This window comes from Spermophilus citellus (assembly GCF_964194105.1).
Source record: "Spermophilus citellus genome assembly, chromosome: 2".
NCBI classification, from domain to species: Eukaryota; Metazoa; Chordata; class Mammalia; order Rodentia; family Sciuridae; genus Spermophilus; species Spermophilus citellus.
Genome location: NC_138183.1, coordinates 220,097,958 through 220,170,046, shown reverse-complemented (window position 1 = coordinate 220,170,046; position 72,089 = coordinate 220,097,958).

The following is a 72,089-nucleotide window of genomic DNA, read 5'->3' as shown; positions in this document are numbered from 1 at the left end:
CTGTGAATATACACTCAAGACTAATCTGACGTTTTTATACTCTATCCAAGATAACTGATTGTTCATTTATAACTCCATAATAAAGTCAGGAGAATATTGTGAAGAGTGTTTGAAATGCTTACAGATTCAGAATTCTGGACAAGGTTTCTCATTTCCAAAACTTAACTGAATATAGGATCCTTAGGCATCTCTCTCAGTCTTTATCCCCAAGACCTGACCTATAGTCATCAACAATGCTGGAGTTGTTGAAGTTAATCAATGTGATGGTGAAAGTGATGATGCAAGAAGATGTCAGTAAAGCCAAAGAAAGTCAAGTCGTGGCAGGACCTAACCACATAATTGGCAACAATAGCAGGGACAGCAGGAGCCCCAAGTCAGGAAGGTCAAGAGTTGAGTGTTCATAGAGGAGAGTAGGCCATGTGTAACTTTTCACAAGGCAAAGGCTGGTGCTTTGTGATGGTGGATCCCAGAGACTCACCTTTTGATTAAGGGTAGAAACTCACTTCACTGTGGTCATCCCTGAATCTCAGCATCTATCATCCACTCTCTTTGGAACTCCTCTAAGTGTGTGTTTGAGAAGCTGCTGTTGAACATGGAGTAGGTGAAAATATAAAATTAAAATTCAGAATCTAGCACATAGAAAGCCTTCAGTAAATATTTGTTGGCTGGACAAATTATGACACATTTGAATTCTACCTTTGCCTCTAATTTCTTGAGTGATCTTAAAAAGTTGCTTAGTTGCTCATTTATAAAATGGCTATGCTAGCATTTTCCTTATAGGATTGCTGTGAGCTTAAATGCATTAGTACATATAAAATACACAATACAGTTTTTTCATAAGTAAAATAGTCCCAATAGTAGCAGCAATCCCAGTAATAATTGCTGTTCCTGTTACTAGTATGTAATGCCAAAAATTAAGACTTCTTTGGTCATAGTTTGATGTATTGAAGTTTTGTTATACTTGTATTCTATTTGCTTAGTACAGTTCTGGATACATTGTAGGGACTAAATAAATGTTCGCTGTTGTAACTTCCCAGAGGCTGAATTAAAATCTCATTGTTTAAGTCTTCTTTTAGCCCTTCAGACATGTAGCTTCCCTTGTTGGTCCACAAGTTTATTGCAGTGAATCTGATACATGGTGGCAAAAATTTCATGTGTGAAGAATGCCAGATAACTCCTGGAATGATGAAATTTTCATTTATGTCATGGGTGTGTTTCTGGGGAGGTGGAGATGCTAATGAGTTCAAGAAGTTGTTGTACCCAGTTGGAACAACCTCCAACGGCCTGGCAGAATCTGGGGAACTAGGAAGCAGTTTCTTTCCTTGGGAGATGATGATCAAACTTTGTGGAAACATCATACTCTGCAAAGTACTGTGCCTATTTGGCACTTCTTGCTTTTACTAGGGGCCATACTCCCTGGTGTTTATGCCCCTGTGTAGTCCTCATCCCCTCTCTTGATTCTGAACTTGGCCAAGGGACTTGCTTTAGCCGAAGGGAACATAATGATGTGATGCAGTCAGAGTTTTAATAAGCACTTATGTCCTCTTGGAAAAGGTTCCTCTTGGAATCTTGGATCCTTACTAAAAGGGGCTCAAGATAGATTGCTGAGTGAAGCAAGATCATGTGGAAAGACCCAGAAGGATGAGAGCCAACTTGGACATTCCTACCTCAACTGAGCTCACAGGTGAATGCAGCATTTGAGTGACCTCAGATCCACTACCTGGAGCAAGTGAGCCACCCAACCACACCAATCCACTCACAGACTGGGAAATATAACAATATATTGTTATTTTAAGACATTAAATTTGGGGACATTTTGTATATATGGAAATAGCTTATAGATGTATAACCTCTTTCCTTGCTTCCTCTAAGACCTCCAGACAAACCAAATGGACACATCCCCTGATGTCTCCCAAAACATCCTGGTGCTTATGATAGTCACTGTTTGGGAAGAGATCACCCACCTCCCAAAGCCTGCAACTCACAAATGTAAATTCTGAAGCTCAGAAAGAGCAAGTAACTTGTCTACAGTTATTTGTTTACATCTCCCAATTCAACACCCACTTCTTTTTCTATGAATTGTCATCAAACTGTCTTTAGTTTTCAAGGGGACGTCAGACCCAAATCACATCACAATGTCCATCCAATTCATTACAAATATATATAAAATTACTGAATGAGATTCATTTCTAATTTCAAATAATAATCAAAACACCCTAACAAGAATCATTTTGGCCACTGAAACCAGAAGGTAATCTAGCCAGGGAAGGCAAACAAGGTGCTTACAAATGGTATTTTCAAAAAGAATTATGAAATACTTTATCATGATTCTTGCTAAAAGTTGCACTAACTTTTTTAGAGTACAAATTTTACCTCTCCTAGTCCTGCCAACCTACTCATTCAGTGCTTGTGACCAGGCATTTCCTTTGTTCCAAGCAGTGGTGGATGTTAAAGATAAACATGAACGAGTCAGCCCTGGCCCTCAAGAGAGTTTAACATAAAGATTGAGCTGATTTGGGCTCACATAGCTGGTCAGTGACAGATCTGGGGCTACACCTGGGGGCTGGCCACCCTGGTGGCTGCCAAATATATGCCCAATGACCCTTTGGAGTTGTTGACCATTCTTATTTAATAATCATGGCCTTAACAGGGATATTTTTCAAAGTCCTCTACCTCCTTTTAAAAATAAAGCCCTGTTTAAAAAAAAAAAAAAGCTGTGATTTCTGAGTACTTTGCCATGGTGTGCTCTTTCCTTTGTATGCAAAGGAAAAAGTTTCTTTTTAGATGAGATGTAGCTCATTCATTGGGCAGGGGTGTGAACTGTCCTATAGTTGTTATCATTGCATTCTTGAGGAGCCTCTTTATATAAATCACTCTAAAAATAATTATTTCAAAGAGAAAATAGAGGATTGGGGCTGGACCACTTACTCACAATAATATAGTAATTTTGCCTGCAGACATTTCAATAATACTGGTGTTTTCATAGCTTTAAGTCTAGAGTCATAAAGCTAAATATCCCTGGGCAAATCTAGCCTTGATTACATCTAGCTTTTGATCAAGAGGAATGGCTTTTGTTTTTCTATCCTCCCCAAGACCATTATTGGCACAGACTTTTTAGCCATTTTTATCACATTTATCACCCATTGTTGGATAAACATATCATAAAGCCACTCAAACAAAGAAGCTGACAACAAGATTTTCTTTCCTCTTGTCTGATATAATGTTGGTTCTGGCATGTGCATAATGAAAATCATGTGCCCCATTCAACCTGTATTTCTTGATGCCTACCTAAGGTCAGGCTCTGAGTTCAGCACTGGGGATATGATGGTACCTAACATGGATGAGTCTCTGCTCTCATGGAGAATGCTTTCCAACCATGGTCCACAAACAGATGAACAAATACACAAGATAATGTCTTGTGGTGGTACATGATATGTAGGAAATTAAAACAGGGTCAGAGAGGACCGGTGGACAGATTGGCTGAGCCCTGGGAGCTATTGAAAGGGCCTGGATTTTTAATGAGTGTAATGAAAGTTGTTAGAAGTTTTTGAACAAGGGGATGACATAGTGTAGTTTATATTTTAGAAGATCGACTCTGTAGAACAGTCTATAGAAGATTAAAAAGGATAGCAGGGGAAAATGAGAAGGCAGTGACAGCCTGGGTTCCTCTACAAATCCAAGATGGAAATGAGGGCTTGTGGTAGGTAGTACGTTTGGGGAAGTTGATCAAAAGAACAGAAGTGGAGATCAACTAAGAAATGTCAGATAAGAAAAGAGGCAAGATGTAGAAGATGATGATAAATTCTATAGCCATCTGGAGATTCTCTAAGAGGTCAGGTAGGAAAGATAACTCTGAATTGTTCAATTCCTGTCACCCATTGGTCCAAGGTCACCCCTACTGGAGTGCTAGCTCCCTTTCCTTGCCAGGTTTGTGCATGAGGCAGAGTGACTGAGCAATCCACATATTCCAAGCAGCAGAGCAGGAGGAGTTCTGTGGAGCACTGAGTGGAGGCATAGTAAGGGCAGGTCACACTTAAGAGGTCTCAGTATAAGAGATAGTTCAGGGTGACATAGTGGGAGCTCAAATTTGGATGACAGTGGTGAGGGGACAATTGGACAGAGCCATGGATTACCCCAAAGTTACTCACTGAAAATTTGCAAATGGAAAGCAATGTCTATATTTCCACAGTGAGGCTTGGCCACTAATTTCATGACACCTCACCTCTGTGATGTTATCTTCATTCCCTTTTTCTGTTGTCATGCCCACTTATGCAAAGTTTACCAGTTAAAGCAAGAAAATTGTGAACGGCTATTTAATAAAATAAGAAGAGAGAATGGTAACTGTGTAAGGTCATGGATATGTTATTCGCTTGACTGTAGTAATCATTTCACTGTGTAGATATATACCAAAACATTGTATATACTTTAAATATATACAATAAAAATAACTTAATTGATCAAGAATTAAAGGTCTGCAATCAGGTCCCTGTTGCCTTGGATGTCTTCTTTGTGTAATACATTTGATAGATTATAGAGGCAAAGGAAGGTGAAGTAATGGGAATAAAGTTGAACTTGCTATATATTTGGACAGGAAAATGAATTTCAGTTTAGACAAATGTTTGAAAGAGTCAGAGACTTATGGGCAATGTCAAAAATGTCTGTTTAAAACTTAAAAAACAAGAGATTATCCCTGCATTGGTCATGGTTATTCAAGTTTCTTATATCATGCTAAGCCAAAGCCAGGAATACAATTTTCATGGCATGAGACTCAGCATTATGAAAAATAATATGCATTGGGGTGTTTCTCAGGAAAGGAAGAACATCTGTAACTTGTCAAAAAGAAAAGAAAAAAAATCTCCTTGTGGTCGAAGGTGCCTAGGAGAGTGATCCTGGAGAAGAGCAGTCCAAGGAATGTTGGCAAAAGCTGTGTTGAGGAGGCTGAGCTGAAATGCTTTATGGTGTCAGAGGTGGCTGTGCTGTTTCCAGGGAGCACTTTGGATGTTCCCATAGAAGCATGTTCTCTTGCCTGGGATTTGCTCTTTTGGAATTTCATAATTCTTCACAGTGATTCTAAGCTTGACAAAGTGACAAGGATACTAATAATAGTAATAATAATACTAATAATATTGATAATAATTAACACTAACAATACTAATAACAGTAATAATGCATTGTCTATTTCATGAGCTCTCTTTCATGTAAATACTATGCCATGTACAGATAGGCATTGATAGAGAATGTGCGTTTTCTAGGTAGATGATGTGAGAATTCTATCTGGAGAGAGATACCCTTTGCTGAAATTTTCCTTTCTTACATCCATTCTTATGTGAAAGGAAGCCTCTGGGGCCTGGGAGTGGCAGGTCAGGTCAGGCCCAGGGTTAGAAATAAAGAACATTCTTTGTATTGAAAGTGGGGGGTTGAGGGCTGAGAATATAGCTCAGTTGGTAATGTACTTGTCTTGCATGAACAAGGCCCTGGGTTCAGTCCCCAGCACCACCCAAAAAAAAAAAAAAAGAAAAAGAAAAAGAAAAAGAAAGTGGGAGCTGAGTGCAGTGGTGCACAGCTATAGTCCCAACTACTTGGAAGGCTGAGACAGAAGCATTGAAAATTCAAGGCCAGCCTAAGCAATTTAGCGAGACCTCAAAATAAAAAATATATAAAGACTGGGAATGTAGCTCAGTGTTAGAGTGCTTGCCCAGCATGTAGGAAGCCCTAGGTTCCATTGCAAGGGCCAGGTGTGGTGCTGCACTCCTGTAATCTCATCTACTCAGGAAACTGAGGCAGGAGGATTACATGTTCAATGTAAACCTGGGCAATTTAGCAAGGTAGACTATGTCGCTATTGCGACATTGGGGATGGAGCTCAGTGGTGGAGTACTTGCCTGGCATGTATGAGGCTCCGATTTTAACCCCCAGGATTATAAAAACAAAACAAAACAAAAAAACAAAAACCAACCAACCAAACAAACAAACAAAAAAAAAACAAGAAGAAGAAAGAAAAGGAAAAGAAAGTGGAGAAAAAGGAGATGATACAAAATCCCAGAACTTCTGAATGTGGAGGGTAAGGGGAGGGGAGGAACGGGCATTCAGTGGCTAGAAACAGGAGGAGCTGCTTGGGAATAAATCTCTTTTAGGTGGCCTGAGTGTACTTCTTGTGTCCTGAATTCTCCTGCTGAAAGTCATGACTTTCAGTGAGAGGGTGGTTGGTTAGCTTTCAAGGTAGACAAGGAGTTGAGACCTCTGGGCTTTGCAGATGTGAAGGAGAAAAGTCAGCACCTCATTTACCTTCAAGAGACAGTGGAGCTAGTGGTCAAAAGTCTGCGTTTGAATCCTCTCTACCATCTTTTAGGTTTTCTCCATGACCCCTTTCTGGTCTGTTCTCAGCTTCACTTTGTGCTCTCTGATATTGACCTCTAAATATATGCACTGTCAGCTGGGCTCCCTTGACTTCTGACTTCTAGTTGAGTCTGATAAATGGGAAGTACTGGCAGCAGATTATAGGGTGGGAGAGGAATTAGGATTTTGATTTTTCTCTTTTCCTGTTGAGCTGTGGTCTGAGCAGTAGAAGGTTTCTCTACCTAACCACCATCCCCATATGTACAGCTATCACTTGGTTTCAGTCTTTCCCATTGTCCCTGATGGCTAAAAGGTGATAAAGACTCTAGTGTGTAGTCCCTGGATCTCTTTCTATCCCTGTTTCCTTAATTCTGTTCCCACTTTTATTAACATTTTCAATTTCCCCTTTGAACATGACTGCCTCCATGTCTTAGTTTGTTTGAGCTGCTGTAATAAATACACCTTAAAGTGGACAGCTTATGAATAGCAGAAATTTGTTTTTTACTGGTATGAAACCTAGGAAGTCCAAAATCAAGGTGCTGGCAGATTCAGTGCCTGGTGGGGGTCCACTGCCTTTAGAGCACTGTCTTGCTGTATCCTGATGTGGTGGGAGAGGTGAGGAATCGCTCTTCCATCTCTTGAGGGGTGTACCATCAAGAGCTGATCACCTTCCAAAGGTCTCATTTCCCCATTCTGCCACCTTAAGGGTTAAGATTTTGAGATATGATTTTGGGGGGCTTTCATTCCATTGCACTCTCTGACAGTTGGTGTTTAAACTTGAACAAGTTGATTATTTTGTGTCTATTTTTTTTAATCTGCAAAAGGAAGTTGATAATAGCATGGGCCACATGGGATTGATTATAGGGGGATTAAATAAATCAACATATCTAAAGCACTTTCCATATAACAAGTGTTAGCTACTATCATAAATATGGTTTCTCATTTAATCCTTAAAATAACTCCACGTGTAGGCATTTTCTTATTTTACATATGGGGAAAATAAAACATAATAAAGTTTGGATAACAGAGTTGTGATTCCAAAACCAGATCTGATTTGAAAGCCTTTTTTTTCCCCACATCATTGTGTAAAATGAGGTTTCCCACCTAGTTTCAAGGGAGAGAACAAATAGTAAGATTAATAGCTAGCAAAAACATGCTGAAATACTCTAGTGATGATGGAGTATTGAGAAGGTTTGTTTTTAAAGAAACTAATCTCCTAGAAATGGCTTTAGACAGTAAAAAGAACATTTATCAATGTCGTGCCAATCATGCCATGAAATATGCTACTTTTTTTTTCCCTTCTCAAAAGAGCTTGTCACTCATATTTTATTTATTTTTTTAAAGCCAATTGTTTTTTCCTTTGGCCTCAAGGGCCTTTCCCTTTTAGTATCCAGAGTTGTCTTTAAGCCCTGATTCTTGTTTTCATTTTCCTTATAGCCCCCTGGAAAGATCTGAAATCCCATGATTAACTAAACAATTTGCACTCTCATTTTCCAAGGTAGGGCTTTTGTACTGAGGGTGAGATGGAAAAAAGTGAAACTGGAACATCTCAGTTTCATGTTAAACCCTCTTTTAAAAACCTGGCTGTAGTGTGAGGGGAGACAAGGAGACAATGCATGTCAGCAAGCTGGATTTGTCTAAGCCAGCAAGACAGGATCTCCTGAAACTTCTTTGAAGGAAATAAATTCCTTTTGGTTCCTATAGCTTGGGGGAGGTATTATTTTTCAGACTAAAAACAAAATGATGGACCCTAGACAAAGATAACCTGGGAACGTGTGCATGCTGAATTCCATTCAAGTCTCTGCTAAGGTAAACGGACTAGAGGAGGAAGCACAAAGCAGTTATGTCAGAAGGAGATGGGCCACAGGTACCAGGATTGGTGTTTCATCCAGAAAGGTACACTGAGGGTAAAAAGGTAGAAATTAACTGCATTCAAATTTGAAAAGAATAAATGGAAGAAAAATATACATGAAATATATATGTAGAAGAAAAAGCATGTACCTGGAACGAAAGAGAATTGGGTGACACAGGAGTTTAAAGCCATGCTCAGCACCTTTGATGTGATAACGTTTTAGACAGGGTTCATCATTCACTTTACTCTTTGTAGAAACTCAATTCACCAAATGCCTTCATTTCCATAGTTCAAGTAAACTTGGCCAATGTGAAATGGTGCTTGTGTTAGAACACATAGGCAAATCATGATTAGAAACAATCTTCACATCTCAGTGACAAGCTCACTGCTTAGGCCAATGAAGATCAGTAGAGAAGAGTTGCAGAATTTATTTCCTTCTGTCTCAAACTCTGTTTGACCAGCCCTTCTTCCTTTTCCCTAACCTTAGGTGCTCTGCGATTAGGCATTGTCATTGTCAGAGTGGCCACCGCCATCATGGTCACCACTAACAGGAACAAAAGCAAACACCACTCAGGGAGTGCCACTACATGCCAATCAGACATATCACCTGGAGGATCTCACTCATCCTTTACAGGGAATGACCATTAAATGAAATATGTTGTTTATTCTCATTGAATAAACATCGGGAAACTCAGGTTTAGAAATACACAGCCAGTAAAATGGATCTGGAATTCAGACCCATATTGTTTAAATTCTAAATTTGTACTCTTTACTGTTTTAGTAATGTCCTAATTTGTCTACAACATACAGAAAAGGTGAAAGGGAGAAGGAGATTGGATCAATTCCCTTAAAATTCAATTTCAGATTCAATTCACTTTCCATTTATAATGAAGTGGGAAAGTCACTAGGAGATTGGATCAATTCTTAAGGGTTGAACCCAGTGTCATCCTGGTCCCTAACCCCTGCAATCTGCATTTGCCAGAACACACTATTTTGTTTTTCAGACTGACCCAGAAGTGAAACTCAGGTCTTTTCTGAATTTGCCTTTTTCTTGAGCCCTAGGCAAATAAAGTTCATTTGGGTTCTTTCTCTTTCTCTCTCTCTCTCTCTCTCTCTCTCTCTCTCTCTCTCTCACTCTCTCTCTCTCTCTCTCTCTCTCTCTCTCTCTCTCTCTCTCTCCACACACACACACACACACACACACACACACACACACACACAAGATTGTATTGAAAATCTGAGATATTGTTGGGAGGTAGAAGAATACTTGCAAAAAAGCAGAGAACTTGAACTTGAGCATCAGGCACCCCTGTTTCTAGAGCCCACAGCTTCAAGACACTGCATTGAAGGCTTTACCCTAACTTCAGGTTCTCTCCTCTCTGGATCACTTTCACCTTGTGTCCTGGATGGTTCCTCAAACTCCACATTTTAATAATTCTATTAGGTGGAGCCATTCTCTTTTCCCCTGGTTTCAAACTCTGTCTCTTATCCATTTTCACATATCTAAGTCAATTTGGGTGCTCAACAGAACAACATGACTTTCCATTGAATAGATTCCACCTTGTTTAGAAGAAGGTGGTAGAGGTTTCCTGCTCTACCTTCTCTGGGGCCACAGCCCTGGAGAGATGGAGTCTATCCCTGCAAGGACCTAGCAGAGCCTGGGGATCAGTATTAATGGTAAAGCCAGTACCTCATAGCTCTCTCGACAGCCTGAATCAAGCAGATTCCCTGAAGACTAATTTGACTGGTTCTGGGTCTATGTCTCTGCCTCCTGCTGCCTCTGAGTTAGGCTGAGGTTTCTGGAACCCAGGAGACTGCTTTGGGCTTCTGGGATCCTTAAAGGGCATTTGGCACCCTATAAAAGCTGCTCATTAAAGGAAACAGTAGGCTTGCTTTCCCTTTAATAGTCTAGCCATGGAAAGTTTAACCCACTTGGGGAAGTTGGAGGCAGAAGACTATAAGCTTTGAGATGGTGGACTGGCCTGTTGGGCGAGGAAGTGCAGAGGGAAGACCAGGCCCCTAGAACTCTGAGGCTTCATTTCTGGTGGTTAGGGAAGCCCAGTGAGGGATCTATAAAAAATAATGACAGCAGTTAAGCCAGTCAGGGGTCCAGTTTGGGGCTGAAATTCCACATTTTGCATTTTTTCTCCTTTTTCACTCTTGAGGTTTGGCTCACCGCTTTTTCCCCTCTTCTGAGGTCCTGTTGACACGAGTGTTATTAAGGCTTCCGGAGGGTGGGATAAAGGGTGGCCATGTCACAAAGGAAGGCTAATTGGCTGGAAGTACCCCTCCGCCCCCTCCAGCTGGCCCAAGTCTCTTTGGTTTTTAGTTCTTCTTAAAGGGTCTTGGCATTGGTGGCCTGCTTCTCTTTTCAAAATAATTAAAACCAAAGAAATTCAAATTAGGTCCTTTTTTGCTGTCAATGGTGTTTTGCCCTTGTTTTTGAGGGAGGCGGAAGCAGGGTGCCATTGGGACATTTTGGCTCCATAGTTCAATCTGAATCCAGTTAACTTATCCCACAGAATATGTTCAGGTTGTGACATTCCCTGAGCAGGAGTGACAAATTCTGGTTATGTGTGTGATTCCTCCTATTCCTTAACTGTGGTAGACATTACTAAAGGGCCAAGAATCCCCCGCCCCCACCCCCAGCCAAACTTGGGCAGAAGAATCATGATTCTTCTTAATACAACTCTGTCTTCTGGCAGCTACTACCAATAATCCGTGTTGATTCTGGCGCTGGAATCTATTTAGCCTTCTTGTCCTTGCTCTAAATTTCTCTGAGGTTCAGAAGGCATTGCCTTCTTGATAGGGGCTGGGCCAACGGCAGGTTAATTGGGTAAATTGTAGGTTTGTTTCCAAATCCCAAAGAACCTCTTTCCTAGGCCTTCGGGCTTCTGGTGCCTTCCTTCTTTTCTCCCATCTCTCTCCACACTTCCTTTGCCCCCCAAATGTATCCTAGCCTCCTACACGGAAGGCTCTCTGCTGTCCAAGGTGCCTGCTACCAGCAATCCCACTATCAGTGATGAAAAGCCCCCTTTAATCCAGCTGGGAACTCCTCAGCCTGAAATCTGCATAATTTAAGACAATCTTTTGGATCGGGCCTCATTGAAATGAAAAAAAAAATATTATCTGGAAAGTATTGAACTCATTTTGTAATTTCTGTAATGTTGAGTGGGTGGAGCAGAGTGGGTAAGACTCAGGGCAGGAGGACAGTCAGAAATGAGCTCAAACTGTGGCTGGAACATTCAAGAAGTGGGTTAAGTTTTTCTGAACTTCTGTTTCCTCATCAGGTAAATGGAGAAAATAAGTCCTTATTTCATGTTGTGTTGTGAGAATACAATGAGTTCATACCTGTAAGACACTGAGCACATGCTGGCAGGTTCTGGGCAACATGCAAGGAAGCTCTCATCCCCACACTCATGGCAGACATTATTAATGGACCAAGACACTCAATAAAGTCATGCTAATTTTATCGACCACTTGATAAAGAGGGGAAACTAGTTGTCCAAGGGTACCTAGCTAATTTGAGACAGAATAAGTCTTTGATTCTAGGTCTGCTGGATTTCAAAATCCATGTTCCTGATCATTTTTATGTTTCTGTTTGACCTTAGACAAGCTTTATGATTTTCAGCCTGCTGAAGTGAGAAGTCGATTCCTCACATGTAAAGTGGAGATAAATAAAATCAACCTCATTTTGTTATTCTAAGGATTAAATGAGTGAGTGCATGCAGCATAGGGCTTGACCTGTTAGAAATGCATATTATCCCATCATCATCATCATCATCATCATCATTAATTTTTTCTGAATCTACTCCCTATTCTTCATCACCTCCCTTTGTAGTTGGCACAGGTCTTCAGTATGTGTGAGTAGCACTTTTGAAATGGCATATGGCATTGTTATTAGAGGAGGAATGAATGACTATCAGGACTGAGAACTCTGGCTGACCTCCTGGGATCCGCATAAATAATTCCAGGAAATCTCTTTCTAGCTACCTTGGGAAAAGCCTGGAGGAGTAGCTCAGCCCAGCAAGGATCAGAAGCTCTTCCCTCCTCTGCAGAATCTCTGCTATTTATGGCTACACAGTAGAGACTGGCCTTCTTAATGTCCAGGATATAAAACTTGTTATGCTCATGAGGGAATAGCTCCCAGGCCTCCTGCATATAGAGGGAGCAGATGACTGGACCATGTAGGAAGGAGATCTCAATGGTTAAGTTCCTATCTCTGACACCCAATGCCTGGAATAGGTCACATAGATCACTTTTGTTGAGAATGTTAGGAGGGTATATTTGGCCACTAAGAGTTCAAAGAAAAGCAGAATTCTCTGAGCTTTTACTGGAAGTGCACACAGAAAAATTGCTAATGTATTATTTATTGTCGGAATTCTTATACCTTTCCATTTCCACTGGGGAATCACTATGACTTGTGCAGTCTTCTTTAAGTTCTTAGTGGTCATTTCTTCCTTAATAACCCATTCATTTCCATGATGGCAATTTCATATTTCCACTGGGCAAATGGCAGTGTTATACTTTTAGTGCATACATGTCTGCTATTCCTTGGGTTGATCTATCTTTTAAAATGTCACTTTTAAAATAGATTTCATTTTGTACAGCAGTTTTAGGTTCACAGCAAAATTGAAAGGAAAGCACACAGATTTCCAATATACTCATGGGTCCTATGCATGCAGAATCTCCTCTGTTATCATTATACCCCTCCAGAGAGGTACCCTACATAGACTCATCATAACGACCCAAAGTTCATGGTGTACCTTAGAGTTCAGTCTTGGTAGTATACATTCTGTGGGTTTGGACCAATATATAATGGCACATATCCATCATTACACTATCATACAGAATATTTTCACTCCTCTAAAAATGTCTGTGCTCTGTTCATTCATCCTTCCCTGTTCTCTGCTGTTCCCAGATTTTTAAAATTACACTTTAGTTTTGCCTTTTTCAGAATGTCATATAGTTGGAACCATATAGTACCTAGCCAAAATTATGTTTTGAAACTTTTAACTTCCAAATAATTGCAGATTTGCAGAAAAGTTGGAAAGCTAGCAAGAGGGTTCTCACATACCTTCACCCACCTTTCCCTAACACCTTAAAAAATCATGGAATATTTGTCAGAATTAAGAAACAGATATTGGTACAATATTATCAACTAAACCACAGACTTCATTTGTATTTCACCACTTTTTCTACTAGTGTCTTTTTGGTCCCATGGTTCAATCCAGATTATCACATGGTGTTAAGCCGTCATGTTTCCTTAATTCTCAGATCTGGGACAGTTTCTGAGTGTTACTTTGTTTTTCGTGGCAATGACAGACACTGTGTAGAATGTATCTCTACTTGATTATTTTAATGCATCTATTGATTTACTTAAATGTTTTGTTTTATAGTGGTTTTAGTATTTTAAAGAAGTTTTACAAAAATCATAAAGATAGAACACAGTTTCTCACACCACACACCCATCTTTCCTTATTATTAACATCTTATATTATTATATTTATCATAATTAGTGAATCAATATTTATACATTATTATTAATTGAATTCTGTTATCTATAAAGATTTTCTTAGTTTTAATCCAGTATCCTTATTCTGTTCTGGGATCCCATTCAGGCTACAAACCAAATGCAATACACTTTTAGTTGCTACGTCTCCTTCTGTCAGATGGTATTTTTGTCTGATATTTTTCTTATGATTAGATTGGGGTTATGATTTTTTTGGTAGGAAGAATACAGATGCTAAGTGCTATTCTTACCATGTCAAATAAAGGGTGCATATTATCAACACAATTTATGTCCTTAGATATTGACATCTTACCCTGGCCTCCACTGTAAAGTTCCTTGCCACTTCCCCACCCTTTCCATACTGTTATATATCTAAGAATATTATTTAAGGAGTAGGGAGTAATGTTCCACCTCCTTGAAGGCAGAGCATCTATATGCATTATTTAGAATTCTTTTGCATACATTATTTGTCTTATTTTCTTTCATTTATTTGTTTATTTTATCATTTATATATTTATTTTATACTTTGGGTGATAATCCAATAGTACTTTACTTATTTTGTTGCTCAAGTTTTTCCAGTTTTGTGAGTTCACTTGGCTCCTGTGTCCCTTTTACACAGCCCTATCATTTTGTATTATTTATTTCATCGGTTTTCTGGAACTATAAGACTTAGTTTGTATAATTTCTGCCCCAATTCTAAAACCAGTCATTTTTGTAAGAAACCCTGGCTCTTTTAATTGGAGATTAGTGTTAGGAACTAGGATCTGGGTGCAAGGTTTCTCATTGCTACTAGGGTGTTGTTGCTTCTAGTCTCTTTAAACTGGGTGAGGAAATAGTACACATGTGTATGCTAACCCATATATTTATTAATATTTCTATATGGAACCATCTATATTTATATTAAGCCTGATATGAATTAATACCCCATGTCTAATTCTAATTCAGACCCCTTCTTCTTAGTTATTTGTAGGTTGTGTCCAAAAGTAAGAAACCTGGATCCTACTCTCTGCCATTCCTTTACTTAATTGTGAGTCCTGGTTTACATGTACAATGGTTGTAGAATTGCCAACCCATGCCCCCGTGGATAACAACTTTGTTAATTAGAATCCAGCACTATGTAAGTTCCATTTTCCTTTAGTCTTTCAGACTCTGCTCATTTCCAAAGTTACTTGGGTTACCTGCACCCCTTCCTTCTTCAGGGAGTCTTGTTTCATGCTTTGGCAGTACAGTTAATTATTTTGTCACCTTCTGCATTCCAGTTGAGATATCTCTAACTTCTAAAAGATTTACTTTTAATCTGCACACATTCAGGTTTATTCTCTCTGAAGAAAAGTTTTATGGATTTTTTACAACTATGTAATATTGCCCATTTATTTTTCGAATCTGCTATTAAGGTACATTTCCCAGAAGTTTCATTTTTTCCATACATTATATTCATACAAGTATAAGATGTATCAAAATTAAACTTAGCTCATTAATTACTGAAGGGAATTGTAAGATACTGAAGCCCGTCCAAAGAACATTTGAGAAGGTAGGTATCCAATATTAGGATAAAAGTGCTATGTTAGATACCAACTGGTTACTGTCCAAGGGGGCCATAAGCCATAATTATGAGATTATCTGTTCCATGGGAATGAAAATTTTCCAACTCTACTGTACAAAATTATCTAAGCTAACCTCTGTCCCAACAGAGGTGTAAAATAGCCCAGATAATAGACTGCCAAGACTAGCACGGCACTGGGAGAATATCCAGTAAATTTAAGCTTTAGATAATTTTTCTGATATTGAATTGGAGGCTGTAATAAAAAGAACTTAATTGGGAATAGAACAAAATTTGGTAAAAGAGAATTAAGAGAGGAAAGGAAGTATGGAAAAGAGCCAGGGGTAAAGTTAGAATTCAGAAATTGATACCTGAAAAGCCTGTACAACTACCAAGATGATGGTGGTGTGTGTGTGGGAGGTCCATGGCAAATTTGTCAATGAGTTTTCTAGCTCTGAAAACAAAGAGGGAGTTAGGAGACTTTTAAAGTTTGTCATCTCCATAGATGTTTGTGAAACACATAGACCTTGGGTCTGTTGTGGAAGACAAAATGCTGTTGATTAATTTGTAGGCAAAACTATCTGTAGCCTGCAACAGCTGAGAAATTTAGGGGAAGAGAGAAGACTTCAAATAAAGTCTAAGAATACTTTGGCTTTCTTTTTTATTTTTATTTTCCTTTCTTTCTTTTTTTTTCTTTTTTTTCCTGGTGGCATTTTACTTTCTTTTCTTTTCTTTTTTTCTTTTTTTGGTCAAACAACACTGTCTAGGGTCCTCCTAGTTATATCCCTCTGCTAATTGGCCTTGCAGCCAAACCTGTTAAAAGGAAACAGAGAAGAGATGATAGCTTTCTGATGTTCCCCACTATAATGTGTCTGGCTACATTAATTTTCCATAAATATCACTTGAAGAGGTGATTAAGTTGCATTAATGGTGGTGGAATAACACATTCCCACCAGCCTGCTTACCACTAGATTTAATATTCCTAATCCGGAGACATATAAAACCAAGGGCTGGGGACTAAGAAAAGCAACTCTTTGCTCTTTAGGCAAGAATAAGGCTCAGGATAGAATAGAATCAAAGATCAATCACGGAGGAATTGGAAACCTGTTTGTTTCCACACTTTCTGGGTTTATCTTCCAATTGTGTTTCTGTACCTTAGGCTCTTGTGAAATGTCTAACCTTAGTTTCTTTGTCTTCATTTAGACTGCAGTGTCAGGCACATGTTGACGCTACAGGCAGCACTGGAAATAATCCCGAGAGACATCCCAGAAGGGAAGGTTCTAAGGTTTGAATGTGTCTCCCAAAGTTCATGGTTGAAAATAGTGTTGCAAGGTGGGAAATTTGAGAGGTGATTAAATCACGAGGGCTCTGCCCTCATGCATGGATTAATTCCATTATTTGGGGAGTGGGTCCCTAATAAAAAGTTGGGTTCAACTTTGTTCCCCTTATGCGAATCTCTCTTGCCCTTTGTCTTCTGCTCTGGGACTAGTGCAGCAAATACTGTCACCAGATGTCAGACCCTTAAACCTTCCCAGACTCCAGAAACCTGAGAAATAGATTGTGTTCATTATACATTACCTGCTCTGGGGTATTCAGTCATAAGCAGAGTAAAAGAAACTAAGCCAGGAGGAAAATATCAGAGGTCAAAGGTTGAGGTGATTTGTGTGGCTGGTTCCTCCCCAGAAATGTACTTCCCAGGAGTACACTCTGCTCTGATTTTGGGGGAAATAAAAAAGTTTTATAACTGGTTCTTTTAAGGGCTGATTCCCTTGATGTGTCTTTAGAAAGAGCTGGAGTTGAGATCCTTTTTTCTCTGAATCATGACCTCTCAGTCAAGAAGTGGTGCTGTAGGATTTCTCTTCAATATAAGATTAACAGAAAATAACTTTTCTCTTTGAAAGGGTGTTGGAAATACAATCCCTCCACTGGCCTCAAATTCAGGCAGATCATTTCCAAGATAAGTGTTCTCGATTGAACTGTTTTCATTTTCCCAGTGAGGTCACCACTCTCCTCCCTGGGAGGCCTCCCACATAGGGAACATCACACCATCTTGCTCAGCCCTGGAGATCCTATCTGGCCATGCTGGCACATGCCCAAGCCTGAGACTTGGTGAGAGCAGATATGGCTCCTTCTTGTCTCACCCACAAAGATGTGAATCTCAGCACCATGAGTGATGGCTTTGTGGTTTACAGATGGTGAGAAATGCTCATGGAACTGAAGGAGCTCTGCTTTATTCGAGGGTACTGCCTAAAACCCACATGTTGGGTTTAAGATAGCAAAAACTTTAAGAAGTTTCCATTTTCATCAATATTTCTTTATTAGAACTTATCACAATGATTAGCATCTAGAACTTTCTGGAAACCAAGGTAACCATATTTTTCAAGGGTATGAAAATTCTAAATATCACAAAAATATAATGTCATATTTATAATCATACGCTATTTTTCATTATATATATACCATCACCGATTCCACAAAATGAAATTGCCAGTAATTCCCGAGAAATGTCACCTTCATATTTTCTAGGATTCTGCATACAGAAGATTTTTCTGAGTTAAGAAATTTTCTCTCCAAAGTTGTAAATTATCTTCTAAAATGAAGCATGTTAGATATCATTCATTTCTACTTTAGTCTTATTTCATCATGTATCTTAATTTCTTTTTTCTTCTGGGAATTAGCCCTTAGGGAATGGAGACTTTCATTGGAAAGATGTTGGAATGGGGGTGAGAAGTACCACAATTGGGAAATGCTGGACCATATCTTAGAATTTCTTCAGCTTTAAGACCTTTGCTTGCTTATAATATCTTTTCTTAAAAAGTTAAGTCTTGAATTTAAGCCAATTTGGACTATCATATTTGGCTGCATTAATACCACCTGAGGATGGTCACCTAATATAAACACCAGTTAAGGTCTCAAATTCCATTTAACTAGTGACAAGAGAGCAGTTCCAACTGATCGGCTTATTGTTCCATGTCTGGCTTTTAGAGCAATTTGAAGCTATTGGGGGCTGTTACCATAGGGTGAGTCAGGAAGCCAGAAGGGAAGTGGTATCCTAATTTCTGAGATGCTCACAGGCAGTCAGCATATAGCATGCTCTGCACCTCCTTCACCCCGTGATGACGTCTGTCACCTTTCTATCTGACTCCCTTCCTGCCTCTCCCCTGAATGAAGTTTGACTCTTTGGATCATGTTCTTATTTATCTATCAATTCATTCATTCATTTGTTCCCGAGCAGGTTCACATTACGTTTTTTAAAATGCAAATAATAGAAGCTTAGATTAACTTTTAATTACAAAGGAATGCATTATGAAAAGGCAACTGAATAACAAACTGTGATAGTTTGCAGACTTGACTGTGCTTTTCCACCCCCTTGATGTCCACACTCTTTGCGACAGGACTGTAGTAGCTCCTCTCATAAAGGAGAAAAGCCTACTTCTCACCTCTTTGAACCTGGGATGATCCTGTGGCTTGCTTTGATCAATGGAATGCAATGGAAATGACGACAGGCCAAGTTCAAGCCTAGGCCTCAACGGGCCTTGTGTGTTTCTACTCCCTTTCTGGGAACCCTGCCCAGCTGCATGCAAATAATCTTAGGCTAGAATTTTGGAAGATGAGACATCATGAAAAACAGCAAATCCTAGCAGAGGCCACTCTAGACCAGCCAGCCTCCAGTTCACCTACAGCCAATTACAGATGTTAAGTGTAAATCCCTCTAAGACTAGGAGAAATGCCCTGCTTAACAAAGTCCAAATTTTGCACCCTCAGAATTTTGAGATAAATAAGTGGATATTATTTTATGTCACTAAATTTTGGGATTATTTGTTACAGAGCAAAAGAGCACTTGTATAAAAACCTTAAAATAGAATCCTTTAGAGAGCACCACCAGATGACAGTTCATTCTCTTTTTGAACTCTGCTCATTCCTGCATAACATAATTTGATTGGTTCATCTTGGGTCAGATGCTCTCCTCTAGGTGGAGGTGGAGTAGTCTGGTTCACAGCTTTGCCTAGAACCACAAAGAGCAGAGGAAGGACAATTCCAAAAGGAGGATAGCAGTGGCTACTTCCAGGAAAAGGGAAGAAGAGTCCTGGAAATACAGAACACAGGTCCACAGTAAGCACATGTTCTGTGCACTTACTCAGGGAGGAGTAGGCCATTCACTTTCAGCAGGGAAGTCTGGTCTAGTGGAGGAGTGAGGCAAGCACAGCGTCAGATAAGCAACAGGGTGATTGCCACTGCTGCAGAGGGACTGGAGGCAGCTGTGAGAGCTACAGGACACCTGATCCATTCTCACTACCACAAAAACAGTTTTGAAGGAAACATCTCTGGAACTGAGCTCTGTGACATAAATAATGCCCTGAGTGAAGAGGTAGGAATGGGGAGGAGCACAGGAGGCCCTTCCAAGCACCTGGAGTAGCACGAGTGGAAAGGTAGGGTGAGTCTTCAATTGTCACCATAGGGTAAATTTATAATATGCTATGGTGGGTTTGTCCCACAGGGTCGGAGAGAATTTGGTTTCTAGACTCCATCAGTTTCTATTGTCTTATCTCCTCCAGTTTTCACACTGGTTATCGGCTTGGTCCTTGTAGAATTTGCCACTATGGCTTCTTAGGAGGCCAGAGAGCACAGAATGATCTGGAGAGTGTAAGATGGTTAAGGGTGGGATTGAGGCTGATGGGTAAGGGGGGTTCTGGAAAGCCTTGGATATTTGTTAAGAAACTTGTCTTTTCTCCTATAAACAACAAAGAACTAATGTAGCTAGTTGAGCAAGGGCAGTGGTGGTTCTCAGATTTGTATTTCCAAAAGATCCGTCTGGAAGCAAGTAGAGGTAAGACAGCAAGGAACACTAGTGGAGGAAGGGATATGAATTAGGAAGCTATTGTTTTCTATTCAAGAATTGATGGCTTTGAGCAAGGCACACCAGGCATGATGGCATATGCCTATAACCCAGCTATATGGGAGGCTGATGCAGGAGGATCGCAAGTTCGAGGTCAGCATCAGCAACTTAATGAGACCCTGCCTCAAAATAAAAAGCATTTGTTCAGCACGCCTGGGTTCAATACCCAACATAGAGCAGGAGAGTGGAAATAGTGATAGCTTCAACTAAAAAGAGTGGATGAAGAAATAGTAAGGTTAAGACACGTCTTTTTTATGATAGCCTCAAAGGAAGTATGGAAACACCAGCTGCTTCAATCTTTAATACTACTGTTGTTCCTTTGGAGCAAAATCATTTTAAAAGGTCTTTGTTCCTGATAACAGAGCCTCTTTTATGTCAAACCAGAGACACTTGCTCTGTAAAAATTGGTGATAAGCTTAAATCTACACAATGGTGAGACAGAAAATCCCTCCTAATTCTTGCTAGGAATAGTAAATAGCTCTCTTTGGACCTACTCAACTTATTAGAGACCCAAGCAGTTTCCACACCCATTTAGAGTCATGGTGTGAGACGCAGGGTTGTCAAAGGCCAGCTCTGAACTAGAAGCAGATGGGAAAGAATTCTTGCCAGAGATATCATCCACATGATCAGGGGTTTTCAGTGATCAGAGGTTAAATGTTCAGAGAAAGAGCATCTGATGCCTTATTCACGACTGGATCAACTGAAATAACAATGTGAAGAGGTGTCAGCCTCATGAACCATTTTCAAAAGGAGCAGCTGCCAAGAGATGCATATTTGCCTTCTGGGGAGGGTGTAGGAGAAAGGAGTAGTAGCCTTACTCAACAGGAGTTGGATAGAAAGCAAAGAAAATAGATTGGTTTGATCCCTCCTTCAATGTGATAGAGTGGACCTGGAGAAGATGGCAAATCTCCAGGAATTACATATATTATATAAATTAGGAAGGTAAAGGAAAAACATGAATTTGTAGTGGAGAGAAGTACATTTTTTTCTATCAGCTAGTATTTTTTTAAAACAACAACTTGATATTCACCAAATATCATCAAATTCAATAAGTGTTACAAAAATCAAAAATCATAGTGGAGTGTCAGTCTCTTTTACTTTGATTCAGAAGCCAGACGTTTGCATGAAAACATGCTGGTATCAATACAAGGAATGAAAGCTAATGGTGCAATCAACCTGGTGGTGGTATCAGAAAGAGGAGGTGTCTTAAGAAGGCAATTTGGCAATAAAATACTTTTTTTGAACTTTTGTTCTTATCTTAAAATGATAACATTGAGACACAGAGCTTCACTAACAGAACTACAGAAGTGTTACAGGTAAATTACTTTCTTCCTCATCTGATTTTTCTATAGTTTCTGCTATAAATGCATTCACCTTATTTTTTTAAGTAAAAGATACAAGTAAAGTTATCAGTTCTTGATAAATATTCAAGAAATAATAATTTCCATTATTATTAATCACACATTGCTCTAGCTTTTATTGCATCAAAATCAGATCTCCTCTGTCAGGAGAGCGCAGATTCACTCCAGTTTCTGGAGCATCCATGGAGCTCTACAGTTTGGACTCCTTGTTGGGCCATTGTGTACACAGTGTATTCACAACGCACTATTTGCTTTTCATATGTCTTGAAATTATATTGTCAATTGAGCAATGCTATTGTATTGTGGTTTTGCATGTGTGGGCATTCTGAAAACATTGATTTGTTAAATGTTTCAAATACATTGCATGCTTTATAATTCTGGTTTTTTCCATTTTTCTAGTTTTATTTATTTAGTAGACTAGACAGCTCCAGAAAATGAAAGTGAATCTGTCCTCCCTCAACAAGGAAGTCAAGAGAGGCCTCTGCAAGCCTGGGCACTTGGATCCAGGGCAAGGGCTGACCAGAACAGGTGGGAGCTCTGCTGGGTGAGTCTGCCTCAAGCCAGCCACCTTTGTAAGGCACTCCCAGCCCTCGCTTTCAAATTTTTTCTTCTCCTCCTGGGATGCCCAGGGCTCTTCTAAGCTATCAGCCCTGCCTTGCTTAAGCATCACACTGAGAGTCTGGGTTTGAGTACTGTGCTAACCTCTCTGTCTAGGAGACCTAGGCCCGGCCAGCTGTGCCATTGTTGAGACCCAAAGAACAGCATCTGGCTTCTCTTTCTCTTAGGATTTTTCTTGCTCTTCTGACCCACTTATTGTATTTTCATTATGTGTTTCTCTTCCCCTGTGTCCTGCCATAGGTGGGGGAAATGCTTCGCCTGGTGAAGACATCTCCTAGCCTAGTGAAGATATCTCCTTTCACCAAGATGTGTCTCAAGAGGGGAATAATTTAAAGGAAATGAGATGCTGTGCTTAAAGCTGGGCCTTCATGTCCCCTACATATTCCAACTTTTGGAGGCTCAACTCTACAAAACATATCAAGCATACTAACTGTACCCATATTCTACATTACATATACTTATTCATTCTAAAATTTTTGTAAGGATTTTGATGTTTGTGTTTTAGAAATTATTTGGCTCTATGTAACTTTCATTTAGTTTATGATTGGCTAGGAATTCCCGGCAATCACTGTGTGTACTTTAAGGAATTTTGTGAGAAATTAAAGTTGAGAAAATTGATCCAATAAACTGCATTAGATGTAATGAAATCTCTATGAATACAAACTTGAACAGTTAATGAAGTAGGTATTTTGGTGCCCTTTTTGTAGACATTTAATCAGACATTTATTAATTTTAATTTTTATTGTTTTCTTTTGTAATTCTGGAGCCAGCAACTATTTTTCTGCCTGAGTCTTATATATTTTCTGGGTCCCTGAAACGCTCTTAGCTCTGGAATTTCATTGTCCCGCTGAGGTTCTGACACAATGGTGTCTCTCAAAGATTTTGGCTCTAAGACCCTTTTATACTCTTAAAATGTTATTGAGGATCTCAAGGATTTCTATTTTAAAATATAGGCTCTGTTAATTAATGATGATTATACCAGAAATTATAACTGAGAAAATTTTAAATAGCTTATTATTAAATTTATTTAAAAATAATAATGAGCTGACTATATTTTACATAATTAACAGTTTTCACGTAAATAACTATGAGTTTTTAAAAAAATCATAGTAAAAAAGTGACATTTTTGTAAATCTTTTTCATGTGTGACTTAATAGAAGACAGATTTCTCATAATCTCTTTGGAATGTAATGTGTTGCCATATATTGTTTTGGTGGCAGTTAAGAAAACAAGTTAGCTTCATTCATATCTGTAGTTGGAAAAAAGAAACTATATTTTATAGACTTCTTGATGCTATATTGGAAATTACACACTAGCTTTTAAAAAGTTATTTGTATTGTGGAATCTGAAATCATTCTAATGAAAATTTATACTATGTTATTTGAAAATCCATGGGCTATTTTTTGCTTTGAAGCCATCATTTACATGTGCATGATTTAGTAACAAGACATATTGGACATTTGGAAAATACTGGTTTATGGAATTGTGCAGATCCTCCAAATGTTGATACATTTCTTTATATATTATCAACAAGTCACAGATTTTTTTTTTGTCTCTGTGGGTTTTTTTTTTTTGTTTGTTTGTTTTGTTTTGTTTTTCCGTGCTGGAGATCAAACTCGGGTCTTGCCTTCACCCTTTTCTAGGCAATGGGACTGAACAATCCAGCTCAGAAAATCTTCAAGTATTGGGAAGTCAGCAAGTTAACAGTGACAAATATATTTTTCAAATTTCTAATTTTTACTTAAAATCTCAAAAAAAGAGACATTGTCAGTAGTTTTTCTGGAAGTAACAGTTTCACTTAGTTAATTCTCACCATCAAATCTGTCAACCACCAAATCTAGGTGCTATGGTTTCTCATTTGTTCTGTCAAGTACAATGGTGATCTATGAAGACTTTGGTTTGATTGCAACTCAACAATCATGCAGGGGTCTCTCCTCAAGACAATCGTGGCACTTAGACATGTGTAGAAGTGCATTGTGAGTTCTTCCCGATTTCCTCATGCAGAATCTTACAAAGAGGTGTGCTCAAGGGTTGAGATGGAATAAAATTAGTAATTATTCTTCTTCATCAAAGATGTACATAAGTGAACTGCCACTTTTTTCTACTCCAAGGGGTGGCATTGAAGAAATCTATGACCACTGGTGTACTTTTTGTGCCATCTTGCTTCCTACAATAGTGCCGACAGCTTTTTCCAACTTTTCTTTCAGACCATCAGTCCTAATATAAACAGAATAGGAAAGGCAAATGATGGCTTAGTGTTACTATAAATAGTCTTTTTACTTTGTGGGTTCCCAGTAAGGATCTTGGGCACCCAGAGAGACCCATGAGCTTCACTTCACGAATCTCTGTGATACCTAGCCCTAATAAAATCACCTAAGATGGCCAGATGCAGTGGTGCATGCCTGTAATCCCAGCGGCTCGGGAGGCTGAGACAGGAGGATCACGAGTTCAAAGCCAGCCTCGGCAAAAGCAAGGCGCTAAGCAACTCAGTGAGACACTGTCTCTAAATAAAATACAAAATAGGGCTGGGGATGTGGCTTAGTGGTCGAGTGCCCCTGAGTTCAATACCTGGTACCCTCACCCCCCCCCAAAAATCACCTAAAATAGTACCAGGCACATATCAAATGTTTAATCAACTATAGCTGAAACTATGTTCTCTTTACTTTTCTAAGCATAATTTTTCTTTTTAAAAATAAGATTATTGATACTTCATAGGGATATTGTAGAGATTCAATGCTACTACACACACACACACACACACACACACACACACACACATATATATATATATATATAGTGCTTACTCTAGTGTTCAGCACACAATATGTGTGCTATAAACAAAAGTAATATTGCTAATGCTAAGTCACATAAAAACTTGTCCTGGGGATCACCAGCAGAATTCCTTCATGTTTTGACTGCCAGTTCTTGATAGGACTCTTTCCTATTGAGACTTTTAAAGGAGGTACCTTCATTCCCTTTTTATCTTCATCCTTTGAGCAGAGGCTGCTGGGCTGCTGATGTTTCTGGGGATTTTCTTCTGTGGACTTGAGAAAAGGGCCCCCAGAAGGAATTCTTACTGGTTCAAAGGGCCACTGAAAGCTGCTGCAGTTTTTTTTTTTTTTTTTTTTTTTAGCTCTTGCAATCTAGTCTAGACACTCTGAGGAGGTGGAGGATATAATTACAGCTTGAAACCCTTTACATGCACCAGCAACACAGCTCCTCCCGCACATGTGTGACTCAAATCCCAAGAGGGCAGTGAAATCTGATGATTCACTGGCTCAGATAAGCTGGAAGTGAAACCCTAGAGGGCCAGGGTCCAGTTGTCTTTATTTGCAGCACCTTTTTCTTGCAATCAATTTCTCCATTTGGTTCAGTTCAGTTCCAAGGAACAAATGTGTGCTGAGCCCTTACTAGAAGCACCCTCCCTCTTGTGTACCGTGCTGCCTTAGCTATTGTGCTGGTTTTTCTCTGCTGGCCACTTCAGATCCATTCCTGTTTTCCTTGGGGCTGCTTTGAGGCTGATCTTTATGGATGGCGTCCCAGGCTCTTTTGCCTTCTGACCTCCGGTTGGACTCCATCCATAGCAGGTGCTGGGAGAAAGGAGAATGGAGGACTGGAACAGAAACAGACTGGCTCTCCCCTTCTGTAGCTGGCTTGATCTGGCTGCAGCTTCTGTTGAATGATCCCCGTTCTGCTATAACAGCTGGCCATAACTCTCCTCATGATCTGGTGAAATAATTTTTTTTCCTTTTGTCCCTTACTGATGGTAACAGACTACTTCTGTAGCTAGTTGCTAGCAATTCACTATCTCGGCCCTTTCTTTGCCTTGCCTGCCCACAGCTCTGTAAATACTGCCTTCCTTGCGCTCTTCCCAATTAAGACTTTGCATAGGTCCTCTGTTCCCTAGTTGGAGCCTGACTGGCTCAAATAAGAACCTGCCCTCGAGAAGCTTCTGGACCACTTAAATTAGATATTCTAAGCATCAGTCAGGTACATATCTCCCTCATGCGATTAAGTCCAAGAACAAGCTCTGAAATTATCATGTACTTAATTTCTCTTCATTTTTTTTAAAAACCATACGTTAATTCAGGTAAATGAAAAAAGGTAGAAAAGAAAAATAAACTTTTTATTACCAATTACATAGAAAGCATGCTATGGTTTAAATGTTTGTGTCCCTTCAACTCACGCTATCAAATTCATATGTGGAATCCTAACCCTCATGTGATGGCATTAGAAATTAGGACCTTTGGGAGGTGATTAGGCCAGAAGGGTTGAGCCTTTATGATTGGGATTAATGACCTGATAAAAGAGACCTCACAAGCTGGCTTGTCTCTCCCACCACATGAGGATACTGTGAGAAGGTGCCATTTATGAACGGCGCTGGGCCTCCACCAGGCACTGAATCGGCTAATGCCTTGATCTTGGACTTTTCAGCCTTCAGAACTATGAGAAATAAAGTCCTGTTTTCTATAACTATTGAGTTTATAGAATTTTTTTAGTAGTAGACCAAATGGACTAAGACACCAAAAATATAAGATGAGGGTAAAAATAAATCACATGAAAACAAAATCATGTTGTTCAACACTAGCTCAGTGTCACCATGGTGAAGAGCACATCCCTGAATATTCTGCTAGGTTGGTGTCATGGTTTGAGTCTGCAATGTTCCCCAAAGGCTCCTGTGTGGAAAGTATGGACGACCCTAATTCAGCAGAATTGAGAGCTGGAGGCTTTGGGAAATGATTGGATCGTGAAGGTTCTAACCTTATAAATGGATTAATCCTTTTATGGGTTCATAACTTAATGGGCTTATTGGGAAGTGGTGGAAACTTTAGCAGGTAGGGCCTCATTGGAGAATTTGGACAAGGTCTTGAATGGTATATTTTTTTCTCTAGCCTCTCTTTCTCCCTGCTTCCTGGCCACTCTGAGGTGAGCAGCTTTGTTCTACCATGTGCTCCCTCCCATATTGTTCTACCTGGCCATAGGCCCATAGCAATGGAGTCAGCCAAGCGTGGACTGAAACCTCTGGAACCATATAACCAAATGAACTTTTTCTACTTTAAGTTGCTTTACTCAGATATTACAGCAATAGTAAGTAGACAAACGCAGCTGGAATCCTGATTCTTCCCAACCACGTGACTGTAAGTTATAAAACCTCTCTGTGCCTCTTTTTCTCTATCTATAAATTGGGAATAATGACTCATTCTGTCTACTTCATAGGATTGTCCTCACAACCATAATTAAGTGAATTAATGTATGCAAATGTATGTAAAGCATTGAGAACACTGCCAGGTACCCAGAAAACCCTATGTAGAGTTAAGCTACCACTGTTTGGATGCTGCTGCTGCTGCTGCTGCTGCTGATGATGATGATACCTGACTCAGGCTCTGAGCTGGTGGGTTATGAGTAAGGGAGTAAAGTCACATTAGTGACTGAGGTTTTCTCCCGATGTAATCAGTAGAGTCTGGAGAGAAATGAAAACAATAATTTCCTTGCCATGTGGTTTACTGTTGCTTGTTTCTCTTTGTACCATCAAAAATTATTGATGTACCACAAAAGATTGCCTCAGGTACCATCAGTGGAACACCTCCTACGATTGAGAAACACAGACAGGGAAACAAATGACTGTTATGCTACAGCAAACAAACAACAAGTGAAGTGTCAGAGGCAGCAGAGAGAAAGGAACCACCAACATAGGATGCTGTTGGCTAGTCTTACCAGTCTGAGTTAGGGTTGGAAAATTGGCAAAGGGGTGGGGGGGGGTCTCAAAAGTAGAGAGATTGCTCATTTGGAGGCCGGGGGAATAAGTTAACATGGTATGTTCATGAAAGGACACATTTGCAAAGGAAACAGTGGTGGCTTATGAATAGCCTCCCAGAGAAGCAGCTCTCAAAGGTGTCTCCTGAAACTGCCTCATCTGTAAGACCTAGGAACCTGTAGAAATGCAGATTATTAAGCTCCACCCCAAGACCTACTGAATCACAAAATGTGGAGGAAGGACCCAGGTTTCTGGAGTATAACCAACCCTACAGGTGATTCTCAGGCATGCTAGAGTTTGAGAACCATTTGTTTAGAGGAAGATGAGAGTATTAGCAACAACAGGCTATGAGATTTTGTGCACAGTAGCAGAAAGAGCTGTTTACTGAGCAATTTCTATGCACCACATTTTGTGCTAATTGTTTTATCTGCACTAGCTTCTGTGATCCTGATGATGTCAACAGATAAATTATTATGGCCATTTGCAATTGAGAAAATTGTTCCCAAATCATTGGAGTCTAAAATAATGAGGACACTGCACGGTGGGAAGACAGACAGAGGATGGGTCCAAACAGGTGGTCAGACGGTTGCCTGCAGCAGTGCTGTCTAGGAGAGTTGTCTCTGCTAGTGGAAATATTTTGTGTCTGCTTATTTTGGTGTGATGGCCACAGGTGTCCTGCAGGTAGTGAGTTAACTGGTGACAGCTAGGGTGTCTATTGTGATGGAGATATTAAATTTTAAATTTTACTTAATTTTATGAATTTCAATATACATAACCACATGAAGGTAGTGGTTACCTTTTTAGAGAGTGCAGGCCTAATGTCAGAACTGGGGAACAGGACTCCCAAAGCCAGTCTTGCCCACTCTTGCTTCTACCATAGATTTTTTTTTTCACTCACAGTCTGTTAATGACTGTGATCTTTTCCTGTCAAATGCCTGGGAAATTACCCTTTGGGCCCAGTTTGGCCTGCTGAGAACCCTATCTTTAGCTGACCAGTGTGGCTGGGGGGAAGGCTTAAAAAAGAGCCACAAAAGGCTGGTCCTTGAAAGTGCTCTTGATACCGATGAGAACTGGCTGGTGGCTTTCAGGGCAAAGAGATAGTGCTAACCCCACCCATTCTTCCTGAATCTTTCCAGCCTTGCTGCTGGCTTCTATGCTAACCTTAGATATTGGGTAGACCCCAGGAGGTCCCTAGGGGGGAAAATGGCTTTTAAACAAAATTCCACGACTGAATACATTTTATTTTTTTGTTTGTTTGATTCTCCATGGAGCTGATAGAACATTGAAAACTCCTGTTCCCAGGAATTCTTGGCCTCATCAGGCCTATAAATTGTTCAGATTCACCCTCTGCTTTTCTTCTTCTTCTTCTTTTTTTTTTAAGTATTTATTATTATTTTTTTAGTTGTAATTGGACACCGTATCTTTATTTTATTTATTTATATGTGGTGCTGTGGATCCAACCCAAGGCCTCGCACGTGCTAGGGGAATGCTCTACCACTGAGCCACGACCCCAGCCCCCACCCTCTGCTTTTCTTTCACCATCCAGTCACCTCAATATTCTAGGCAAGAGGTTGGCAAACTTTTTTTTTTCTAAGAACCTGATAGTAGGGGTGGGGTTGTGGCTCAAGTGGTGGAGCGCACGCCTAGCACGCATGAGGCACTGGGTCCGATCCTCAGCACCACATAAAAATAAAATAAAGATATTGTGTCCACCTACAATTTAAAAATAGATGTTAAAAAAAAAACACCACCTGATAGTAAGTATTTGAGGCCTTGCAGGCCATTTAAGGTCTCTGCTTCACAGTCTTCTTGGTGTTTTGTGTTTTGTCTTGCTTTTCTGGACAATCTTTTGAAAACCTAAAAGCCATTCTTAACTCTCCAGCAATACTTGGCTCAGCAGGCGTGGTTTGCCCCCATTCAGGGCTCTCTTGCCTTGGGAACAAATGCTTATCAAACTTTACTAAGCACGAGGACCTTCTGGGTCTGCTTGTTCCAACCACAGGTTCCTATATTACCAGGAGACTGTGATTTAGTGAAGCTGGGCCAGGAGTAGCAATGCAGTTGGAGTACACATCTTAGGTGGTCATTCTGTATGGCTGTAGTAAGACAGAAAAGAGAAGACCACCCATAGGCAGCTAGGAAAAGGGTTGTGGAGAAGGAAAGGAGGAAAAGAGATGGGGAAATCAAGCTTCTGACTCTAGCTATTCCCAGCCCAAAGGACAGTTCCTTAATAACCTCTAGACAAGACCAACCACAAAAAGTACTGTCTCTTATGTCAATAGATCCTCACCCCCACCCTTTTTAAGCCTTATAAAGGGACAGATATTATCCTATATAGGGACAGATCAAGCCCATGAAAACCCCTATGCAACAGATACCCCTTGGCAACCCTCTCTTGGGACCCCTTACTGTTCGGGAACTCTGCTTTCTTTCTTTCTATTACTGTAATCAATCCTGCTACTTTGCTTTTGCCCCTGTGTCTGTGGATTTCATTCTTTGAATTTGTGAGACAAAGAACCCACCAGCCATCCACACACATCCACACATTGTGAGAAACACGGTCAGAGATGGGAGAGCTCCAAAGCTTCATTTAGTTACTGGCTCTTGTTTTTCCAGGCCAGGGAATTGAGTTCAGGAAAGGAACATGATTTGTCCTGTGAGCTTCTGAGCCCAGGCTAGAGGGGAAGGAAGACGACATCACCCGAGGCAGAGCAAGGAGGTGGTAGAAACAGAATTATTGGTGGTTTAGTTTAGATGCTGAGAACAGTGTCCCCTGAAGGTGGCCATACCCCTGCACTTTCAACAAGATCCCCTTGATGACTTGTGCCAGTCTGAGTCAGCTCCTCTGCTGCGGGCCGTTGAAAGCACTGTGACCGATACAGACCCCTCTTGCCACTGGCCTTCTTTGATCCACCTCTTTTGAGAGAACTATCTTTGAAGGCATACTCCCAGGGCATCACCCAAATGTTTGATCCTTTAAATGTCAAGGCCTTTGTAATGAACCGGATAAGACACACATACCTCCCTGCACCCAAAGCCAAAGCGGATGGAACTCAATGTGGGCCAGGCCCCGAATTGGGAAAATTGACTTCTAATCTTGTTTCTCTTTTCCTGTAACTATGTGAAATGGGTAAATTACAGAACTTCTCTGGGTTTTAGCTTTCTCATGTGGAAAAGGAGAGGGGTACAAAGAGCCATTTTTTAGGCTCCTTTTGTGCCGGATTTTACCATTAGATTCTAATTGTCACACTGTTCTTCTTGATTTTCACAACTGCACCCCACCCCCACCAAAAAAAGAAAAAAAACCCCACAAAAATAAAAGCACTGACTTTGGCCCAGTCTCTTCGTTCCTGGCAGAAATTATACCCCCGAGAAGCTCATATATGTACACATTTGAATCAATAGCCCTCAAAGATTTCTCCAGGGAACATGAACATTTCCTTCCTGGTTTGAAGAATGGAACTAATTGACACAACATGAATTTGAATCAGGTGGAAACACTTCTTTTTTTTTTTTTTTTTCATGCAGTAAAAAATAATCCGGCCAGTCAATTGAACAGCAACAATAATTTTTTAAAATGCTGTCGATTCTCAGTTTAGTGTTGTTAGGGGGAATGAATTGCCTGTGCATGACACCCCAGGAAAGCAGCTACTCTTCCCGGAAGGTTGTTCCTGCTTCGCTGAGGGAGGACTTTACCTAATTCTGTCTCCGACATGTCGTAACAGGAGCCAGAGAGGCCAAAGCTCAGGCTCACGTGAAATCACTCTTGTTTGGGTTTTAATGATGTTTGTTCTTCTTTCTTTTAAACCTTAACGCATTACATGTTCAAAGGAGATGTGGTAAAACAGAGAACACACAAAGAAAAAAAAGCAGCCACACAAATCACCCATCATCCCACACCCCAGAGATGACCGCAAGCAGTTGTTCAACTGTGTTGTTCCAACTTCATCTCTAATCACCAAAGCAATATATGCTCACTGCTCAAGCAAACACTAAAGAGAAAAATTAATCACTGCTGATCCCACAGCCCATGATGGTCCCAAGTAAGTCTTTGAGTAAATATCTCACACTGGGCCTCGAGGCCTGCTACCTCTCAGGTTTGCATTGTTCCTGGGCTCCAGGGTCTTGCGTTCTGTGAGCTGAAGGCACTGCGCCTGGCAGAAGTGCGAGCATATTTGCTTTAGTACTTTGGAACGATGCCTCCCCGAGGGCTGGACCCCAGGGAGGGTCTGTGTACAGGAAAACCAGCTCCACAAAACACACGCTGCCCCGACTCCTCCCCTCCCTTCACAGAACTTAAACAGCCTCTCTGGAACTCTCCCAAAAGAGGGTTTTCAAGCTAGTGTGAATGCCAGCTACACTCACAGGCAGCAATATGACCTAAAACAGTGTTTTATTTGCAGAGGTGGCTTCTGATGCCATAATGTAATTGACTACCTTTTCCCCAAAACCCATTCTCTTTTTCTATGTTTCTTAATTCTGGCAGAAATACCACTACTCTCTCTCATGCCTAGACTCCCCCCTTTTTTTTGCTTTCATATTTTCTGCCTAGAAAAGAAATCCTGGGAGATATATATATATATATATATATATATATATATATATATATATATATATATATAAAATAATATAAATATATATAATAAAATATTTTATATATATAAAATATTTTAATACACACACACACACACACACATCACACACATATATATTTTAGCCAGGAAGGTGAGAAAGAGTAATGTAATAAACCTTTGGAATCACATTGACCTGGAATTAAATTCTGCTCCTGCCATTTACCAGGCAGCCTCTAAGCTTAGATGAATTGACCTCTTTGAACCTCTGTTTTAACTTCTGTAAAAGGTAATAATTGCCTAAGAGTGTAATGCAAGTTTTACTGCTTGCATTACACTCTTACTGCTTTGTATATATTAACTAATTTAATCCTTTTGACTACCATTGTGCTCATTTTATTGGACAAAGAAATTTGCCCAGGTTAAATGACCTGCCCCAGGTCATGTAGCTCAGTGGCCAAATCAGAGTTCAGACTTAGGTAGTCTGTTCTCAAATGGTCACTCTCTTTGCCCCTCCAGTGGGGAAATATTTAGTCTACAGGGTCTGATGAGGGTTGAGTAAGAATTTATATACAGCTCCTAGAGAAGAACCTAAGAGACCCATGTGCTTTTCTTTAAAAAAGTGTTAGAAACTTTTCCTTTTTAAAATTTATCATTCCTTTCCTTCCTTCCTTCCTTCCTTCCTTCCTTCCTTCCTTCCTTCCTTCCTTCCTTCCTTCCTTCCTCCTCCTCTTCCTCCTCCTCTTCCTCCTCCTCCTCCTCTTCCTCCTCCTCCTCCTCCTCCTCCTCTTCCTCCTCCTCCTCCTCCTCCTTCTATTTTGGTGGAGGGGTTGTAAAAATATGCTTCCTTTTCAAATGTAAATGGTGCATAAATCTTTAATGGCCAGGACATAAAAACACAGTTGTATACCATGTATTTACTATGTTCCAGGTTCAGTGCTAAATATTTTAATGACTGATTTTAATAAATTCTCAAGAAGCCACATTTCAAACTGAGGCTGCTTCACTTCAGAGACTGAATGCTCACTTATGTTTGCTAAAAGATATCTTTCTTTGTGGTATTAATGTCTTTCTTGGGGTAAGAGATGGAGTTGGGCAGAAATAGATAGGATGTTCTTTGAGAAAGAATGCAATGGTCATCCAAAGAGGATGTGGCATCCAGGAGTAAGATGTCACCATTACTGACCCCGGTGTCACTAAGATAGCAATGGACAGAGGCATCTGGGTGAAGGCTACATGCACACTGTGTACAGGGATTTCCCAACTCAGATCCTTGCCCTTGTGTGCATTTAAAATGGAGCCACCCTGAGAGTCCCTGGGAGGGGAATACTTACAGACATCTTCTTAGTATAGGGGCCAGTGGATGGGTATTTTGGGTATAGGTGGTAGGACTTCAAAACTGATGGAATTATAGTAAATCGCAAGTGAAATGAAATTTGGGCAAGAAATTTTTTTTTCTCTTTTGTCTTTCATTACTGTAGTATTTCCTTTGTCCAAAGTGAGAAGAAAGGGTGGTGGGGAGAGAATTAAGTTTCTTCTGCCCTCGCTGTGAGCCCAATGTTTCCTATACACATTTTGAGTCTTATAATAGTTTCTTGAGGTAAGTACTACTACCAGTCCCATTTTGTAGTTGGGAAAGTCAAGGCCCAGGAAACACCAGTGATTTGTTTAGGGTACTGAAGAAATAAATGGCTGAGCTGGGGTTTGAAATCAGACCCTTGTCACTCCAGATTCCCCGAGGGCCCAGAAATAAGACCATACCAGTACGAGTGAAGGCCAGTCAACACATACCAAGTGATAGATATGTTGCGGTACAGTTGAAAGAAAACTTGAGGCGTGAAGGCTAGTCCGCCCGTGGGCAAGCCATGGAATGCTTGACATGCCCACACTGCTTTCTAAAGTGGATATATTTGTGGTTTTGATTCAGAGATCACTGTTTTTATTTATTTATTTATTTTAAAAAATTCAGTTGGTAGCCTGAGAAGGTTCTGAATGAATGGCAGAGATTGTTTCCAGGGAGTGAACGCGCAAGGTGAGTGACCTCACAGAAAGGTATTTTTATTGAAAGTTTCTTTCAATTCAAACTGCCTGCTTCTGGAAGGCTCTTCCAAGAACTGTGCTTCAACAGCTCTCCCTGACCATCAGGCTGGATACCTTTTCCCCGACTGGGAAGAACTCCATCTCTGACCCCATCTGCAGTCAGCTGGGGCTGTTCAGCCCCCAGGATTAGCAGGATCTGTTCCTGAGCCAGCAAGACTGGCCCTGGCACCCTGGTCAGTGACTTCTGTGACCCACTCCCTTGAGATTCAAATATACCTTGGGCATATCCCCTTCCACTCGCCATCCTGGAAGAGCCCTCTCCTTCAGGCTGGGATGCCTCCTAAAATTTCCTGGTTTCTTAGTTTGGAAAGGGAGATGAGTCGGTGAAAAAGAACAGCTTCCAAATTATCCTGGGGAGAGTGGATTTAGGGCCACATCGTCCTTTCACGGCAGGCAACCACTCACGGAATTTTCCCTGATGTCTGTGTCGTTCTCAGATTTCCCAACCTGTTCACCCTGAGCACTTGGAGTTTGGCTTCTCCGTTCAGAGAAAATACTCAGAGCTGCCAGGCCAGCAGTTTAGCCTTGGGGAGCCATGACTAAATAAATAAGGCCGGGAGGCTGCCCCCAACCAGATCGGTTTATTTTCAAAGGTAGGACTCTTGCTGATCTTGTTGCGGGGCCAACAGGAAGGGCAGTGGGCTGCTACAGCTATGCCTGGCAGCTGGGGACTCCTTTTCCCTGACCCATTTAAGTCACACTGTGATTGATTATTGGAATGGAAAAAAAGCAACTGCAGATGGATGGCCAGTGGGCAAACAAAAACCAACACGGCCTGCTCCTGGCGTGGGTCCTTGCCTGACATTGAAGAGGCACTGTAAATGATACGGTGATTAAAAGCCTGGGTTATGGAGTTAGACAAATCTGGATTCGAGCCCCAGAAACCTCACTTACTGGCGGGATGATTTTGGATGGACTCATACTGTCATTCTCAGCCTTCAATTGCTGTGAGGGAGGGGGAGTATTAGTCAGTTTTCCCTTGCTATGACAAAATACCAGAGACAATCAACTTAAAGGAGGAGAGATTTATTTTGGCTCATGGTTACTCGACCCGATGTGGGAGTGACTTTGAGGGAGGAAGAACATCATGGTGGAGAGTACTTGGTGGAGCAGAGATGCTTACCTCACGGTAGCTGGAAAGCAGAGAGAGAGAGAGAAAGAAAGAGAGAAAGGTAGTGTTGGGGGAGAAAGGCTGGGGACATGTCCTTTAAGGACATGCTGTCAGTGACCCATCTCCTCCAACAAGATCCCACCTTACAAAGTTTCTCTCACTTCCCAATAATGCCACAGGTCGGTAACCAAGCTTGTAACACATGGCCTTAGGGGGACATTTTAGATCCAAAACATAATGGAAAGAGGACAATAATACCTTCCTCTGAGTGCTCTTTGAGGATTAAATGAGATAATATAGGGTGGGAAGTACTTACAGTAGAGTCTGGCAAAGAGTCAGTGCTTCCCCAATGCTGGCCATGATTATACGAAATATGTAGCACAGTCTGTGGACCCGAGGAGAATCTCCATAAATGGTATTTTCTTCACAGGGCCTTGGAATGCCAGGATTGCAAGGGAGCTCATCTGAAGCCAAATTAATTTTATTTTATCCTTTTATAGATGAGGACCAGAGAGGGACACACAAGAGTCCAGGAAAATACCTGTAGTGCACAGGAGGGGAAGGGTGACTACATCTAGCCTTCTCTCCCTTTGAAGAACACTCAGATTCCTATTTTGCTCTTTGAACTTGGTTTGGGGTTTTAAAAGGTGTGTTTAGAATGGGAAGTTCTACTTTGCAGCGTCTCTGGGACAGAATCCAGGCTGCCAGTTTCTTTTGGTGCGAGGGCCTATTGCATTGTGGGAAAACCAAAGACACTAGATAAGAGATGGGCTTAAATCTTACCTGCAATTCGTCAATTCTGTGACCTTGGTCATTGACTAAACTCTCTAAGATTCAGTTAACTCTTTGGTAAAATGGGGATATGAATGGTATTGCCCTCAGATTGTGTTTGTGAAGATTGAGTTCATGTAAAGAGCTTAGAACAGCCTCTGGCAAGTTATGCTCAGCAATTGCTTATTATTATTACTAATGGCTGGTGTGCAAGGACCAAATATCTAAGAACTCTTCTACTCCTCCTGACTGATTTTGCACCTTGGTGGCAGGGCTTGGCCTCATTTAAGAGCCAAAGGGGTGACAGAGCTGCAGCCAGGTAAAGAAGTGTCACTGAAGTTTCCAAGATTCAAGGGACAGGAGGGGATTGGTTTGCAAGCTTGGCTTGGATTGGGGGTGCCAATCTAGAAGCCTGGCCTTGCTCCACGGCTGGTGGCCTTGAAAGACATGTATTACATCATTCTTGTTATTTTTTTTTTTCTCACTAGAGCAAAGCAGAGGCTTTTCTAGGTTCAACCAGGAGTCATGGGCAAGGCCACGCAGAGGAGCAAGGCAGCTGTCAGGAGCATTCAGGCTGCAGTGGCTCAGTGCTCAGGCCATGCAGCCTGAGATGGGGAGGAACACTGGAAAATGTGACATCTGCTGCCCCAGCACCTCCCCGCAGGCTCCCCTCCCTTGTCCAGCTGCTCAGGAGGAGGGCGGAAGCCAGCATTTTCCCACTGCCATTGTCTACCTGACAGGTTCATCAATCTTAGCTTATCTCATCCTCATAACTTCTCAAGCTGGTTATCATTCCTCTTTTATGGAAGAGGAAGAGGAAGAGCAGATTCAGAGGTGTCCAAGGGCACACATGGAGGCTAAGCCACTCTTCAAGCCCAGGGGCTGGAACTCCAAAACCTCTGTCCCTCTCACAGCATTGGAAAATTCTTGCTGGCCCAGACGGGGATCTCCTCAGCGGCATCTGAGTTACCATCCATCAGGGCGATGCATGGCCTGAGGAGACAGAAATAAACCCAGAGGCGGGCAGCTCCTGGCGTTAACAGCTGAAGAAAAGAGAAAACTGAACTCAAGACTCCTTCCTGGTTCACATCCCCCTTGCCACCCCTCACCCCCACCCGGCCCCTTCCCCTTCCTGCCCTCAGTGCCCTGGACAGACCCTTGGCCTGGGGAGGGCAGCCTGTCCTGCCCAGTGCCAGCCCAGCATGCTTGGCCCTGGCAACAATAGCTGGAAGGGCCTCTTGGAGCAAGTACTTCCTGAAGTGCCCAGAGCAGCCACTGTCCCCGCGGCTCAGGAACAATCACAGCTCAAGCCAGCTTCCGCGCTGTGCTCCGTCTCAGGGCCTCCTGCACACTCAGCAGAGCCCCCGGGTGGATCTGCTGCTGTAGGCTCCCAGCTTCAGATGGCAGATGACACGTGCAGGAGGCCATGACTCAGACCGCTCAGAGATCTGAAGGTCCAAGCAGGTTATTCTACACCCACCCCCAACTGAAGTTGGAGGAAAAGTCTGGATACTCAGCTCTTTACCCTTTCTTTAAATCATTCATTGCTTAAACTTTGTTTTTCTGTCATTTTCCTTGGGGCTTTGAAAACAGAGAGAAATAAAAAAGGACCACAAAGAAAAAAATAATTCTCAGTTATTCATTTAGAAGCATTGAATGGGACCTACTATGTGCCAAACCCATTGGGGTGCCAAAAAGAATTATTCAATATTTATTTATAGAATTATCTACTCGTTTCATAATGATTGAGCCCTGCCAAGTTCCAGGAACCATGGAGGAGATAGGGCCTGGGCAGCTTGGACCCTGCCCTGGCAGTTTCTAGTCAATCGTGAGAGGCAGGCAGCAACCCAGCACGTGAAATTGGTGATTTATACGCAGAATGCCAGGGAGGGGAAGCCAGGTGATGGGACACACTTAGGATGGGCAGTTGATCTTCTCCAAGGGTCCTGGAGGATGAGGATGGGTGATGGGGGTGGGAGAATGCATAGGGAGAAACACTGGCATTCATGAAGGCTGGAGGTGAAAAAGCAGGCATGTTTTCCAAGAAATATAAAGCGGCCCAAGTGGCTGGGTCAAAAAAACACCTCTAGTGGTCAAGTCTGAGCTGTGCATCCAGCCTGCCCGGGTTCTGTCCTTGCTGGGCCACTTATTACTTTGCATCCTCAGCCAAACCATAAACCTTTCTATAATTCAGTTTCTTTCTCATAAAATGGAAAGACTGAAAGTAACAGTAGTTACCTCATAGGTTGGTTAGAGATTCAAATGGGCTCATGCGTGTGAAGGGCTGGGACCTTACCTGGTATTCAGTAAGTGCCTAAGAGGTGTCATCTATGAATAGGTAGGGAGTGGGGGGGACAGGAGTTTTGGAGAAGTGAGCAAGTCTGGTACAGACACCTCTAGTCACCATGGGCAGGGCACTAGCTATTCAAACAAAATCAGAAATGTCCCCTCCTGCCAGCAGGAAGCTTTTAACATTGAATTATTAAAAATTTGGACCTAGTACACTCATTCATTGCTGGTGAGATTGCAAATTAGTGCAGCCACTCTGGAAAGCAGTATGGAGATTCCTCAGAAAACTTGGAATGGAACCACCATTTGACCCAGATATCCCACTCCTTGGTTTATACACAAAGGACTTAAAAACAGCATACTACAGTGACACTGCCACTTCAATATTTATAGCAGCTCAATTCACAATAGCTAAGCTGTGGAACCAACCTATATGCCCTTCAACAGATGAAAGGATAATGAAAACATGGTATCTATACACAGTGGAATATTACACAGCCTTAAAGAAGAATGAAATTATGGTATTTGCAGGTAAATGGATGGAGGCTGGAGAATATAATGCTAATCAAAATAAGCCAATCCTCAAAAACCAAAGGCCAAGTGTTGTCTCTGATAAGTGGATGCTTATCCATAATTGTATGTGTAGGGTAGGGAAGAATGGAGGAACTTTGGATTGGACAGAGGGAAATGAGGGGAGGGGAGAGGGTGTGGAGGTAAGAAAGATGTTGTTGGAATGAGTTGGACATTGTTATTACCCTATGTACATGCATGATTGCATGAACAGTGAGCTTCTGCATTTTGTACAGCCAGAGGAATAAGAATTTGTACTTCATTTGTGTACAATGTATCAAAATATACTCTGCTGTTGTGTATAACTAATTAGAACAAATAAAAAAGTTTTTGGACTTTAGAATAAGAGATGTGAGGATTCCAATCTCATCTCATCTGTGTAGTCTTGGGAAAACTATGTGCCTTTTTTGAGTTTCACTCTTCTAATCTGTAAAATGAGTATAATGATGGTACATTTTTTTATAGGGTTGGTTGAGGATTGACTGAGATGATATATGGAGAGTAAAGAGCATAAAAGACATAATGCTAGGAAAAATGACAGCTATTACACAGCTGGTAAGAGATTAAGGAGACATAAACATAATCCAAGGGAAAACATTCTATAATAACCTAGAAGATGATACCCTTAGGTACTGTGACCCCAACTGCTCTGCAGTTTTCTGTTGCTCTACAATAAAGATGTGATTGGCTCCCTGGTGTCTTCTCCGTGCATCATTGAGCCTGGTTTGTACAACGCGCTGCCTAGAGGTTTCTGCCTGCAAACTTACAGATCACAGATGAATCATCATTTACTAGGGCAAGGCTTTGCTCAACCTCAGATAACGTCCAACTTATTTCCCCCTTCTATACCATGCCAAAAGCACCCTTTATTTTGATTTTTTATCTGTCAGTCATTAGACTATAAACTCCGTGAAGTTAGGGGTCACATCTTTTTTTTACTTGCTATTTGACCCCCAGCACTTATTGTGATGATCAGAAGCCAATAAACGTTTGCTAAATGAATGGATCAACCCAGGCACAGCCCTCGATCAAACTCCTAGAGAGGGAGAAGCTGGAACCTGTTTCTTAGAATTAAGTAAGACTTGGAGAGCATGCTTTTCAAAGGTCCCTGTACATTCTCTAAGGCGAAACAGCAGACTCGGAGGGAGATCCCATTCCTTTGCCTGGACAGCAGTGAAACTGATATGTCCCACTGTAATGAACTGGAGGGTTGATTAAGAGCTTATGTAAATGTTGAAGCTGTTGGCAGCATTCCTTTCCCTCTGGTTTTGGCATGACTCAAAGCACGAGAATTTTTGCAAAGGAGAGAGCTTTCAGAGAGTACCCACACCCAGCAGTGGAAGCCTTAGAAGAATGGAGTGCCTAGGAACGTTCCTGGGTGAGGGATTAGGGGACTCTGAACAGGTTTTCAAAGGCATATGGAGACAAGATGTCAGTGTGGACTTGTTTCTCTGACAGAATCTGAAATGCTTTTAACCAGCAAGTTTCCAAGTGGCTTTTAAGTGAAGAGGTTAACATTGTGGGTTTATAAATAAATGGATGTTTGCGGTGACTTCTTTGTGGTTCATGTGACAGGGTGAACTTCAGGGAGAGGAGATTATGCGTTGCAACAACAGTTTAATTGCTTCTCCTGCCTCGTGGATCAGTGAGCTGGAGGCTGGAGCCCCGGATGAGGAGTAGGGAGACTTTTGTTCTAATCCTGGCCTTGCCTCTGGAGAGCAGTGTGATGGTGGTCAAGATATTAACTGTTCTGTCTCGGTGCCCTCTGCTTAATGAGACAGAAAAAAAAGCCCCTGTCCAGTTGTTATCAAATCGACTTGTAACATTGGTAGCTAAAACTTATGGAGGCCTTGACATGTGTCAGCCCTTCATGAACACTGTCAGTCTTCACAGCCACACCTGAGATGGATTACTTTTATTTCCCCCACTTTATAGATGAGGATGCTGAGGCATAGAAAATCTAAACACCTGTCCAAGGTCATTCAGCCTGGTCAGTGGTGGAGCCAGGATTTGAACACAGTCTGCCTGGCTTTGGAGGCAGATTTAATGAGTGTGTTGTGCTGCCTTTTGCTGTCAAAAGAATAAATCTCAGTTGCTTGGTAGCTGGCCAGCACCACTGCACCCTTCAGTGGGGAGAAAAGGGGAGAATGGCTACAAGGGCGATGTCTTATGTCTATGGTAACTGTCCCCAAGAAGGTCAGCTTGACATTTTGATGGTTCTTATTGGAGTAGATAATGCAGAGAGACTCTGGGCCTGGAGGCAGGGATGGACTTGAATCCATCTGACCACTTAGTGTGTAACTGTGGGGACAAATTGCTAATCTGCTGAGTTTCACAACTCACTTCGAAAATGGGACCTTGAAGGTTACAGGATGTTGGGTGGCTTACATGAGAAAATGTCTGACATAGGACAAGCTTCTCCCTTTTTATCATGAACCTAAGAAAATTAGTTTATTTGGGATAAATCACATCCTGAAACTGGATTGGGATATGTTTATCCTCTGGGTTCTTCTGATAGGCTGCATTTTATGTTGAAAGGGTTTTCAGGTCAGTGTGGTTGACTGTGTTAACAATTCATTTCCACATGCACTTGCCAACTAGCAATGAGCAATTTTCTTGTCCTTTGGTCTAAGGCAGATGGCTGTTACCTATGTTAGAACAGCTTAGGGTCCCAGCCCATTCAAGTGATGAGCTGAGGAAGTAAATGTGAAACAAGAGGCCACTAGCTGTCGGACACTTTCCCGGGTGCCATTTTTCATGCTGTGTGTCTGAACTTGGGGTGTTTGGTGGCCTCGGTTGAGGATTTGAGGATCCGACAAAGACTTCCTGAAGGAAGCTTAAATCCAGGGACATCAGCAGATAAACTCAGGAGGTCCATGGGGGCTGTTTGGAGTCATATATTTGAGAATCCAAATGCAAAGTCCAGTGAAGTCAGGAGGGATTGGGATTGTACATAAAATCTTAAAAGCTAGATTAGATGCTGAGATGGTCATGATCCAAGTTCTAGATACCCCAGGTAGTAGATATGTATAACCTATTTGTGGGCAAGAGTATAGATACATGGTGTGTGAGAGTGCAAAGTGATTTAAAGTCAGGTGGCATTTTAGGTCTTGGAGGATAGTCAGACAGAATCTGGAATTCCCTGGCCACACCATACTGGTAGCAAACACTCAGGTAAGAGGGTAATATTTAACAGGAAGGGAAACTGACTTTGGTTCTTGGTCCCTACTTAGCTTGGGATAAAAAGTTGTTGCATGTATTGTAGACACACTGTGACTTGTATTGCTCATAAACAGTAAGCATACGATCTCCTCTACTCTTTACAGCAAGCCTATAATATTGGGGCCTATTTTTTCACCTTCTCAATGAAGCAGCTGTGGTTCAGAATTTGGGAATGACTAATTGATGGTCAAATAGCCAGAAATTAGGAGGTCTGGACCATTTATGCCTGACACCTTGGCTTTCTCTCTCAGCATGTTTTTGGGCTCCTAAGCTTCCTACATCCATGTCTGACTTTCCCCTGGCAGGGTCCTGGAAGGCTCTGATGATCTAAGTGGTAACAATTTGCTCTTGCCTCCTGTTTGCTTGGAGGTCCTTACACATGGCTGGTGTGCCTCCTCTCCATCTGTGGACTTTGGTCACCTGCCCCTGGGGACGGTTTCCCCAACTAGTGTTAGGATTTCAAGAGGGCACAGATTTCTTGGGGTTAGGCTATATGATCCTAGATTAGCACCATTCAGGGTCTCTCACACACAGGACATTTAAGGACAACTAATGGCATTTTAGGACAGAAACTTAAGGCTTTAACTCTCTTCTTTTGACTCAATCTTCTCTTGCCCATCAAGAAGTCTTCCTTTTAATACTCACCGACCCATGTTCTATGACATTTATTCCAGCACTGTGGAGGAAGGCTGTCTGTCCCAATATCCTCTTCAACATTTCACTTAAGGTCTTGTGAGTTGTCATCTCAAAAGAACATGTCAAACTCTGCTGTCAAGGCCACTTAGAGGTAAGTAGGATGGTTAGATTCCCTGTTATTGGATAGACAAGTGTAAGACTTGATCCATGTCCTTAAGATATTGCTATTGTCAAGGCCACAGAATAATAGGACATGAGAAACATCCTTTGATCAGTTCTGTCCCCATTTTTTCTAGGGGCCTGAGGCTTTTTTTTTTTTTTTTTTGAGATCTTTCCAGTTGTAGAAGATCGTAAAGGGCGAGCTCTTCCTTCTATCTCATTCACTCAAAGAACTGCCTACTATATGCTGTAGACATTGCTGACAAGAGATGGACCCTCCTTTCATTGACCTGCAATCTCATCGGGGTGACTGAACTACCAGCATTCAGGAAGTAGCAGGTGTGATAGGACTCATAAAAGGATCACCATTTGATGTAATCAGGGAAGACTTCCTGAAAGAAGTAGCAACTAAACTATGTCCACACTTGTGAGGAGTTGGTGAGGAGTACCGCTTTCGATGAATTGTGCCAGAAAGGCTTAGGAATTTCCTTACTCCAGAGGAGATAGTGACTTTTGCTGTGTGTGTTAGGAATGAGCAGAAATTTAAAACAATGTTGAAAATGGCCAGTGGAGAACTCACATTCAAAATTTAAAACAAATCAGAGCCCTGCTCTTGTACCTTCCTCACTCTCAGCACTGGGAAGACCCACTTGGTTATGGGTCAGTTATCTGAGCCTTGATTGACACTGACAAACAAAAGGGTCTTAAAAGAAGGGATGGCCAAGAGGCAGAGAGAGAGATTTGAGACCGTGTCGTGCAAGAAATGGTTATAGTTTAAAAGTTGTACATTAAAGCAGAGGCATTGGCCAGGAAGGCCCACTTTTTGTCTGGTACACAGTAGGCCTCCAACATTCTCCTCTTTACACACACACACTCCAGATGGAATGCCCTATGTGGTGACTCAGAGTCATTAATAACACGACCACTTGTGCAGCCCAAAGATCAGACAGCCAAAAGCCAAGAGTCTGTTGTGTTGAAGTGGTGCTGGGTGGGAAGCACTCTCCCCAGAGACCAGGGCAGGGTACGACTTGCCAGGGGAGGGTTTGCAGAATGTTTAGACTGTGACTCATGAAGGTCTTAGATGCATAAATAGCTCTCTTTCTGCTGTGACTGTTGACAGGGCTGGTGACAGCTTACCTTTGCAGTTGCCAAGAAATATCTGACTCTGATTTTTGACAAGTTTAACCTTCCTAACCAGCCTGGCCCTCTAGCAGGACCACCATTATCAAGGGCCTGCCCCAAAGCACAGGGTATTGAAGCAATGGGTGATGTTTGGGGGCATGAAATCAGAGGACCAAATCTTTCCTCCCAGACAAGGAAAAATCATCACTGGGAAGAGAAGATTGAAGGAAGAGAGTTTTAGGCTTTCATAATTGGGGGGAACGTGATCTTGGATCTTTTTGTGACTAGTTAATAGTCTTTGGGTTTCATAATTATGATGAGAAAGAAAATTGTCCTCTTTTTGAAAACACCTATATAATTTAGGATTTATTTAGCCACAAGTAAATAAATACCCCCAAACCTAATAGTGACCTAAGCCATCATGATGGTTATGTTATAAAACAGGAAATCTGCAGGTAAAAAAGTGAGAACTATCATTGACTCCTTAGGCACTTTTCTATTCTCTGTATTTATATAGGTCATTGATTCCCTTGGTTGATTGCCTTATGACTACAAAACGCCTGCTGCATCTTCAGACACCACAATAGAATTCAAAGGTAGGAAGGTGGCAGGGTATGTGGATGTAGAGTGGCAAATGTCCCTTTCCTGGAATGAGTATCATTTAGTCAATGAAGGCACACAGCCTTCCTGGATGACTTACATCTAATTGATCAGAATACTATTGATCAGAACTGGGTCACTTGAACATCATTAGCTGCAAGGAAGCCTGGGACAGTGTGTCTGGCATATGTGAATGAAACAGCCATGACTGACTTAGACCAAGCATGCTTCAGCTCCTGCAGATCTATGTACCTTGTCGTCTTGAGTAGACTGATACTCTGTTGTTAAGGAAGAAAAGGTTTGGGGGAGCAAGGGGGTGATCTCTACCACATACCTTTAGGAAGTGCATCCAGCATAGTTCTATGACATATCACTAATATATAAACCCAGGGGTAGAGGTGTGAATTTGCAGGATTTTCAGGGTGGGAAGCTCTTTAGGGATGTGACCATTCTAAAAACTCTCCTGTAGGCTAATAGAAGATTGCAGAGGAAATGGAATTATTTAACATGCCCTTTGCTGTGCTGATTCTTCAAGGGCCAGGTCAACCTTACCCTCTCTGTGAACTTTCCCATCCCTTTCAAGCAGAGCGGACCAGTCTCTCCTCCTGGCTTCCCACTGCATTTTGTATACATTTTGACTACATAAATTACCATAATAAATTCAAAATCGACTGATATATATTGTGTCCATCTTCTGTCCTTGTGTAGGAAGACCACCCATGGCTTCTCATTGTCATTGGTATTTGCAGATGGTAAACTTGGGTGAATTTTAAACTTAGCTGGCCAGGCCCCTGGTGTCCACCATAGCTTACTTCTCCAGTCTGACCTTTCCCCACCACCTTTCATTTGAACCCATCCTTCCCTCCATTCGCAACGTGTGGAAGTCATCTCTTTTTTTTTCTTATATCCTTGCATTGCTATTCTTACTGCACAAAACATTCTTCTTTCTCTTCCATGTCTGGTCAACTTTCACCTACCCTTAGGCCTAGATGTCATTTGCTCTAGAAAACCTCTCTTTGACACCAGGACTCTCTGTGATCTTTCCCATCCTGCATATAATAGCTCGAATTTCTCTGAAGTGTCTATTGGAATCCCCCCCCCCCCAACACACACCAGTGAGCCCGGGTTGCATTCAGTCCTTCAAGTCTAATATTTTCTGTCAAATATTTTGTGCTGGATCACATGGCATAGCCCAGAGTTACAGACCTGGCTCAGAGGAGATTTCTGGGCACTCTATGGGCTACAGTGGAGAAAACACTAGGCAGGTTGCCCTGTCACTCTTTGATGATGGGAAAACACATCCTCTCTTGGAGCAAAAATGTTTTTCTTTAGTAATGAAAAAAAAAAGATAGAAGAAATAGTTTCCAACTTTTTTTTTTAAAGGAAAAGTCCCCTTTGGTTCTTTCTCAGTTGAAATATCACACTAAAGGACAATCTCAGACATATAATTGTGGAGGTCTTTGGACTGAGGCAGGGGTATACTAGTTTGCTATTGCTGTAATAACAAGCCACTGCAATTTTAGTGGCTTAAAACAACACAGATTTATTACATTATAGTCTTGTAGGTTAGAGGACAAATGAGTCTTGCTGGGTGAGAATCAAGGTGTTGGCAGGAAAGATTCACCAAGATTCCTTGCTGGAGGCTCTATGGGATCATCCATTTCTTTGTCTTTTTTAATTTCCAGAGGCTACACGCTTTGGCCCATGACCTTCCCTCCATCTCCAAAGTTGGAAAGGTGCATCTCTCTAATCATTCTGCCATCATCACATGTTCCTCAGCCCATAGCTGGGAAGCGCTCTCTTCACTTTTTATAAGACCCGTCTCCTGTGTTGCCCAGGCTGGCCCCAAAAGCCTAGACTCAAAGAATCCTCCTGTCTCAGCCTCCCAAGTAGCTGGAACTAGAGATCACATCAGCCCACGAGGTGGGTGTTCCTCACTTTTAAGGACCTGTGTGATTACATAGGACTCACTTGAATAATTCTGGGTAATCTCCCCATCTCAGGGTTCTTTTATTTTATTTTTTGATTCCCAGAGATGATTTACCACTGAGCCACATCCCTAGCCCCCCACCCAGAGATGATTTACCACTGAGCCACATCCCTAGCCCCCCACCTCACCTTTTAAAAATTTCATTTAGAGACAGGGTCTCACTGACTTGTTTAGGACTTCCCTAAGTTGTTGAGGCTGGTTTTGAACTCTGGATCCTCCTGCCTCTGTCTCCTGAGCCATGGGGATTACGGACATGCACTACCACACCGGACCTCAGTGCCCTAAAAAATTTAATCATATCTGCAAAATATCTTTTGTCATGTAAATTAACAACACATCTCAGGCCCCGGGGGTTAGAACATGGCTATTATTGGAGCACCACTGTTCTGCTTACTTTTATAGAGGAAGAAAAGTGAGTGCACAGCAGCTTTTCACCCTGGTTTTCTTTTATTGCATAGCCCTTGCCCCTCAATGGTCTCTATAGTTCTGGAGCAGAGTTTAAAACCTCAGATTTCTTTCAGTGTTTTTTTTTTTTTTTTTCCCCCTCTGGTGCTGGGGATTGAACCCAGGGCCTTGTGCATGCGGGGCAGGCACTCTACCAACTGAGCTATATCCCCAGCCCCCTCTTTCAATTTTAATGGTAGAATCAAAAGGCTGTATGACTTCTTATTTCTCTCTCCTTCCATTTCCCCCACTTATAAAATGGGGACAAGTCTTGTGAAGTACTTAGCTGAGATCCCGGCACCCAGTCAGGGTTCAGCAAATGCTAGTTATTTTATTGTCAAGTGTCCTAAAGTCTCTTTTCATTTTAATATCTAGACTACTATCCTAACTTAAAACAGATCAGCAGAAAATGGAACTGGTTTTCCTGGGACATTTAGCCATCATAATGAAAATATTTTCAAAGTTATTTTTTCTCTTAAAAAACACATATCATATTTTTGTGTTTATGAGGTTAAATACTTTTTTGTTCTTTTGAGCACTTGAGGGGAAAAAAAATGGGGCTTGTGGTGGGTACCAATGAGAACCAGCAGGCTAGGTGAGCAGGATGGGTCTACTCACTCAGGAAGGCAATGTGCAGGTCCCAGGTTTATTTAGGAACATATGAAAAGGGCTGAGGCTATGGCTATGAGAGTTCATAACACATAAACATGAAGGAAGTTTACCAAATACTAGGTTTTTATAACCTCTGGAAGAAGCACTATATTCCACACGACAATAAAAATCTGGCTCTCAAAGGTAAATAGCACCTCATGTCTCTTTGGAAGAGACTAATCCACAAGAATGTTCATGGAAAAGTTCTTTCCTGTTCACGAGATAAAGGTCTTTCTTCTTTGTCTCCAGAGTCGCATGGTGGCATCTTTGAACTACAGCCAAGCAAGGCATGGAGTGTCAGTACCCTTAAGTGTACAGATCCTTTATGATTCAATCATACCACCTCGGGGATTCTGTCCTAAGGTGAAAACTCGAAATGCGGAAAACTAAACCAAACCGAGCATTTTATGCACAAAGACACTAAGTGCAGCTTTATTTATAATAGTCCTAAATGGAAAGCATCTTAAATTGTCTGGTATTAGGGGAAGAACTTAGTAAATTATGGTACATCCAGACAATGAACTGTGAGACTGCCAGTGCTTGCAGGAACTTTGAACAACACAAGAAATGTTTATGGTATGTTAACTGAACAAACGTGCAAGACACACATTTGTATATTTAGTTTAATTTCTCTTGCTGGGAAATGTATCAAAAGGTTATTTCTGGTTGTTTCTAGGTGCTTGCAGTCTGGGAAAGAGTTTCCTCCCCTTTCTTATGACTATTTTCTTCTATTTTCCATCTTTTATAAGTGAATGAGCAACATAGTGTTGAAACACCTAGGAAAAGGAGACAGACTACCTGCATTTGAATTCTACCCCCTACTGGCCTGCACTGAACTTCTCGGAATCTCAGTTTTCTCATCTATCATGTGGGAGTAATAATCCTTCCTGCCTTGTAGGAGTTTAAAGAGACAATCAGAGTGAAGGACTTGATGCAGTACTTTGCACAGGGTGCAAAGAGATGCCAGCTGGTATTTTTATTTTCAGATTAAAAACTATATCTAGCAAAACTTAAAATTTTAAAAAGAGGAATATATAGTCTGCTCTACTGCCTTAGGTCAAAGACTTACCTCAAACCGTTATTTAACAAATTATTCTCTATTCCACTCTTTAATGGCCTATGATATTTTTTGGGAAGCAGCTAAAAGCCTTTCAAATAAAAATACTCATTTTTACTTGGAGAAAAACCCAATCCAGCAACTTCCTCTTCAACAGCTAACAATCCCTGTTCTTTCACCTGCTCTGGACATCAATTCCCATCCCCCAACACGTTTTTTTGAGGTCTTCCTAGATGGTCACCTGTGTATCCACCAACTATGTATCATTTTGGCTGCACATAACAGAAAGATGACTAGAGTAGTGTGAAGGAGTATATTAGTGTTTTATTGCTTCATTGCAAACTGCCCCAGACTTAGTGGCTTGAAGCACTGTGCATTGATTATGTCAAGATTTCTCTGCATCAAGAGTCTGAGCATGGTTTAATGGATTCCTCTGCTCCGAGTCTCACAGGCTCAGCACAATGAATGTGTCAGCAGGGCTGCATTGTCATCTGGAGGCCTGGATGGGGAAGAATTCACTTCCAGGCTGGTGCAGGTTGTTGGCAGAACGTATCTCCTTGCAGCGGTGAGATGGACAACCACAGCTTCTTGTTGACTACAGGCTCATCCTCAGCTCCCAAAGGCAACTCTCAGCACCTAGAAGCCTCCCTTCTCATTGGCAAGGAGAATTTCTAGGATAATTCTGATCTCAGATAAGGACTTATATGGCATGATGTCATCACAGCTGTGATCTTCCATCACCTTTGCTATTTCTATTGTTAAAAGCCAGTCACAGGGCCCACCTGTATTCAAAGGGAGTGGTGCATACAAAGACATCACCACCAGTAGATGGGGACCATGGCAGTGCCCTTAGTCTCTTTCTACTACAAAGAAGGGGCTTAGTTTTCATGGTAACAAGAAGGCTGTCTCAGACAGAACGGGCTTGAGGGAGCATCTCCAGGAGGCCTCCATGTGACATGCTTCCTGTTTTACCACCTTTCACCCTTTTGATCATAGGATAGGTACTGCCTTTCTAAGCTCCACATCCGCATCCAAAGAGTCAAGAGGGAAAAGGGTAAAAGACACCTGCCAGCTAAGCCTGGTTCTTTTTATCAGTAAAACAATAGATCCCTGGAAGCCCTACCCATATTTTTGTGCCACTGCCTCTCATCACCCTCCTCTGTATCACCTGGTCACCTCTATTGCCAAGGCTGTTGGGAAACCACACACACACACACACACACACACACACCACACACACACACACACACACACACACATGCATGCATGCAAGCACGCACACACTTAATAAATAATGTTTGCTGTGGCTCCAAGAAAAATTCTGCACTTAGCTGGCATATACTTTCCACCCTTCAATACATGGAATGTAGGTTAAAGCCTCCACTGAGAACTAGCCCATGAATCAGTCACTGAGCTTGAATTAGAAATCGATGAAAAATTTTTGCACAGAGCCTGGCACATAACAGCGTCTCAATCAAGGTTGTGTCTTTTCTCTCTCCCCGTTTTTCCTTCTGTACAGACCCTGCCTCTGGGTTTAAATGCTCAAAATGCAGCAGCACCTCCCATGTTAACCACCCGGACAAGCAGACAAGTCTGTATTTGGAGCTCAGAGGAAAGTTTATGAGGGAGGAATGTAATAGCCCCAGCTGGAACCCTGCCAGGGGACCAGCAACTGCAACACCCTTATTTGCTCTGGGGAGGAGCAGCTTGGAAACTTTTTATGAGATTCCAGAAGCAGCAAGGTCATCAGTTTTATGGCCACCCCACTCCGTTTGTAAATACAGCCTTTGAATGATAATGTTTGGGCTCCTTGACAAGAACAAGGCTGGTGTTAGCTCCTTTGGAAAAGGGGACAATAAAATAAGAGACATTCTGTTCCACGTGACTGCGAGGCATTCTGAGTAATTTTAGACCCCAACAAACAACAACAATAAGCCACTTGTACATTCAGAGCTTAATTTCCAAATTGCCTCACCATAAAGCCCCTGCGTGTGTCTGAGGCAGGTAATCTGATTTGTCAGGTCACAAGCGAAGAAACATGTGTTTACTATCATGCTCATTTTCCAGCCAGCTGCAAGTGTCTGGAGGAAAGCTCTGGGTCAGGCCTGTTTGCTGTGATAAAGTCAAGGCCAAGGAGGAGGGCTGCATCCTTGCCAGGCCCCATGTGTTCCTGTAAATAAGAACCTCCCTCTCCAGTGACACCTGGGTCTTTTTCTCTAATTGCTCACTGGACCATGGCTTTTATTACAGCTGAATATTTACGAGGCTGGGCCCAGGAAGCCTGCGGCTTCCATTGTGTGGCTGGAGGCCAGGTTCTGCTCTGGACTGCAGTTGGCTATGGGCACAGGGTCACTCCATCTTTGTTTTTTTGGACCAGCCATAAGGCAGCAAAGGCAGAGCCTGCCTGCTGTGTGTGTGTGTGTGTGTGTGTGTGTGTGTAGGCAGTGGAGGCAGGAAGTGGTAGAGGAGCAGGAAGACACTTTTCACTTTGGCCTACTTTATTCATATGGTATTTTTCATAAGTAACTGAAATTCTTTATAGGCACAATCAATTTCCGGCACCTAATATACTTCTGATAAATAGTTGTTAAATAAATAAATGGGTGATTTTATGCATTCAACCTATATTTATTGAAAGCCCCACTGTTTACCAAATGCCTAATGTCTGATGACACAATATAGAATTTGACAGACAAGATCTGTACTCTCCTGGAACTTGAATTCTGCTGAGGGGATAAAGATAACCAAATGAATGACGAGATATAAATGACCATGGTAAATGCCATATGAAGAAGATGATGGGTAGGGGGTCGGGGATGGACCTACTTTAGATGTGGAGACTGTCCTGAGCGGGTGGTATTTGAGCTAAGAGTTGAGGGAGGGGAAAGCATCTGACAGGCAATCTCTGGGCAGAATGAGAACATGCTTCTGGAAGGTATAAAACAGACCAAGATTCAAGGGAAGAAGCCAAAGCATAGACCCCTCCGCTGAGGAGGGGGCTCATGCAGAACCTGGGCAAAGATCAGGAAATGAAAAAAATACAGAGGGCTGGGGTGGTGGCTCAGCAGTAGAGCGCTCACCTTGCACATGTAAGGCCTTGGGTTCGTTCCTCAGCACCACATAAAAATACATAGAATAAAAGTATTGTGTCCAGCTACAACTACAAAAAAATTTTATTTAAAAAAGAAAAAAAATACAAATAGGTAGATAAGAAGCAGGCCTAAGAAGTGGTGTGGAAAAGAAAGGTTTTAATGGAAAGTCTCTTTGGAACAGGTGGTCTCCGCCTTGCACTGGAACTCAGGGCAGCTCGTGTCTATCCCCAAGGCAAACCAATTGAAGTCTTGTTCTCTAAGGAAATTGGATAGCCCTAGAGAAATGACTTTCCTGTTGAGGAATTTAGGGGATCCCCCAGAATGATGGCAGCTCCTTACCTGATCACTCTAAAAAGAAGCTTGCAGTGAATCCCGTACTTGCCAGTGTACACGGAGCTCCCAAGCAACCATTTTTTTTGCCTTCTTTTGTAAATGTAGGCACTTGAGCTTCCTTAGACCTATTAACACCACCTATGATATGAATGAATGCAAAATACTTCCACTTAGTAAGTTGTTGACCTATGGCAGTCTTGCTGTCAGAGTTTTCTACTTGGTAGAATTCCTAGGCTGTAAAGACATGGAAATAAAACTGTATTAACATGTAGGAAATGAGGGGCTGGGGTTGGGGGCTCAGTGACAGAGCTCTTGCCTCACATGCATGAGGCACTGGGATGGATCCTCAGTACCACATAAAAATAAATAAATAAAATAAAGAGATTGTGTCCATCTACAACTAAAAAAATATATATTTTTTTAAAAAAATGTACGAAATGAGATGTGTAGGCGAGCCAGAAAGGTGGTGGGTGGAAGAATATTGCATGCTATGAGAAACCCTGACCCTTTCCTGAAAGTGAATGCTAGCTTTATGCTGAATGCCGTCTGTAAATATTTCCAAATGGACTTTTGCTGGCTTCCCCAGCATTACTGCCTGTCAGTTAAAATCCTACACCTTTGTCAAGTTTCATCCAAATCCTCCATATTCAGTGACTATTTCCTTGTATGCCCAGCTAGAGCTAATCACTAATTTTCACTTGTTCTCATAGTACACTCAAATCATAGCATCCTTCTCTCTTTAATGACTGTCTGTCTATCTATCTATCTATCTATCTATCTATCTATCTATCTATCTATCTATCTAAATGCCTATTCCGTGCTTTACTGTCTGACAGACACTAATATTTGTTTTTTTATATATGTATTTTTTAGTTGTTGTTGGACCTTTATTTTATTCATTTATTGATATGTGGTGCTGAGAATTGAACCCAGTGCCTCACACATGCCAGGCAAGTAAGTGCTCTACCACTGAGCCACAACCCCAGCCCCATTATTTTTATGGTATTTTATGGCTCACAAGTGACTTTTGTGTGCATTTTCTCAATTTTCAGCAACTCTATGGCACTAAATATAGGGCTTCAGAGACAAGAGGTTGTATGTAGATTGACTTCATAAATTGTGATTACAAGTTAAAGTCACTTTGGATATCCAAAATTCAGTAGCCAAACAAGGTGGAGTTCCATTAAGGCCAAAGTTATTGAGAGTTACACTGAAAAGACATTCATCTATTTTCGGATTGTATTACATTCAAAATCTATAAACTTCGATGGAAGAGACATGCAGAGATCTTAGGAACCAAAGAAAATATGTAGTCTAATTCAGAGATCAAGCTGGGCTGTAGTTTCAGACTTTAGGAAGAAGACAGAACAATAAAGGGTTTTACATAACTTACATTCGAAGATGTGGCATTCCCCTTTTGAAGTTACAGAATCGTTTATGTAACTTCTAAAAGAGAGCTTGGTGTGTCACGTCAAAGTCATTAAAATCTTTGATAATTAGAAACACCAAGAATGCTGAGACGACAACTTCCCACATCTCTTTGGATGATTTAATAGTTATCTTAGTTTTTGTAGAAAGCATCGCCCAGGAAGCCTCAATCAAATAATTCGTTGCATGGTCATTTCTGTAAACAGTGATTGTCCTTTTTTTCCCCCCTTGGTAAACATTTTAAATTTCTTAAGATATAAATTTTAAATATTAGATTATATATACAAATGTTTAAAATAATCAAAACCATAATGTAAATATTTTTGTACTAAGAATTAGGCCATATTTTGTATTTCTATGTATTTGTAACACTTAAGAGAACCTGACCTCTTAAGATGGTATTTGTGTTACTCTACATAATGTGTAACTAACAAACTACTAAGACAAAGCTCTAACTGGAAATTCATGTTGATCATATTTATAAACATAATTTATTAGATTAAGTGTTTGGATATGTTTGTTGAACAGACAGTAAATGTCCTTAAAACAAAATTTAATTTATAAATGCATTTTAAAATTTAATGTAGCCAATGTAGCCAGACACTGGCCGAGATTCCTTTAAAAGTGATTAACAAGGATGGTTAAAATTCGCTCTAGATATAGATAGAAGAGTATGATTTGTAAGCTAAATTTAAAACCCAGGGAGAAAATGATTTTAACTTTATTAAATTGGTTATTAATTTAAAAATCCAAGATAAATTTCTCAAAAGTCTTTCTAGCACTCAACACTACAGATCCACAGAGGTGTCTTCCCAAGGTTACAAGGCTGGTAAGTGGCACAGTGACCACTTCACCCAGGGTCCAAGTCCTGTTTCTTTCTGTCAAACCCTACTGCCTTTCATGACTGCATTGCAGCACCTCTTTGTAGCACCCATATTATTTTGCCTTGGATTTGCTTATTCATCCATGTCTCATTTGACTACTTGCCTTTCCCCAGCTGACAACAAAGCACCAAGCTTGGGGTGAAAGTGGTGGTGGGGAGGATTTAATAAATGTGACAGATTCAAATAGTTGTAGCCTAATAGGGCCTCTGAGAAAGGGTGTCTGGCATGGGGATGCATATAGAATGTAATCTCCAGGTGACACTATTTAGCTTTAAGAGAGGCTCAGTTGCAGCCGTAGACCCTAGAGGCTTATGTTCTGGTGAAGCAGATATGCATGAATCCTGTGCTGACTTATTTTAAGATATTATTCCATGGATATGTTCCCCACTTTTCCAAGATCAAGGCTAAAGTCCTATATGCTCTGTAAGACCCGTGTGGTCAGCCCTACCCACCTTTCGAGATTCATGCACTATCCGCTCTGAGCACCCTGGCTTCCTTTAGTTCTTGAACATGTGCGTCTTCCTTGGGTGCAGTTGGGTTTCCATGTGGGACACTCAAAGTGCTCTCTGAACCTCTTCATCATCTTCCAAGAGAATGGATTATGTACTTTTCTTTCTAGTTATTTCTTTGATGTCTTCCTCCTATGGAAAGCCTTCAGTTCTATGCACCTTGCCTGCTTTGTCCAAGTGGTTTTATTTTGCTGTGCTGTTTTATTTTAAGCATAGCAGGGGCTAAAAAAATATTGGCTTCTACTATTATTATCCGTTGCGGTGAGTGAATGAACGAGTGTGTGGAGATCGATTTTCTGGTGATCCTTTGGACTGGCCTGATCTCCACTCAGCCGGGAAGGATTTTAGATGAAATCTTATCAGACAGATAGGGGACATGATGTCTGTGATTCCTTCCAGGCCAATGAGCCTTTTGCTTCAGGAAGGCTGTTTGTCACTTTGCTTTAACCATTGCTTTTATCATTCTCATGGGGAACTGTGGCTGTGTGTGTGTGTGTGTGTGTGTGTGTGTGTGTGTGTGTGTGTGTGTGTAAGAGAGGGGGGAGAGAGAGAGAGAGGGAGGGAGTGAGGGAGAGAGAGAGAGACAATAGAGAGAGATAATAGAGAGGACAGAGGGACAAAGATAGAGACGGAGGGTCAGAGAAGAAAGTGAAGAGAGAGAGAAAGAGAGGGAGAGAGAGGAGAGGGAAGAGAGAGATTGAGAGAGAGAGAGAGAGAGAGAGAGAGAGAGAGAGAGAGAGAGAGAGAGTTTTTCTTGGTATGCAAGATGATGGGAAATGAGGGAGGGTCCTGGAAACATCCTTGGTTCCCTGCTTGCCTCATTCAAGCAAGTGAGCTCTCATTTGTCAGGGAGTGAGTAGGTCCGATGAAAACTGTCAAGCCCATGAACATCAATGAGTTTTGCATCTCCAAATGATGGGTTTATGATTAAACGCCAATAACTCAAATGCACCATCCGTGAAGAATGCCAGTTCTAACTGGTAATTCTTGTTCTCTTCAATCCCCTCCTCCTTTATTTTAAAAATCTATGCCTCAAAATCCCTCAAACCACAGCTACGAGTGGGGGTTTGATTAAATTTTCTGGGGACGTGGAGGACACTTACCCATGATGGTGAGTCTATTCTGGAAATTGTAAGAAAAGACAACAAAGAGCGTGAGACTAGAGAAGCAGACAGAGTCTCTAAAAATAGGACCCTGTTTTCTTCCCCAGAAAGATTGGATTAACATTGACCTCTAGCTGGGTGAAGACAGTGTGAGCTTAACTGGCCCTTCCTATTCTGTCTGTTGGATGCTGGCTGTTCTGCTGGAGTTAAAAGAATATTGAGAAATTTTTTTCTTTAAAAATGTTCCCTACATCCCACCTGACTTCTTTTCCTTTCCTCAAATAATGACATCGTAATTTATTTAGTGTTCACAGTGGGCTGGGCATTTTAACTTTCTGTATTAGCTTTAATTATTCCTAACGATTCTGGGAGGTAGACATTATTGCACCCATTTTCCCAGCAGGGAAAAAAAAAAGATCTACAGAGAATATTGTAACTTGCCTAGCACATTCCATTATGGGTGGCCGAACCAGTATTCTAAATTGGGTTTGTCAGCTCCAAAGCCCGCCCTCCTTCTGACTCTGAGTCTTTGGAAAACTCAGGGAGGACTTAAGAGTGTTTTCCCTGCTCTTTCACAGGGTCCTGCTCTTTGGGAAAGGTCTCTCAATCACTGTGCTTATTTGTTCTACTTCTACTTTACTAATTCCTGTTTATATTCAGAAGCCAGGCTGATTTTCCTTCCAGATACATCAGTCCCTGTAAAAGCAACCAGCTGTCTTCCAGCCCCTTCACCTTCTCAGTGATAACATCTTCATTCTTCAAGACCATAGCTCTGTTTTCAGCCATGGGGTGACTGGTCAGTAGTGAATCAATGAAGCTACCCAATAACGACCAAAAATGGACTTTGAAAGCTCACTGGGGGTTGAAATGTCCAAGAAATTGTAATTAAGTTTTCTGTTTATCTTTCTTGGTATGTTTTTAAGATGTTCCAGTTGAGATTTTTCTGGTTGATGAATGGGTTTCAAACTAACTCTGTTGAGATGAGAATGGGGGATAGGATATCAGAAAACAGTTGATTCTCCCTTTGATGGAATAAAATGAGCTGAGAATGTGGGTGGTGAGATGGGTGCAGTCAGAAAAGTTCTGAAAAAAAAAGGCAATAAAATTTCAGTTCTCTAAAAAAATGCATTAGATGATATAAGGACAATTATTGCTTATGCAATGGGGATATCTCAGTTGTACATGGTGGGAAGTCTTCTAGCATGTGCCTGGGTTGGCCCACTGACATGGCCAAGAATTTTCAATGGTTTGCAAACTATGACACATGAGGCTCTTGGCCTTTTTCCTGATTGCTTTGCTCAGAGGAGGAAAGCTTGCCCAGGGCTGTTTGATATGCTCCTATTACAATCTAGTGTTTATCTGACTTTACAGTTTCTTATTACTTTTTTAAAATTTCATAGTGACTCAAGTAATTAAACGTAATCACATGTTCTTTTGAATATTTTCTATTAATAAAACACATTTCTTTTGTTTCAAAAAATGGTGGATATTATGCAGACTAAGGTTTTTACTTCTCAATATAACCTCATCATCTTTCCAAGGCTGTGAGTACTTCTTCTTCACTTGTCCTTTCCTGGTTCCACATTTATTGAGCACATGCTCTCATTCCATTGGACAGATGAGTTATTATCTCTTAATGAGTCCCCTGTTGTTGAGAATTTTGATTGTTTTTTTATGATTTGATATTGTAAACATTGCTGTGGTAAACCTGCTTATTTGTATAAGGATTATTTCTCCAGGATGAGTTTTCAGAAGTGGAACTTCCAGGTCACTTCTGAAAATATATGCTTAAGTTCCTCTTTAGAAAAGTCATACTAACTTACACTTTCTCCATGAGTGGGCATTTCTCAATACTTCAACTGGCACAGAGAGTTCTTAACTTTCTAATAGGTAGTAGGTAGAAAAACTAACAAATTTGGAGACTTTGAATACTGTATAGGAATTTCATTTTGGTAAACATTCATATGAGCTTGAGTCAGGTGTTGTGCAAGCTGGTGAGAATAGTAATGCAGTCACCATTTTTTATCCAGGAGGTATGGTTTCAGGACCCACTCGGAGACTAAAATGTGCATAAGCTCAAGTTACTTGCACAAAATGGTGCAGCATTTGCATGTAACCATGTAATCATCCTGTGTACTTTCAATTAATTCTAATGCCTAATGCAATGTAAATGCTTCATGATTACATGTTATATTTAGGGAATAATGAAAAGAAAAAATTCTATGTATGTTCAGTACTGATGTGATATTTTTTCTAAATATTTTCAATTTGAGGTTGATTAAATTCACATATCCTGCAGTTATGACTGTGCTAACAAGACCAGCCATTGTCCACAAGAAGCCCACTGAATGGTGAGAGAATTGGCTGAGTGTGTCTGGAGAAGCACTAGCAGCCTGGTGTGGCTGGAGCTAAATGCAGGATGGGCAATGGAACAGAGAAAGAAGAGTGAGTGTGGAGCCTCTGAATTCTTTTTTAAAGAGTTGGCTGTTTTCTTGGCTGTGGATAGAGATGGGGGTTTTGAAGGGGGAACATTGATTTTCTGGAAAGGTTTCTGTTGCCTTCTCCTTTTTATTATCTGTTTCTGCTGCCTTTGGAAAGCAAGAAAAGAGGGTTGAGATAAAACTTGGTTGCCTGTGTCTGCATTATTTACTTTTTCTTCTTCTTCTTCTTTTTTTTTTTTTTTTTTTGTGGTGTTGGGGATTGAACTCAGGGCCTGTGCATGCGAGGCAAGCACTCTACCAACTAAGCTATACCTCCAGCCCCATTATTTAATTCTTAAAGGTAAAATTGAGGATACAGATTTACCTTATTGTGAGGGTTCATGTGGAAACTGGGGAGTTAAGAATAAAACAACGAGTTAACCAGTAATGCTAATCATCTCATAATGCAAAATTAATAGCATATTTCATCTTTTCTGCTCTGGAATGTTAAAAAATGAAGACTGATTTTGGAAAAAAAATAGCTTTTTAAAAAATGATTCACATTTTCCTATTTGCATTAAAAACTATTATTTAGAATATTAAATAGATAATAATGTGACCATATTTTTCAGAAATTAAATGTTATGCATAAAGATGAACTAACAGTACAGTTCTGAAAAAATATATTATAGTTAAAAATCTAACAACTTAGAGATTTGGCTATTACAAAATAAAGGACAAATCAAAGGGGAAGAGGTGAAGGAATAAATAAGGGAAATTGAAAATTTGAACATGTTTCTTCAACTCCTCTTCTGAAGCAAAGGCAAATTTTCAGTATTCAGAAAAACACTTTGAGAATATTTGAGAACATTTTTGACTTTATTATTGTTTTTCTTTGTGATGCTGGGCATTTGAACCTAGGGCCTCCTAAATGTTAGGCAAGTAGCTCTAACACTGAGTAAACCTCGCTCTATTTCAGAATATTTTTTGAGAATATTTTCTCTCTCTCTGCATAAACTATTAGAAACAAAATGTTACTTATAGCAACCTCATAAAAACATTAAATTCTGTTTGTAACTTTGTTTTCCTTTCTTTGGGATCATGTAGAAGGTAACTGAAGAGACATAAAACTCTAGCCATGACAGGTGGCCATATTGGGCCCATCCCAAACCAGGAGCCTTACTTGCTTTTTAGATCTTTCAGTTCACAAACAGGTCTTCAGCTAGGTCTTGGAAAGGAGATGAAACAAGAAGAGATATGGAAGAGCTCTGTAAATTTTTTTCTTTTTTCTTTCTTTCTTTTTTTTTAAACAAATAAAATCATTTAAAAGATCATTTTTCTTTTTCTTAGATCAATTTAAAACAACACATGAACACACCCAAGACTCAGGGAAGCAGTAATCTTGTTAGGACAGAAATCTCCTGGTAACACTCCCCATCTCTCTCATGTTGTCACCAACACAGAATGAATCCCAAGTGGCATGTGTTGCACCAGTCTTGCTGTGCAGATGACAAATGGTTTTCCCTAAATATCTCTGATTTCAATTCCTCCAAAGTCACAGACTACATTTGTTTCATTTCACATGTGTGCACCTGTTGCTCCCCAATAACTGAAACCAGATTTACCCGAGATTCTTTTGGTACAGAGTTTTTATTGACTGGTTTGCAGCATTTTACATATTGACCAGGTGTTTTATAAACTCTGCTGTTTTAAAATGAGCAATAAAGACAGGAGTGACATAATCATTATATTAAAAAATTTCTGATAGGGTTATGTTGTTTGGTCAATGGACCATAATCTGCGAGCATAAATCTTTCATGTTGCTAAAAATGGAAGGGTCATTCTTTACCTTTTGTTGTTTTATGACTGATTTGTTTACACAGATTTGCTGCTTAAATTAATTATGGAACACCAAGGAATATCCAAGTGATTTTTTTCCCCCTGGGCTCCTGCTTGAGACTTTTGAACCTCTTAACCATGACTCCTTAAAAATGCTCAATAAATTTTTTCACAGAGTCCTACCTCTCCCCTGATTTTTATCTCTCATACTGTAAAGAAATTGTTTTGTACGTATAGCTGGAAACTCCCCAACTTTCCTTAAATCCTACTGGCCCATGATGTGTTGAGGGTAGCCTAGTAAAGGAAAGAATGTCGGATCAACCAAGGGCATTAGCTCAGTCTCCAACATACTGAAGAGAGGTCTTGGTTGAGATGAAGGGAATTGATGATTCTGTCCTGGATGAAATTATTGATGGAGGGTCTAAGTTGTCCAAGTTGACCTTTGACCTTCAAATCTGATGTAATGTGGAAAATCCCTTCCAGAGCCATCCTTCTTTGTGGCAGTGTCAGGGCCTTTTGATTGAATACCTGACTTGTATGGAGCACTGTAAGAGAAACAGAGCACCCTCAAGAAGTGATGTTTACCATGAGCAGAATGGAGACTGATGAAAAGTCCCTGCTTATCTAAAACTCAGGAGCCAGGCCTTGAGATAACAACATGTGGTTTTAAAAGCATTTATGTCCCAAAAGAGGACTTTTGCAAGGCATCAAAGCATGGTCTTATAGCAGAATGAGTAGTTTTCTTCTTCTTTTGGTACCAGGGATTGAACCCAGGCATGCTTTGCCCTGAGCCACATTCCCAGCCCTTTTTATTTTGAGACAAGCTCTCACCAAGTTGCTTAGGGCTTCACTAAATTGCTGAATTTGGCCTTGAACCTGTGGTCCTTCTATCTCAGCCTTTTGAGCTGGGATTTTGGGTGTACGCTACCGTGACCAGGTGACTTCTTAACCACTGCCCAACCCTGAATGCGTATTTTGGAGAGAACAAAGTTGTGAGTGGGAAAAGGAGATTTATACAGTACTCACAAACCTAAAATCTTGACTGTTAGTAATAGCAAAGTGAGATTTTCTTGAATGTGGAGAAAGTAGGTAAAATATAAAGAGGGAGATTTAGTTATGAATCTTATCTTCCTTTTTCCTAATAATGACTATCAACTTAAGGGTTTTCTATACCAAATGCTTCACAAAGACTATTTCAGATGAGGAAACTCAGGGTCATAAATTTAAATAGCTTGCCCATGGCACAAAACTGCATATACAAATACACATACCTATATGGATAAGGTACTTTGGCTAAATGAATTGAACTGTGTGAACAAACCAATGAGGATTTCTAAAATGACAAACAAGAAGTAAAATCAATAATCAATAAATGGGATGGTATCAAACCAAAAAGCTTCTTCACAGAAAAGGAAGTAATCAAAAACATGAAGAGGTGGCCCACAGAATTGGAGAAAATGTTTGCCACCTGCATGTCAGATAGAACACTAATCTCAGGATATATAAAGAACTCAAAAAAAACTTAACACCAAGAAACAAACAAACAAACAAACAACAATAACAACAACAAAAACAAATAACCCCTTGGCTGAATTTCACAGAGGAAATACAATTGATCAACAAATATATGAAAAAATGTTCAATATCTCTAGCAAATAGAGAAATGAAAATTAAAACTACACTGAGATTTCATCTCACTCCAGTCAGAATGGTAATTGTGAAGAATATAAATAGCAATAAATGTTTGCAAGGATGTGGGGGAAAAGATACACTCATACGTTGCTGGTGGGACTGCAAAATGGTGCAACCACTCTAGAAAGCAGTATGGAGATTCCTCAGAAAACTTGGAATGAGCACCATTTCACCCAGTTATCCCCACTTCTCAGCATATACTCAAAGGACTTAAAATCAGCATACTATAGTGACATGGCCATATCAACTTTTATAGCAGTTTAATTCACAATAGATAAACTATGGAACCAACCTAGGTGCTCTTCAACAGATGAATGAATAAAGAAAATGTGGTACATATACACAATGGAATATTACTCAAGTCATTATTTATTCAGAAGAATGAAATTATGGTATTTGCTAGCAAATGGCTGGAACTGGAAACTATCATGCTAAGTGAAATAAGGTAATCCCCCAAATCAAAGGCTGAGTGTTCTCTCTGATATGTGGGGGTAGGGGGAGGAAAGAAGAGAAGTTCACTGGATTAGACAAAGGGAGTGAAGGGAAGGGAGGGGAGATAGGAACAGGAAAGAATAGGATGAATCAACCATAACTTTCTTACATTCTTATATGAATACATGATCAGTGTAGCTCAGCATCATAGCATCATCATGTAGCTCATCATCACCCCCAAAATGGGAAGTTATTATTTATTGTATGTATGATATGTCAAAATACATTCTACTGTCTTGTATAACTTAAAATAAATAAATAAATAAATAAATAAATAAATAAATAAATAAATAAATAAAAATCTAAAAAAAAAGATAAATGAACTATCTGGAATAGAGATATAATTATTAGAGTCATTGGCAAATGGATGGTCTTTGAAGCACCTTTGGGTTTTGCAGGTCGAAAATGTCCAGTGAGAAGAAAAAGTGCTCAGCGTCATGTTTTGAAGATTCCAATATTTATCAGTATGGGGGATGAGGTGGAGCCTATTAAAACAAACTAAGTGAAAGCCACCAACCAACATGGAAACCAAAGGAAAAATATTTCAAAGAGAAGGGAGTGGTCCATTAAAACTTGGGGGATGAAGTAAGACGAGGATTTCATTGTAAGGTTAAATACACATTTATCTGCCATGGATAGTCTCAAAGTTAAGGAATTGCAAACGTTTTAGGGCATATTTAGGCAAATATTAAGGGTCTAATGTAGGTTTTTAGTGTAGGAGGCTGGGTTTTATTCTTTGTTTTTTGTTTTGCTTTTGTTTTGGTACCAGGGATCAAATCCAGGGACACTTAACCTCTGTGCCACATCTCCAGCCCACTTTGTATTTTATTTTAAGACGGGTCTCTTGCCAAGTTGCTTAGGGCCTTGTTAAGTTGCTGAGGCTGGCTTTGAACTCATGATCCTCCTGCTTCAGCCTCCAGAGCTGCTGGGATTATAGGTATGAGCCACCACACCCAGGTTAAGGGCTGTTTCAAAGTACTTTCCAGCCTATCGAGGTTATTAGTGTAGTGGGGAGAGACTTGGGGCAATGTTGGGACTGTCAAGATTCCCTAATGGACCTTTTACACAGAACACAATGTTCTTATCAAAGTGCTTCATAATTGAGGAAGAGAAAAAATTCAGGAAACTTTTTTTTGCATAATCAAGGACAATGTGCATTGGGCAGAGTATATTGTCCTTATAATCACAGCAAAGTTTTATGGCACTTTCTTTCTTGTTCATTTGTGTTTTTAAAATATTTTTTGGTTTCTTTTTAGTTATACAGGACAATAGAATTCATTTTGACATAATTACAAAAGTATGGAATATAATTTGTTCTAATACAGTTCCCAGTACTTCCCCTTCTCCTCCTTTCTTCCCATCCACTGTTCCCTTCCATCTACTGATCTTTCTGCTATTTACTTCTAGTTTTTTAATTTTTTTTAAAAATTAGCATCTGTGGATACACATGATGGTGAAATTCACTGTGGCATATTCGTATATGTAAATCGGAATGTTAGGTTAGATTCATTCAGTTTTAACAATGTGTTTTAAAAGCTGATCAACAAAGAGATCTTCAGGGGACTAAAGGTTGTATTAGGCTTAAAAGCCAGATCTTGCTCTTAGAGTCACAACCAGGCACTGGGGTTTTCTTTTAGAGTGAGGAAAGAAGATTATCATCTTCTAATCTGATTTGCACCAAGATTTCCTTTTAGGTGAACTTGAAAATATACAAACCAAACCTGCTTTGCTCAATTTAGGCTTCTTCTGAAATTGGGGGAGGGGGAAGCGAGGACTAAAATAGAACAGGAGTTGATATCCAAAGAAGATTAAAAGATTTCTGGCAATTGCTGCAGAATGCTAGGGACACACATGCATAGTTTGAGAAGTAGAAGGAGCACAGGTCACACAGAGAGAAGCTTGCAGCCCTGAAGTGGGAGAATATGTTGTGGAGAAAAGAATACATGCTGGAGCTCTCTGAGCAGAGGAGCTTCACTTATGGAGAATAAATCATTGTCTTTGATTAAATCTCAGATCCTTTTGGTGTTCTACAAAGGAAGGGAAAAATAAAAGGCAAATGAGTTTTATTTGCAGTGTAAGGTAAATTGAGTTTCTCTGAATTTTTAAAGTTAGTCCAGGGTGCCATTAACATTTCTTTCAGGGGATAGAAATATAAATACCAAGAAGAACCCTCTCAGTGGGAGGATAACAGCAATAAGAAATATGAAAATCCCTGATAATCATGATTGAGCCCTGGTGCCTCCATTCACAGCAAGGCACTATATCAACAACATTAAATTCATTCATTTGCTCAACAAATATTTATTGAGCATCTATCATGTGCCAAGCATTGTACTAGATGCTGGAGACACAGATTAGAACAAAACAGACAGGGTCTCTGACCTTATAACACTTAATTCTTAGAGGAAAATGCAGACAAGAAACAAGTGAACGGCAATGAATAGTATAACTTCAGTTAGTGATAAGGAATGGGGAGAAAATAAAACAGAGTGCTTGATAGAGAATGCCTTGTGGGAGTGGGGATTGGTGGAATTTTACTGTTAATCAAGGAGGACCTGTATGAGAAGATGACCTTTATACTGAGATACGAGGGAGTCAGGCACATACAGATCTGGGGTAATGTACCTGGCTCAGGAAACTGCAACCCAAAGACCACAGAAAGTTTAAGAAAGGGAAAGAAAGTCCTTGTGGTTGAACTTACAGAGGGGAAGAGAATGGTAGATAATTTGTTAGAAGAAATAGGAAAGGGTAGATCAATTAGAGGTTTGGGAACTGATAAATAAGGGCCTTGGATTTTGTTTCAAGTGCAGTAGGAAGCCCTTGGAGGGTTTAAATAAAAAAAAAATATTGTGATCAAGATTCAAAGAGACAGACTGAGGAAAATGTGGAGAATAGGCTGAAAGGCACAATGATTGAACAGGTAGATGCGTTACAAAGCCATTACAATAGTGGTTCAGGCAAGAAAGAAACTATGGTGGTTTAGGCTAAGAAGAAGTTGCAATAGAGAATCTGGGGAAACTTGGTATTTTTCAACCTGGGTAGTGTGAAGCCCTAAGGATCAGAAGAAGTACATCAAGGGTGGTCAGGGAAATAGAGAACTGAAGAGGTAAAGTACCTACCTTTATGGCCTCCAATCAACCAGAGCTGGATCAAGGTCTGGCGCATCTTAGATAGGCTCATAATGTTACATCTCTTGAAAAATAAAATATTTTTACATTTTCATTCATCGTTCAGAGATGAGAGAGGGCCATGTCTTTGGGGAAGAAAGCCCTAGACATAATGTTTAGCCTCTCCTCTGTTTTCATGAGTGATTCTGCTCTGGCCTCAAACTTGCAAACTGGTGTAGTCAAAGAAAACTCTATGTCATAGGCCTCATGCAACTTAGAAAGTAGTTTAGCAATGTTGGCTGTTAATGTGTACTGGAGAAATCCAGAGCTCATCTCCTTTGCTTATAATTATGAATACTGTTCCTTTCAGTAATGTGCTCTATTGCTAGAAAGAATTCTGGAAAATACATTTTTTTAAACATCTTGTTACATTCCCAGTGTTTTCAGTAAACTTTTTTGATTTCCTTTTCAAACCCTTAACTCAGCTTTTCCTTTAGCCCTAGCATTATCCATTTTTCTTTCAATTGTTGGAATTGGGCACAAGTTGGCATTCTATAAAAGGGTTTTTTTACTGTCCCAAATCAGGGCAAAACCATTGATTTAAACTAACTTCTCACTTGATAATTAAGGAAATTGAGACACAGACAGAAAGGGGTTTCAAGACTGCAGAATGAGTTAGTGGTTAAGGATGAGAATCACATCTGTCTCAGATGTTCTTTTCACCAAAATACAGATGTTTGAATAAATTACCTTAAAAATAAGCAAACAACCATAAAACATAGCATGAACAAAACAACCAACCAAAAAAAGAAAAGAAAAAGAAAAAGCAAAAAATATATCATATATCACCTATTACAATACAGTTCAGAATTATTCTGGGAGGAGGATAAGCACCCCTCAGATAATCGCTTCCTCTTCAGAGTTAATTATTCCAAGCTCCTAGGTATGCTAGTCACAGTGTCCCAGAGATAAAGGAGGCAAGGTCCAGGGCAGAATTGAATGGAAAGGCCACTCCTTCTATGTAAGTAGAAGAAAACATAAGGCTTGGGAGCTATATTCTACCTATTTGAGGGGGAAAAATGACTTCAATTTGTGCCTTGAAGGATCTAAGGCTAAATAAGGAGACACACACCACATTTGGACTTGAGGTAGTCCCATGAACAGAGATTATCTGAGCAAACATGGCAATTGGAGGTGCTGGATAGGTAGGATTAGAGGGTTTTCAGTGGTGCGCTGGTAAATGTTTAACAGCAGGCTCTGGGAGGAGGGATAAGGCTGCATTTGTGATGTTTGTCCATTCTGTGCTGCGAATGATAGAATGATGGCTGATTTCAAGCTGTGCTACCAGCAAATCACACCATTGATCTTATATTCACCACTGGTTCTGGCTACCATACCAGCTATTGAAAACTGGGCTGTGGGAGCCACAGAGGACAGTGGAATGGAACCAGGCTGATCTGTCACATTCTCCTTTACAGCCACAAGACCTATATGAACTGGGCCTCCCCTCTTACACACAGCAAGCTGCTTCCTGTTCTTTCTAAGTGGGTCTGGGTAGTCCTTCTCAACTCCCCTTATCCATGCCTGGAGTTTTACCACTAATATTCTTTCTTCTCTGTCTGTAGTTCTTTAAGAAAGTGGGAGTTGTTGGGTTGGGAGTGGTAAGTTTCTAGTACTTTCCCGTGGGCTCATTTTCTAGACTGGAGAGAGAGCTCCTGAGTTGGCAGGGTGTAGAGAGCGGCCAAGGCACTAAGTGGTTATAGAAGGTTGGAGAGATGATCTGGGGTCAGTGTTTTCATTTCTTACAACCTGCAATTTAGTGAGCCCTCTGACAGAGCTGGGAGAGGAGATCACAGATTCTCTTTACCCTGATGTCCTTGAGTAAAGCCCATGGCTTATCTGTCCTAGAAAAAGAGCTTTCAATTGGCCTTGAGAAGTTGTTTCAGGACAGCTTTGAAAGATTCCATTCTACCTCAGGCCATAGTTTATATCAATTCCAGGTCGCATTAGTTTATATCAATTCCCAGTAGCATTAAACGTGAAAGGCAAAGACCTTAAAACTTTAAGAATAAAATATGGAAGAAGATCCATGTGATTTCAAGGTCTGAAGGGGTTTATTAAACAAGAGTCACAAAGTACTTAAAATGAAGAGATAAATTGAATCACATTCCTATTAAAATTAACAATCTCTTCTTCAAAAGGTACCCGTAAAAAGATAAGAGTAATATCAGGGAGAATATATTTATGACACAAGAAATTGTGATTAATATACAAAGTAGAAAAGTAACCCCTAAAATTTATATGAACTACATCAACAAACTAACGGAATTACAGATGTGAAGAGTTAAAAAAATAAGGGAATGACATGAACAGGCAATTCACAAAAGAGGAAACACAGATGGCCAACATTCATATGACAGTAGTTCAGTATCATTGGTCATCAGCAGTATAGTCTACCCATTTTGTTCTAGTTGGATTAGCCGGTAAGATATTTAAAAAGTGGATAAAATGTAAAAATGAGACAAAATGCTGAGCAGTGTGGAAATTGGTACAATCAACTTGGCAATTTGACTTCATCTTATAAATTTGAAACTGGATGTGCTTATAACTCAGCATTTTCACCTGATTATGCTTTCGAGCATGGTTTCATAAGCTCAGCACTCTTGACAGTTTGGCTGAATAATTTTGGCCTATGTAGAGTCTTCCTGTGTATTGTAGACTGGCAGCACACTGCCTGCTAGCCCCTTGCCAGTAACAGCCCTTTGCTCCCCTTCTCCAGTGGCGCCCTAAGGATGATGACCCAAATCATGTCTGGATATTGTCAGAAGTTTCCCAAGTGGGAAAATTGCCCTGGGTTGAGAACCACTGCTCTAGTATTTACTGAAACATTAAAATTCGTTGCAAAATTATTCTTAATTAAAAATGGGAAATGATTAAAGTATATTTACCAACACTAGAATGGATACGTAAATTGTGGTGTATTCACACAATGGATTACTGCATAGTAATAAAGTGAATAAACTTTGAAAAGTTTCGAAATAAAATTTTAGTGAAAAATAAAATTTCAGAAGAGTACAAACAGCATGATTCCATTTTTATAGCATCTAAAACCAAGTAAAACAAATGCAAAAAAAAAACACCTCACCTCTTATCTCTCAGGTGGGTGATCTTGACTAGGTTCCTCTCCTTATGTGTGCCTTGGCTTTCCCAAATGGGAAAAAAAAAAAAAAAACATATAGGGTGTGGAGTGGAAATCGGGGTTGGTAAAGATATACATATCCTACTCCATTGTGTGCTCATAGCAGATATGAATAATTGATTACAAAACTTATTCTTTCTATGTTGGGAAAAACCTTCCTAATTAAACAATAGAACTTCAGGCAACTGATTACTTGTAGCAAGAGAGAATAAGTCTATATTTTTCTTCAAAGTGTTTCATTCTCTGAATCCCCTCCCATTCATTCTATATTTGTTATACTAATTAGTTTGGGAGCCCTTTAAAGGAAGAGAGTATGGTTCATTTCCACTGATCACTCCCTTTTCTCCAAGTTAAGGACAACTAGGGTTTTGCTGAAAATTGTCTGACTGGAAAATACCATTTCTTATATCTTTTCACCATCTACATCCCAGACCAAGAATTCAACAGATCTAACTGAGTCCCCTAAATGGGTGTTGGCTGCCCGTGAGCTAAGCCCATTTAGCATGCTAGGGTCACATTCAAAAGAACCAGTCTTTACTTTCTGCTGGAGGTTTGTGAAAATGACAAGGGAACTTGAAGAAACCAGGAGTGAGGAGAAGAGATGGACTCAAAATGAGTGAAGAGAGAATGTGGCATGAGCTTCTAACGGGGGCTAATACTAGGGAGGAAGAGAAATATCGTCAGGCAGATTAAGTAGACTTTTCTCTTTCTGGACTCTGCCTCTTCAGCTATCAACCCTGACAAATGAAGGATATGGTTTTTCTGATTCTCTGATTCCAAAGCAACTGACTCAAATTGAGCAAGAGTTAAAACCTAGATTTTACAACCAAGCACAGTTCGCCCTCCAGTGGCAGAAAACCAGTAACTCAAATGGTGGTTGAGAACTCAATTCTCACTTACACTGGATGTCGGAAATGTCCTTTTTCTTTTGCTCTTAACTGGATTCTTTATAGATTACTATCTTCAATTCAGGATTCTATGCAGATTTTTTAAAATTTTGGGATGCTTCACAGTAGTTTTATGTCATGGTGTCTGTATCTAAGAATGTCTCAGCTGAAATTAACCACAAAAATTATTTAGTTTTTTCTTATACCTAAGAAGAAATGAAAGCACTCAGAGGTAGAGGGACTGGAATGATTCTGTGACCTACATTTTTCAGTTCCCAATTCAGTGCTTGTTCCACTCTGTGTCTTGGCTTCCTATAGCAGTATGCTTTGAACATCCACTACGGGTGGGACCATGTTGGTCATTATTGGGGAAATAATGATGACTGTAACCAAATACTGAGTCTTACTCTACACAGGACACTATTCAAAGTGCGCCATATTTATTATCTTATAAATTCACACAACAACCTCATGAGAGAGTAAAATTATGTCTATCTGTAGATGAAGAAACTGAGGCTCAAAGTGGCAAGAAGAGAGTTACTAATGGAAGTAGACACATGTCCCTGCCTTCAAGTCATTTTCAGCCTAATCAGAAAGACGAGTTTACTTATCTTTGGAAGGTAAGATATATGTGTTATTAATTATGTACCATTTTTCTAGGACACACAGAGTTTTCTGAGACAGTACTCCAAGGCCTGTGTTCTTTCTAAGTGCATTTCTTTGTAATGCTGATGAAGAGCCTAACAGCAGTGCTCACGTTTTCATCTCACATAACCATTTCTGCCAAGCAGCAGTGGCCCTCTGAAGCATTCCACTTTGGGGCTCAGGAGGAACTCATGTTTGAACAATCAGTGATCTCTGCTATGGATGCAGGAGAGAGGCAGTTGGCATGATGCCACATATTTACCATAATTGCTCTAAATGAATGAAATTCTGCAAAGCTTACAGATTCTTCCGTGTTCTCTGTAGCTACAGAAGCAAAGACAAGTTTACAGAAACGCAGACATTCAGGCCCCATCTCAGACCTACTGAATGACCATTTTTATAATAACTCAAACCTGAGACATTAATACAGTTCTGTGTGTACAGTTCCATAATTTTTAACATGTGTATAGATGTGGGGAGCCACATCACAATCAAGATGCAGAACAGCTCAATAACTCAAACAAGTAAACAAACAAACAAAGCAAAGCAAAACAAAACCCCTTTCTCCTGCTCTCCCTCTATAGACGCATCTTCCTCCATCTTTACCCCTGTTGACCACCATGTATTCTCAATCGCTGAGGTTTTTTATAATATCGTATAAATAGAAGCACACAGTGGGTAGTCTTTTGAGACTGGCTTCTTTAACTTGACAAAATGCCTTTCATAAATGGTTTTTAATTGTGTATTTTGTTCTTTGTCAGATATAAAGAAAATACCATTTAGTAAAATTCTGTGGCTCCATAGGAAGATGGTGATTTCACTCACTTAAATGTCAACTTTAAGTTATGCTAGGAATCTGTCAATATAATCCCTCAGGGGTGTCTGTGCTCTTTAGGTGTGAACTGGATCCCGAGTTTTCTTTCCAGACACTCAATCTGGTGTCACGTTGAATTATTATTATTTGGTATTTGCTCTACTTCATAAAATGCTCATTCATATTCCTTTATTAGGCTAACATTTTCTTTACTTTTTCTTATTTTAAATAACATTTTTTAAAGGTTGGTATTCCTTTTCTGTCTTTTGTAAATCAGACTTCCATGAAACTCTCAAACACTGGCTGCCATCTACCAAACAGAGTGGGACAAAATTAAACGTTCTTTTAAAAAATATGTTTTGAAACAAAGAGTTCCACAGGAGTATTATCAAGAAGGAGTCTTATAAGAAAGAAAGCAGTAACAGAAGCTTTAAAACTCTGGCCTAGAATATAATTTTCATTATAATCTTCATCTTTTATAT